The sequence below is a fragment of the Silene latifolia genome, chromosome Y (genome assembly GCF_048544455.1).
Source record: "Silene latifolia isolate original U9 population chromosome Y, ASM4854445v1, whole genome shotgun sequence".
NCBI classification, from domain to species: domain Eukaryota; kingdom Viridiplantae; phylum Streptophyta; class Magnoliopsida; order Caryophyllales; family Caryophyllaceae; genus Silene; species Silene latifolia.
The window spans coordinates 369,909,908-369,981,996 of record NC_133538.1 but is presented as its reverse complement, the minus strand read 5'-3'; the positions used below and the strand labels follow the sequence as shown (position 1 = coordinate 369,981,996).

The 72,089-nt window shown below is 38.1% G+C and overlaps 2 protein-coding genes across 2 annotated transcripts; both read right to left on the bottom strand.

The window, feature by feature from the left end:
- Window positions 1-34,788: 34,788 nt before the first annotated feature.
- Window positions 34,789-35,421, bottom strand: LOC141631829 (secreted RxLR effector protein 161-like). The gene has a single exon (XM_074444449.1). The coding sequence runs from the start codon at window positions 35,419-35,421 to the stop codon at window positions 34,789-34,791; it is 633 nt and encodes a 210-aa protein (XP_074300550.1).
- Window positions 35,422-45,101: 9,680 nt separating this feature from the next.
- Window positions 45,102-46,494, bottom strand: LOC141631828 (uncharacterized). The gene is made up of 2 exons (XM_074444448.1): window positions 46,484-46,494; window positions 45,102-45,729 (listed from the first exon to the last, which is right to left on the bottom strand). Exons 1-2 carry the CDS (start codon window positions 46,492-46,494, stop codon window positions 45,102-45,104), a joined length of 639 nt encoding a protein of 212 aa, XP_074300549.1.
- Window positions 46,495-72,089: the final 25,595 nt, after the last annotated feature.

Sequence of the window (72,089 nt, the reverse complement as noted above, 5' to 3'; positions counted from 1 at the left end):
TTGGTCAGGACTCCACTTACTGCAGTTTTACTGACTGATAAGTAAACCGTCAGGGGTTCCCCTTTGTTAGGTTTGGCTAGTAGTGGAGGAGTAGACATGTAGGTTTTTCAATCTTGGAAGGCTTTTTCATGTTCAGGCATCCATTTGAATGACTTGTTCTTTCTGAGGAGGTCGTAGAAGGATCTACATCTTTCAGATAATCTGGATATGAACCTGTTCAGGGCTGCAACCCTTTCTGTTAATCTTTGGATATCTTTGACTGATTTGGGAGATTCTAATTCCAGGAAGGCTTTTATCTGTTCTGGGCTAGCTTCAATCCCTCTTTTTGTCACCATATATCCTAGGAATTTGCCCGAAGAGACTCCAAAGTGGCATTTGGAGGGGTTGAGCTTCATGTTGAATTCTTCCAAAATTTTAAAGGCTACTTCCAGGTCTTTTACATGATCTTCTACCTTCTTTGATTTGACCACCATGTCATCAGTGTAGACCTCCATTGTGTCACCAATTTCATCTTTGAACATCATGTTGACCAGGTGTTGGTAGGTTGCCCCTGCATTCTTTAGGCCAAAGGGCATTGCTGTGTAGCAATATATGCCCCTTTCCGTGATGAATGCAGTTTTTTCCTGGTTAGCTGGGTACATCTTGATCTGGTTGAATCCACTTGAAGCATCCATAAACGTTAGTAACTCATGCCCTGGTGTGGCATCTACCATTGTATCAATGTCAGGGAGTGGGAATGGATCCTTTGGGCAGGCTTTATTGAGGTCTGTGTAGTCTACACAAACTCTCCACTTGCCATTCTTCTTTTGTACTACAACCACATTGGCTAGCCATTCAGGGTACATTACTTCTTTGATCATTCCCATGTCTAGGAGTTTGTCCACCTCTTTATTAATGATAGAGTTGCGTTCAGGGGCAAACTTTTTCCTTTTCTGTTGTACAAGCTTAAATGAAGTGTCAATATTAAGCTTATGGGTAATAATATTAGCATCTATAACAGTCATATCAAAGTGGGACTAGGCAAAACATGAAGACTTATTCTTAAGAAAACTTATTATTTCTGGTCTGATATTGTCAGAGACATCAGATCCTATCAGTATGTGCCTGTCAGGGTACTTATGGTCTAAAATTACCTGATCTATTTCTATTTGGGTTTCTGCCACATAAGTACTCCTGACAAGGCACTATAATTGCTAGACGAGAGACTTACCTTCCTTGGAAGGTTTTAAGGAGTCAGTATAACATTCCTGGGCAGGCTTTTGTTCACGTTTGATGGTTCTTATTCCCCACTCTGTTAGTATTTTGACGCATTGGTGATAGGTTGAAGGAATAGCTCTGACATTGTGGATCCAAGGCCAGCCTAGGATGACATTATAGGATGGAAGGCAATCCGGGACTCCAAATCTCTCATATGATTAGACTCCTTTAACGTATGTTGTCGGGTAGATTTCTCTGAGAGTGTTCTTAGTTTCACCACTGAATCCTACCAGAACATTTGATTTCTTTATGATCTGGCTCTCATCAATCTTCATTGCCTTCAGGACATCAAGCATAATTAGGTTGACTGAGCTGCCACCATCTACTAAAATTTTTATGAAACATGTTGTTCCTATTTGCATGGTAACGACCAAGCCATCTTGATGGACATCTGAGATTCCCTGCATGTCAGTATCATCAAAAGTAATTTAAGGTGAATTTCTAGGTTTGAAAGGAGATTTCATTTTTTACTCCCTGGCTGTTTTCTTTGCAGCTGAGCTAATAAGGCCGCAGATTTCAGATCCTCCATTGATGAACTTGACTTCATAGATCGGTGGTGCTGGAGGCAGGTTACGTTGTGGTCTTTCCTGGTCCTTTTTTGATCCGTTGTCTTCTCTGTTCTTCGATGACATAAGGTCTTTCAGGTAGCATTTATTTAATAGGTAGGCCACTTGCCTGCGTAGTCCTAGGCATTCTTCTGTTGTATGTCCTATATCCATGTGAAACTCACACCATCTTGTTGTGTCTTTCCTTGAGTTAGGGTTTTTTGTCTTCTTAGGCCACTTGACAATGTCTCCCATGTTGTCAAGCCTTTTGATCAATCCTGCAGTATCAACAGAGAAGTTATATTTTTGAATAGGGAGATAAGTATAGGGTTACCTCGTTGCTCATGAGCATAGTTGACTTCTGATCTGTCTGGCCTAGTATAGGGGGATGGCCTAAAACTGCTTCCTCTGTGATTGGAGCTTTTTCTGTTAGATCTTTTATATCCTGAAGCACTATGAGTGGCTTCAGCTTTGAAGCTTTTGTCTTCCTCCAGCCTAATATAGCCAATAGCTTTTGTCTGGACATTTTCAAAACTCAGGCAGGGTTTCATAGTCAGCTCCTCATAGAAATCACTGTCCAACGGTAGTCCCTGCCTGAAAGCTTCCACGACTTTCCAACATCACATCTGGGGATTGACACTTTCTCTTTGTTGAATCTGGTCAGGAATGCTCTGATTGTCTCGCCACGCTTTTGCTTGATTCTATATAGGTCGCTGGATCTCTTTTCGAGTTCCCTGCTGCTGGCAAATTGATGGTTGAACGAGTTTATCAAATCTGTAAAAGACTTGATGCTTCCATTTGGCAGATTGATGTACCACTGAAGGGCAGGTCCGGTCAGGGTTGTTCCAAAACCCTTGCACATGCATACTTGTCGCAAGTCACTGGGTGTGGAGGCTGCCAACATTCTTTGTTTGTAATAGGCTACATGGTTCTGTGGATCTGTGGTTCCATCATAAATTCTCATTGATGGGACCACAAACTTCTTAGGTAGATCTATCTTTGCTATCTCATCCACGAAGGGAGAGTCGGCATAACTTTCAGAGTTGGCTTCCTCAATGGTTGCAGGTACTCCAGGAATCTTCTCAAATTTCTCATGGAGTTTCTGGATCTCCTGGAGTATGGCCATCATTATAGATGTGTTAGTCTGATCTAGAATATCCTCTTCATTTGGAGTGTCTTCTGAGTCTGTGTCATGATCTCCTGCTTTGGATTTGGATGGAGTTGGAGTGCCAAAGTTGGAGAAATCAATGCTCCTGATAATGGAAGAGAATGGTGTTCCAGGCTGAATCTTCAATTTTGAGCCTGAAGCTTTATCTCCTAGCCTTTGATTCAGACTAGATTCTGATTCTCTTAGTTTCATGACTTCGGCTTCAGCCTGGGCCATTTTCTGCTTCAGTTGCTCTATTTTCAATAGTTGTTGATTGGCAGTAGCCAGTTGCTAATTAATGCTGTCTCCAGTCATTTTTTGGAATTTTTTTTTGAATTTATGTTTTGATTATTTTTTAGCTAGATGCCCCACGATGGGCGCCAATTATTTTAGCAGGAATTCTCATAGAGACAATGTCCTGCCAGGGAAGGATTTGCAGGGTGAACTAACTCAAAATAAGTAGCCTAACTAGTACGACAAAGTGAATAAAGAATAAATAAGAAAGTGAGACACAAGAATTTATACGTGGAAAACCCTAGGAATAAGGGAAAAAACCACGGGCACCAAGCCAGGAGGGATTATCACTATGATTTTGGGTATCCTGACAGGGAATGTGTATGTCAGGCGAAGGACTTAGGTGTCGTTGCTTAATAATAATGCTAAGTAATGTTTTGATTACGAGTATGAGAGTAAAAGTACGAGTAAATGAGTGAGTAAGCAAGTGTGTCTCTTCTTTTCTTATACTTTGCTATTTATAGTAGCCTTGCAATGGTCCTTTGAGGTTGGTTTAGGGTTTCCTGGTAAATAGGCCTAGTGCCCTATTTACCCGGGAGTAGTTTTGTTGACTTCAGAAGTGGTTTCCTCTTTTCCTGCCAGCTTGACCACATCAATAGTTGTTGTGGACATTGTTGAATAAGTCTTCCGTACAAATAGGAACTACTTTGAAGATCTTTTGATGTTGCCTGACAACTTCAGGTTCTGCTTTACCATGTGGCTTGGTGAGATGTCCCCTCAGGCCTGGCGTAACGAATGCCTGACCTGTCTTTCCCTCCTGTTTCGTGCTGCTCAGGTACTCATATGCTTTGTGTAGAATGTCTTCTATTCAGGCTTAGCTTTGGATATTGCCTGACTCTTGTCTGATCAGGCAGGGTAATTCTGGGCCCAACAGATAGTTTGTCTAAGCAACTAATTTAGTTCGATTAAGGGGAATGGGTTAATTAAAACTAACTAAAGTACTAGACTAGAACAACAAAAGAAAGCAATTAAAAGCTTAAGATGATAAGAACGATGGTTAAGGGACTAGGATGTTAGGTTCACTCAAGTAGGGAAGGGGAGACAAGAACACAGGGAGGCAAAACCGATAGCATGTGAAAGGGAAAGACTCAATCTCTCGATGTAAGACTAACCCTTAAAGTAAGGTTGATTAAGCTCTCACCTAATTTACCCACCCTTGATTTTAGCATGTGATTCCTACTTACTAGTCAAGCACTCACCTAACAAGAAGAAAGATAGATTAAATGCTCAAATTCTCACCTAAGTATTCTCACAAACGCCTTGTGTGCACGACAAAATCAATAAGCATATATTCAACAATTTCATTCTTCCCATGCCTTAATTCTCCCCTATAATCCTACAAGAGTTCCCCCTCCGTCCTAGTAGGTCACTACTCACACATATTCGTAATAAAAAAGGTAAAAGATGGAGACTTTAGCATATAACAAGCAAGGGAAAACATGTTTGCAAATATAACTAACTGAACAACTCAAATATGTAAACAATTGGAAGATAAACAATAATATAGAAGAGATTATACCAATACTGAAGAAAAAGTTGCAATCTTTTATTAAATAGAAGAATAATCTTCACCAATCTTCAATTAACAACCTAATACTAAATGTAAAAAATTGATAACAACTAATTCCAAGCTAATCTATGAAGTAATTAAGATTTGCTGATTAAGGAAAGATTAAGGTTTTGATTAAGGGTTTGCATAAGATTAAGGAAATAATTTCAGATCTAGGGTTGTGTGTACAAATGATTAAGGGAGGGGGTATTTATAGGTTACACCCAAATTAGGTTAGAAATTACAAAGAAGGGTAAATTGCGGAAAAGGGGTCCCAGCAAGTGGGCCGCCTGCCGGTGGCCTGATCGGCTGGGAGTTCTCTGTAAGAAACGAGCTTGGAAAAAAAGTCATCAGGTGCTTCTGGCCGGTGCACCGGCTGCCGGTGATCCACCGGCTGGGAGTTTATTTGACTTTTCCTCTTGTTTTGTTGACTCTCTTCTTCATCCTGCACTCCCAGCTGGCCGGCCGGCTGCTGGTGCCTTGCCCGGCTGGGAGTTCCCTATAACTTCCTTCACTTTCCTCCTTCTTGTTGTGCTCCCGCCAGTTGGCCGGCTGCCGGTGGCCTGACCGGCTGTGAGTTCTCTACAACTTCCTTCCTAATTTAACTATGCTAAGTGTTGGGGGAGTCCCAGCCGGCTGACTGGCTGTCGGCCAACTGGCTGGGAGCTCCTCTCAGCATTCCTTCCTCCTATCTTCATGCTCAGCCTATCAAACCGTCTCCCTTGCTCCGATTCCTCCATTACCGCCTTAAACATGCAAGACAGACATAATCTCATAAACTAGGGAATCGGAGTAAAAAATGCAAGGCAAGACGTATAAAACCGACTCGAATTGAGTCGAAAAGCATGAAAATAAGGAAGGAAGTTGGTGTAAATGAATACTATATCACCGCATCGCAACACGGAGTACCGTGCCTGAATCGCAACTCAAACACAACAACCACATTAGTAACAACCAGTGTCCCGACACAACGATCATCTCACGACTCATCCAACCACGCAACATGTTACATGGAATAACCAGATAACAACTTTATGAATATTGTACCATACCACCACTCATGAGGTCAAAACCTCACACAATTACTTACACATATCATAGACCCATAATCAAATCTAACTAGCCAATCTTGATCAAGTAAGTTACCACTTGATTAAATACTTCTTTCACACGAGATTAAACTCATATTCCCCATCATAACACATTCTTCTAAGTCGCATAGCGACCACCACCCGACCAAAGTAACCATAACATTAATGCTCAACTACTGGCAAACGTCTCCTATATTCACATCTTATACTCCCTCGCACACTGACATACTAATCGAGTCCCCACAAAAAAACAATCTCTTTCTAACGGCTCACTTCCTTATTTAACATCACCCGTAACCACTAGTGACAATACCATGACGCCACCATCTTTCATATTACAACTCGTTTACAATCACCTCTAAATATAACACTTCATTTCCTATCTTCGGTTATCATCCCAAATAACGAACATCAAATCCAACAAAGATTACCTCAACAACTACTCAAATTTTATGCTTGATTATATCGTCATCTAGCTCACCACCATAGTCTCATACCATGCAAATAGTCTACCAACTTCTTACTCCTTTAATTCCTCAAAACTTATGACGAACAAGTCGTCCTGCATATTATATATATCCCTTAACTCATACCCTCATGATAGTATCACACAACTCGATGATTCCTTACTTTCGTGTCCCCTAATTGTTGTGAACATTCACTCAACTTGCCATCATCCTTGTCATCCCATTACTTTCAAAAATCAAATTCCATTAGCCTATATCATTATTTTTCATTTATTTTTATCAACAATCCCTCTCATCAGGCTTCTCACTCATACTCCCCACCGATAGATCCACCCACTCAATGATTTCTCCTTAATTGATTACATCGTCTTTAAATAATTCTAGAAAACCAAGATTCACTTAATCCCGTCACCTCCCAGATGATTATACACTAGGCTCACCTTCTAGTAATACAAATCTCCATAACGACTACTACATACAAATCCTCATTGCAGCATCCCTCGATCTAAGATTACGAGACACCAATCTTTTCCATTTTTTTTATCACAACCTTCCATTGCACATCTCCTCACCCAATATCGTCATAATCATCTCTCTCCAGAAATCTCTATATATCCCAAATTAACATAATTTGCACATCCCTCATTTCAAACTTTTCTTTTTCACATTCCTCGAATTTACATTACCACTCTCATCATCACTCGACCATATACGGTCATCACTACACCACTTAAGGCAACGACTAATTCACTCACCATAGCTCACAGAATGTGCTCCTTATCTTAATAACTTGTCAACTTCGTTTATTCTTTCCATTATCCATCACAATCACGTGTACCCATGTCCTCCCTACCAAACACATATCCTTCATAAGCTGGTATTCTCCACATCATAGTATCCGGTAACTTACGTGTCAGGACCGTCACATATGTAAAAGAATTCTTTAAGACCCAAGACATACGTGTGCACATAACCAAGGACTCAAAACAAATGTAAGAACATAGCCGCCAACTTAAAACGACCGCCCAAAGAGTTACTCGGTTGAGTACATAACGTACCTAGTCAAGTACATAATACTCAGTCGAGTAACTATACACCTCGGCCGAGTTCCTCGACTCCAGAAGCTGACCCAAATTATCAAGGAAAGTTTACTCGGTCGAATACGGGTTACTCGGCCGAATTCGCAAATTACATGGCCGAGTTGGCCCTACTCGGCCGAGTTCCTGTACAGTTCTCAGAAACGTCCAGTTTCATAAAACAATCGTATCTTACTCGTTTCTAGGTCGTTTTTAGCGTGTGACATATCATTAGAATTGTATGTGGACAAGCTATCACCTCCAATTGGAATCATATCAATATCATTCCTAGAACTCAACTTACGACCATATAAACACAACCTTCCCAAAATCGGACTTCTTACAATTCAATCTTTCTTACCCAAACAACTTAAACAACAACAACGCAGACAATAACAACTCAATACCTCTAAAACCAGTATACTAGATGAGCTCTTATCATACCAACATGTAAATCAAACATAACATACAATTTACATGCATGCTATAAGTCATGTTCACCTTTATGCCATATCACATCATATCCTTCATCCTTTCCATATCATATAAAATTTTCAAGCCACCATCACATCCACTTTATCACGCAACAACAACGCATTACACATAACGAATCCCAAGACATCCCCGTAGTGACTGGCTCGAAATTTGAAGGGCAATTTGCAGTTTTAGGACGTCACCAAAATCTTTGCGGTAGCTCCTAACAATTTCTACCCGGGTTCATTTTATTCAGACACCCTATATTCATTTGGTTCACTTGTTTTAGGTTTCAAAATCGTCGCTCTTATATCACTTTGTAACAGCCCCATATATACAAAGGTGCCTTACCAAGGCCCACCCTAGCATATAAAGGTGCAACCATCTAAGTTGCCCAAGGTACAGTATATGAAAAGTGACCATAAAGAAACATAATTTAAAGTTCAACTGTTTAAATATATACAACTGAAAGAACGAAACCGAAAGTACTACAACTGGCAAAACAAAATATCCAATACTATAACACCTGTCAGCAGAAGGCTAAAGACTCCAAACTAGGTGATGGCTCCATCCCAGCTAGATCCCGCGAGCCATCCATAGAAGTACCTGCTAATCAACGGCTCACCATCCCCGAATGGATCACCATAGTTTTGTAAAACATAAATGGGGTCAGTTCACTGTATAATCAAGATAAGAAAAATAACAAAACAACATCCAAGCCACTCAATACACATTCCTCCAAATTCCACTAGTAATCAGTAACCGACTACACACCTAAGTGTGTAGCCCTGTCGGGTTCCCATCGCAACGGGAAACCCACATCTCCAGTGGGGGACAACAGCCTTGCCCACCTAGGCCCCGCTCATCGCAACGAGCGAATAACCCATGTCCATTAATGTGCACATTCCCCTTATGACGGAAACCAAAAGGGGAGAATCAAGGGTGTGAATTTAATCCTGATGATGACTCCACTCAGCCGAGGACGGACCTCGAGAACCACAAACATACCAAACAACCAACCAATCATCCAATATTAAATCATAAAATCATATTAATCATGCCAATAAATCAACCATCATCATCTTATAATCAATTAATCAGGCAACTGAATAGGGAAAACTCTACCTTTTCGCAATCCACTATAACTGTACAAGAGTACCACATCGTCACCTACAGGAATAAACAATAACTACACATCATAAACTGATTTCTACCCAAAACCCCCGAATCACCCAATTAGGGTTTGCCAAAACATAAACAAGATACTAAAATAACAAGGGTATAAAGCTTACCAACGATTGACACGGAACTAGATGCGAAAAGCTCAAGGAATGAAGAACCCTTGCTTGGAATTGCTTACAAAAATGGAGGTGCAGTAGAACGCCGTTCTTCTTTTTGTGAAAAGTGTTTTTAGAAATAATATCAAATGATAAAGACTCAGAAAATGATTTATATACTTCTCCACTTATTATAAACAAAACCGCGGTAACTAATCCCATCAGAGCAGGTACTCGGTCGAGTACCTGGGGCACTCAGTCGAGTACGACCAACTCGGCCGAATATCTCACTACTCGGTCGAGTGCTCTTGGACAGTAACCTGACCAGAAGTCACACGACGACTTACTCAATCGAGTACTACCTACTCTACCGAGTAACTAAGGAGCAGAAAAACGTAGTATCATAGTCATCCCTTCTTAAAACGAACTTCGTCCTCGAAGTTCACACCCATACCTACATTGCACGCTCATATACCTTTCCACCAACCAACAACACTCAACTTTCATCCTCCAACCCTGACACTAACTCACCCAACAACGCAGTTCACAACATAACATTAACCATAGAATAGCCTCCTAACTCCATAGTTTATCGAATACCAACAATACCAGCGCCGACAACTTTGTCTTACTTCCATACCGCTCACTAGAATATCCAATGCCAACACAATCCACCAAGCAAGATGTTACATTCAACCGCCCTTAAAATTAAATTCGTCCTCGAAGTTTACTCACACTCATAAACGTCACCACCAAAACCATCAACACTATCGCAACCATACTTACCTACAACCTTACTCCATAACCATACATATAAAATACATACTACTACAAACATAACCTTTACTTTTAATAATATCAACCACAAGTCCACCCTCATTCTAAACCAAGACTATAAACTTCCAATACACTGTAACATGCATAACCATCAAACTTCCTTTGTCGCATCCTACCACTCTTAAGATAAACGTTACGTCCTCGTAACCCAACTAGTACTATATCCTTAGCTATTTCTTCCCATTATCACTATTTCATGACATCGATCACCGACTATAACTTCAACACCGACAACCATTCCCATATCCAAGACTGTCTTTCTCTAACATTTCAATACCTCTAATCACCTCGCACACCACTTAACATATACCAAAAAACCCTCAGCATAATCACTACTTCAACTCTTCCATATTAACGCACAACCACATTCTTCCCTATTCACGTACCTAACACCACAACATCACCCACGATCCATAAATTGTTACACACTCCCTTGGTCCTCAAATTTCCATTTTTCTGCCGCCAACCTCGTCCATAATTTAACATGATACTAATTACCAACACTTCATACTTACTGCCCCAATAAAGATTATGAACCACCTGAAGCTTCCAGCCCAGTATACACATGCTCCCCCAATTACTTGCCATAACTATATCAACAATGCCTCATCTAAAACAAGATCAAAAGTATTCCCGCAACATCCTACAACTATGTCCCATCAACAAAGTATCACTATTCTGTGACAACAAAAACAACCACATGGCACCTCTCTTCCATATTATACTCTACTCTCACCCACAAGCAGAAAATCACAGGAAACAGCACTAAACAGAATAACAGTCTATATGCTCATACTAGGTTGACATATGCTTTCAAAAGTTCGTCTCACAACTATCCCGCCTGCTCCACCACAACCGATGACGGCATTGTAACACCGCCACCAACAACCGGACCGCAGCGCGAAAGTACCTGCATCACAAAACGGAGTACCATGCCCGAATCGCAACACGGAACACAACAACCACATTAGTAACAACCAGTGTCCACACACAACGATCATCTCACGACTCATCTAACCACGCAACATGTTACATGGAATAACCAGATAACAACTTTATGAATATCGTACTATACCACTACTCATGAGGTCAGAATCTCACACAATTGCTTACACACATCATAGACCCATAGTCAAATCTAACTAGCCAATCCTGATCACGTAAGTTACCACTTGATTAAATACGTCTTTCACACGAGGTTAAACTCATATTCCCAATCATAACACATTCTTCCAATTCGCATAGCTATCACCACCCGACCAAAGTAACCATAACATTAATGCTCAACTACTAGAAAACGCCTCCTATATTAACATCTTATACTCCCTCGCACCCTGACATACAAATCCAGTCCCCAAAAAAAAAAATATCTCTTTGGAACGGCTCACTTCCTTATTTAACACAACCGTAACCACTAGTGACAACACCATGACACCTCCGTCTTTCGTATCACTACTCTTTTACAATCACCTCTAAATATAACATTTCATTTCCTCTCTTCGGTTATCATCCCAAATAACGAACATCAAATCCAACAAAAATTACCACAACAACTATTCAAATTTTATGCTTCATTATATCGTCATCTAGCTAACCACCATAGTCTCATACCATGCAAATACTCTACCAACTTCTTACTCCTTTAATTCCTAAAAAATCATGACAAACAAGTCGTCCTGCAATTTATATATATCCCTTAACTCACACCCTCATGATAGTATGACACAACTCCATGATTCCTTACTTTCGTGTCCCCCACTTCTTGTGAACATTCACTCAACTTACCATCATCCTTCTCTTCCCATTACTTCCAAAAATCAAATTCCATTAGCCTATATCATTATTTTTCATTCATTTCTTATCAACAATCTCTCTCATCATGCTTCTCACTCATACTCCCCATCGTTAGATCCACCCACTCAATGATTTCTCCTTAATTGATTACATCTTCTTTTAATAATTCTAGAAAACCAAGATTCACTTCATCCCGTGACCTCCCAAATGATTATACATTAGGCTCACCTTCTAGTAATACAAATCTCCATAACTACTACTACATACAAATCCGCTTTGCGGCATCCCTCGATCTAAGCTCACTAGAAACCAATCTTTTTCATTTTTTTATCACAACCTTCCATTATACATCTCCTCACCCAACATCGTCATAATCATCCCTCTCCAGAAATCACTATATATCCCAAATTACCTTAATTTCCATATCCCTCATTTCAAACTTTTCTTTTTCACATTCCTCGAATTTACATTACCACTCTCATCATCACTCGACCATATACGGTCATCATTAAACCATTTAAGCCAACGACTAATTCACTCGCCATAGCTCACAGAATGTGCTCCTTATCTCAATAACTTATCAACTTCATTTATTCTTTCCACTTTCCATCACAATCATGTGTACCCATGTCTTCCCTACCAAACACATATCCTTCATAAGCCGGTATTCTCCACATCATTGTATCCGCGAACATGCGTATCAGGACCGTCATATATGTAAAAGAAATCTTTAAGACCCAAGACATACGTGTGCACATAACCTTGGACTCAAAACAAATGTAAGTACATAGCCGCCGACTCAAAAAGAGCGCCCAAAGAGGTACTCGGTTGAGTACATGACGTACTCGGTCGAGTACAGGACACTCGGTCAAGTAACTATACAACTCAGCCGAGTTTCTCGACTTCTGAAGCTGACCCAAATTATCCTGGAAAGTTTACTCGGTCGAATACGGGTTACTCGGCCGAATTTGCAAATTACTGGGTCGAGTTGGCCCTACTCGGCCAAGTTCCTGCACATTTCTCAGCCACGTCCAGTTTTAGTAAAACAATCGTATCTCACTCGATTCTTAGTCGTTTTCGGCGTGTGACCTATTGTTAGAATTTTAAGTGGACAAGCTATAATCTCCAATTGGAACCACATCAATATCATTCCTAGAATTCAACTTACGACCATATAAAGACAGTCTTCTCAAAATCGGACTTCTTAAAATTCAATCTTTCTTACCCAAACAACTTAAACAACAACAACGCAGACAATAACAACTCAATACCTCTAAAACCAGTATAATAGATGAGCTTATCATACCAACATATAAATCAAACAAAACATACAATATACATGCATGCTATAAGTCATGTTCACCTTTATGCCATATCACATCATATCCATCATCCTTTCCATATCATATAAACTTTTCAAGCCACCATCACATCCAGTTTATCACGCAACAACAACGCATTACACATAACGAATCCCAAGACATCCCCGTACTGACCAGCTCGAAATTGTACGGGCAATTTGCGGTTTTAGGACGTCACCCAAATCTTTGGAGTAGCTCCAAACAATTTTTACCCGGGTTCATTTTATATAGACACCCGATATTCATTTGGTTCATTTGTTTTAGGTTTCAAAATCGTCGCTCTGATACCACTTTGTAACACCCCCATATATACCAAGGTGCCTTACCAAGGACCACCCTTTTATATAAAGGTACAACCATCTCGGTTGCCCAAGGTACAGTATATCAAAAGTGACCATAAAGAAATATAATTTAAAGTTCGACTGTTTAAATGTATACAACTGAAAGAACGAAACCGAAAGTACTACAACTGGCAAAACAAAATGTCCAATACTATAACAACTGTCAGCGGAAGGATAAAGACTCTAAGCTAAGTGATGGCTCCATCCCAGCTAGATCCAGCGAGCCATCCATAGAAGTACCTGCTAATCAAATGCTCACCATCCCAGAATGGATCACCATAGTTTTGTAAAACATAAATGGGGTCAGTTCACTGAATAATCAAGATAAGAAAAATAATAAAACAACATCCAAGCCACTCAATACACATTCCTCCAAACTCCACCAGTAATCAGTAACCGACTACACAACTAAGTGTGTAGCCCTGCCGGGTTCCCATCGCAACGAGAAACCCACACCGCCAGTGGGGGACCGCAACCTTGCCCACCTGGGCCCCGCTCATCGCAATGAGCGAATAACCCATGTCCATTAATGTACACATCCCCTTGTGACGGGAACCATAAAGGGCGAATCAAGGGCGTGAAGTCATTCCCGATGATGACTTCACTCAGCCGAGGACGCACCTCGAGAACCACAAACAAACCAAACAACCAATCAATCATCCAATATAAAATCTTAAAATCATATTAATCATGCGAATAAATCAACCATCATTATCTTATAATCAATTAATCAGGCAACTGAATAGGAAAAACTCTACCTTTTCGCAATCCACTATAACTGTACAAGAGTACCACATCGTCACCTACAGCAATAAACAACAACTACACTTCATAAACTGATTTCTACCCAAAACCTCCAAATAACCCAATTAGGGTTTCCCAAAACATAAACAAGATACTAAAATAACAAGGTTATAAAGCTTACCAACGATTGACCCGAAACTAGATGCACAAAGCTCAAGTAATGAAGAACCACAGCTTGGAATTTCTTACAAAAATTGAGAAGCAGTAGAACTTCGTTCTTCTTTTTGTGAAAAGTGTTTTTAGAAATAATATCAAATGATAAAAGACTGAGGAAACGATTTATATACTTCTCTAGTTTTTATGAAAAAAACCACGAAAATTAATCCCGTCAGACCGGGTACTCGGTCGAGTACCTGGGGTTCTCGGCCGAATATGTCACTACTCGGCCGAGTGCTTCTGAATAGTAACCTGACCAGAAGTCACACGACGACTTACTCGGTCGATTACTACCTACTCTACCGAGTAACTAAGGACCATAAAACTGTATAACACAACAAGCCAGTTGGTAAATTCACCTCTAAGAGGGATGGTCCATACGTGGTACATGAGGTCTACACTAATGGTGCTTACAAAATTGGGGATGAAGATGACGTTCGTGTAGGCCCAATCAATGGATATTTTCTGAAGTGCTACTATTCTTAAACCCCATCAGTGAAGGCTCCTAAGCAAGAGCGTAAACTGCACATCAAGGCTCCTAAGCAAGAGGTTAAACTACATACAAAAAAATAAAATCTCAAAAATATATATAGTTCGATGTTTTATGAACCACGTCGGCTTGATATTGTAAAGTACTTCGTGCTTTACAAGTACGTAGACAGCTTGGGTGAACATGTATCTCAAGTGCAGCTACACCTCCAAACAAACATCATCCATCTTTGAACTACGTTGGCTTGATCTTGCAAGTTGTCAACTTGTTAGCTTTGCGAGTCCGTATGCAATTTGAGCAAACACTTTGTACAAATGCAGCCACACAAAAAAAAAACAAAAAAAATTGCTCCTAGCCCGCAAGAGCTGAAATTGTGCACGGCTAAAATTACAATTAATCGTCAACCAAGTTTGTAAAGTCCAAGACCATTTTGATTCATGACAAGCAAGTTCGTCCTCAGCTGAGTCTTCACACTCTTTGCTCATGGTTAGCCTTGCGAGGATCACAAAAGTTGAAGGACCTTTAAAAAACAGTCATCGTACAACTTGATGAAGTAGCATTGTGATTTGACAGTTGGTGGCTCGAACTCGTTAGTGGTCGACAGGTGGGTTCATTGCATGGTAACTCCAAAGAGGAACCGAAACGACCCAGCCCGGAGTAGCTCACGATCTCTTGCATTCAACAAGTTTGTATGCCATTTCTTCTAAGACAGTTGAAATCATCCTACTCGGAGTAGCTCGCGGTCTTTTGTCTCTTCCTACAATCGACGAGCTAGATTCATTGCATAATTCCTCAAAAGAGAGATGTGATAACCCAAACGGGTTCACCCCGTTGCGATGACCCAAGCGAGTTCACCCTGACGCGATGACCCAAACGGGTTCACCCTGTCGCGATGACTCAAACGAGTTCACCCTAACGCGATGGTCCAAATGGTTTCACCCAGTCGCGATGACCCTTAAAGGTTCACCCTGACGCGATGACCCAAATGGATTTACCCTGTCGCGATGGCCAAACGGATTCACCCTCACAACTGTTAGAACACATTGTGTTGATGATGCCAAGTCCCTTTGTTATTTGATTGTTTGCTCTTAGTTGAAATGATTAGTGATTGAAGCAATCAATTGGACTTTCAACAATGATTCAAGATGATCAAGCTAATCAAGGAAGTCAAGGCAACGGAGTTTTCTAAGCCTTAGTCGAAAAATGTAAGAGTAAGTGCAACATTCTCATGCAAGTCAAGTAATGGCAAAACCATGCAACAGTACGATGTACTGTGGTTTCTGGTACTATCATACGGAGCAGGAATTTCGACCAAAATGTTTTAAGTGTCAAAACTTTGCAAACTTTAAACCTTAAACATTTGAATTTTTCAAAAGGTTAAAAATAATCTGAAATTTTGGAGTCACAAGCCCACTTGACTAAGCCTCTAGATTTGTGCAAACACCTTTTACTAAAATGGCAAAGAATACTTGTCAAACTTCTAAAGTAAGAAAAGCTTTTTGCAATTTTGGTAAAATGTCACATGTTGAGTGTAGTAGCTTAAGTTTTCTGATTTCTTAAGCCCCAAGCCTATAGTCTAACACTTACCATCACTCAAGGCTATCATTTTAATATTGGATTTAATTTTTCTAAGTTGTACTTACCTAAAACTAAATCCACTATAAATAGAGTGTCTTAGTCACATTTATTTTTTAAGACTTCCAAAGCATTTATTGTAAAAACCTTGCAAATCATTTGTGCATTTAAAGCTTTGTTCTTCAAGTGTTTGCAAAACGTTTTTCTAATTTTAAAGTCTTCAAATTGTTTTCGAAAAAGCTGTAAAACCTCCAAGTATCAGTTCGCTGTACTGTGACATAATGAGTTTGTTCCATGATTCTCGTCTTAGATCTTCATTGTGATCTCCATGTTCATTTAGTGAACTCTTGAGATTCAAGATTCTGTAACACCTTGAGATAGAACCCATAAACTCTTGAAGCGGAGTAGCTTTAAGTTTGAGTGCAACTGGAGTAGGTTGGCGAGTTATTTTCATTGTAAGGGGTTTAGTAAGTTTGAGTAAATTTCTAAACAAGCAATAAAATAACGGTTGGACGTAAGTCTCGGAGTAGAGGCTGAACCAATTTTTAAAATGTCGTTTGTTTGTTCATTTACTTTTACTGTAACACCCCCATATTCAGAGGAGCCTTAACTAGGCCTTCCTTAGCACATAAGGGCGTTACCATCTCGGTTGCCCGAGGAAAGCAGTTACCAAACGTCAATAAAAGAACTATTAAGTTACTTTACAAGTGATTCAAACCAAAACACAATATAAAGGTACAACTCAAAGACTACTCGCTACGACCATCATATCTCGTGAAGACTCATCCCCTCCCGGACTCCAGCTATCCACGACATCAACACCTGCTAAGACCGACTGCTCACCATAAGGGATCACGGCAGACACATAACAAACAAACAACACACAAGGTCAGTACTGAGACAAGACGAGACAACCACAAACGACAACACAAACAATGACACCAGTCCCAACTGCAACCTCAACAATCCAACCAAACCTGTCACTGACTGTCCACTGGACCAGTCCTGCCAGTGGGGGACCGCAGCCGTTCCCACCTAAGCCCCGCTCATCATACGAGCGATAACCCTGCTCATTAATGTACACATCCCCTTCCGTGGCGGGTTCCACGAAGGGCGAAACTAGGGCGTGAAGTCACTCCCGCAAGTGACCCCACTCAGCCGAGAACGCATCTCGAGAACCATCACAACGATCACAACCACAACCACAACACAATACAATTACTATGTCAAGCAACCACAATACTATCACAACGACCGACGCACTAGACGATCTACAGCAACTGAGTAGGCGAACCTACCTTTACGCATCCGCAACCAATCCATGCCGACAAACACAGCATCCAGCGCACAAGCAAAGCCTATTACCATCATGCAAATATCTATTACTACAAGCAAAACCCTAACTATGGAAACAAAGGCACGGATGATGATTATGACATACCTATTAGGGAGAGACAAGGCAAAAGACCGCTACCCGACTCAAGGAACGCCCTCCTAAGGCATAAGAATCTTCAAGAGACATCCATGGAGGTTTTGAGGTGAAAGGGAAGGGAAAGAGGCGGCTGAAGGATTGGAGGAAAGTGGCGAAAGTGATTTGCGGATTTAACAAAACGCGATATAAAACCCCCGCTGAAAACCAGGCACTCGATCGAGTACCCAACATACTCGATCGAGTAACCCCCTACTCGATCGAGTGCCCTAGCTACTCGATCGAGTAGCCTCTACTCTATCGAGTACCACTCTTAAAACGCACCCCAAGATGGTTTGGCATACTTCCCTAAGGTTACTCCCGCCCCCAAGGACAGTCAACGCTGGTCAAAGGAATCCCTAAAAGGGCGGGTATTACAGTCTTCCCCCCTTAAAAAGAACTTCGTCCCCGAAGTTCAACTCACCTCTCCCGCTCGCGGCATGGAAACAACACGACCTTATAAAACTTCCCGGCCAAACCATTGCCTCCTGAAAATACCATCCCCCCCCCCCATGTCATCATCATCACCGACCACATATAAACCTATCGACTCTTGTCACTATCATGCAAGTTTTATCACAGTCAACCGTTATTTTTTATACACATAAAACATCCGACGCGCAGTGCGAATCGCCGCTCACGAACTTCCAACATACACTAATTACTGTCCAACCATCCACCTAGAACATATCTCATATCAACTTTCATGTGGTACAACTAATGCCACCCTGTTACTTGGCAACATGATTCAGATACAATCACACTCGCTTTAAAGAACTAAAGAAAATAAGTCGTTATACTTCAACAACAAAATTTTTTTTTTTTTTTTTTTTTTTACACATGACACCAACCCCTTTATAAACAACTACCAACAATATTATAAACCAGCAAAACACTATTCGAAAACAATCTTTTTATTTCGCGACATTACTCTTCCCCTCTAAAAAGGAACTTCGTCCCCGAAGTTCACCACCCAAATATCAACGCGTAATACCTAATACATGTATCTTAATGTTAAAGGAGACCATATTACTTGTTGTGGACATTACTCGCTAATTACTTACTTGTTAAGTTAGAAACCATACGCAAGTTACCGAAATAACTCGTTACTATTGTCGACACATGTTAAAATGGTATGCGCAAACCTAAGTGAAGTTACAATGCTGACAAATAGAATGAAGGAGGCGTATGCGATATTAAAGTAACAAGAAAATGATTACCGCTTCACTAATCGTAACAAGAAATTATTAACGCCTTACTATTTGTGACCAATACGCTTATCAACTTTAAGCACGACTTCCAACATATGAATGTAACAGTTCAAAGGTGTTACTACGCACTAATAACCACATTAAACATTAAACTTGCCGTTATAAAACGATTGAACATTTTCAATTTTCAAAAACCCCCTGTAACAGTGACACTCGATCGAGTAAGTATCGCTACTCGATCGAGTAGCATGCTACTCGATCGAGTGTGTTGGCTGCTCGATCGAGTAGCCCTAGATCAGAATGTTTCCTTACCTCCTTTCCTGCAGCTACTCGATAGAGTGTGGGGTACTCTGTCGAGTACCTGCAGGTCAAGTATTTTTCATAACCCGTCGTAAGCCAACATATAACACACGATTGTCACATAAATTGAGTCGGGATGATGCCCCGACTCTCAATAATCCGGCAAAAAGTTAGAGTAGCAATTCCGGCCTTATGGCCAATCATACAAATCCGACTAAGTCTGAAAAATAAAAGGAAATAGCTACCAAAGTCTAACAACAACATTACCATCTAACATCAACTACTATCAACAAATATAAGAACGAGGAGTATCACTCCTCCCGCATTCTTTGCTCAACATCACCTCATCATCACCACCACCCGAAGTACCAGCTCTTGATGTCCCAATCCCCGCATCCACTCCTGCTCCTGCTCCTCCTGCTCCTGGGCCTGCGTACCATGGAGTCAAGCCGCCGTAAGGGAAGGGATCGGGGTGTCCCCACGTCATTGCTCCACCCCGTAGGAATGGAATACCCCCGAGTAGTCCCCAACTCCACTCCACCAAATTGGATGCGGTCCCTCTGTACCTATCCCCTGAGCGTACGTCATCTCGTGCATGTTCCGGAGTGTCAAGGTAGATGACACTCTCTCCGCTAGGTAACTGGATCGCGTCTCCGGGGTGTCAAGGTAAGGGTAGTGCGGGAAAGGTTGCTGCTGCTGCTGCTGCGGCGGTGCCTCCGGCTGTGGCCTAGTCCCCGAGGCCCTCTCCCTCACTCGACGGGGTCCCCTCACCACTCTGGGTCTCTCCACCCTCTGGACTTCCGCATTCTCGCCCTTCGTCGGCTCCGGCATCTCCTGGAGGATCGTGCCATCAATGAGATAGGTCTGCAGCTGGCGGGGTGTATCCTCATCCTCCTCCTCCTCCTCCTCCTCATCGTCCCCATCCACAGTCTGCACCACCGGCTCTAAGGGCTCGTGGTGGGAGGTGCTCGAGAGCTGGAATCTTCATCCAACTCATGCCATACACTCTCCATGCTAGGTTACCGTCGGCCCAAGGTTCTCAACCATTTCAGGTCGAGATAGTATTCACGAACCATGGTAGGCACAGGGGTAACTAGAGGCACGTATGCCGAAGAGGCCTCAAAAGAGGTTAGCTTTTCAGCTAACCGAGTGGCAATAGCACCACAGCTCAGGTATCGAGAAGTAGAAGAAGCCATCAAGGCAAGAGCAGCACAAACTATGGAAGGAGCGTTGAAGACCACTTTCTTGGTCCGCTCCGGGTTCAGGTACGACATCAGAAGTAAGACCTCATGGTTGTTCAACTTACTGATATCTTTTCGGTCATAGAGGAGGTTTGAAAGAGAACGGAGAAAGATTCTCAAGGTGATGTGCTGAACGTCATTAATCAGCATATTGCTCGCGGTGGGAGCTTGCTTCCCAGTCAAGCAAGGCATTAGGCGGCAGACGCCGCACTCAGCTGGAATGTCGGTGATGGAGTCCTTGGGAGGCTTGGCCAACCCAAGGTGAGAGGCAAACAGGTCCATGGTCAACAAGAAGCTGGTATTCATCAATCTAAACTCGACAGTCTGACCCGCTGGGTCATAGTTAAAAGAGCTCATGAATTCTAGGGTAAGAAAAGGGTAAGTGTGCTTCCTTAGCCTGTACAAACCCGTAAACCCCAAGGTCTCGAATATATGACGGACATCCGTCTCTATTTCCAACTCCTCTAGCACACCGGTGTCTATACACTTTGTGGGTCTCATCTTGCATTTTTGTAAAGCTACAAAACGCTCCCTTTGCTTAAAGTCAACAAAAACAACAGAAGGGTACTCAGAAACTGCGGGTACTACCGGTCCACTAGCCTCCCCCCTCTCGAGTGGATCAACCCTTCCCCGTTTACTCTGACGGGTTCCAAGGTTTAGCCTCGGCATCTGCTTTAGACATATGTTCAAACAATTTATATAAACATGCAAGCATATATTTCATGTAATTTTGAGTTCTATATACTTGGTAAGTTTACTAATTCATCAACCAGTTCCATATATGAAGCACATAAATCATGCCACCAAACTTAGATGCTCCGCTAGGTACACACCAATTTACCAACAATTCTCAGCATGTGAAGCACGTATTTCACGTTGTTACTTTGAGTATTAAGATAAGTATACATGCTCATTAGCAGTTTCTACGATTTCAACACACAAGTTCATATTATTACTACTCATAAGCCATAGTGGTGAAAGTAATTATCACGGTGGCCGCATATGTTCAGCGAATTTGAATACCCTATCATGTTTCTAAGGGTTGTTTTAGTACATTGCTAGTTACATGTTACTAGTTCAAGAGGATGATTAATTTATGACAAATCAATATCATCCTTCACTATTAGTTAAAACAACTCAATTAAAATTTTCAGACGGTCTTCTTTGTGTGAAAACGTGCGTGGCATGTATTCATCAATCATTGTTTCTATAATCATATTGAAGTTCAATTCATGCTTATATTGTCAATTACAACATCAATTTTCTAATTCTAAGTCACGAATTTCCCATAAGGCACTTTTAAGACGGAGTTTTAAGGCAACTTTCTAAGGTGATAATCATCAAAATTCATTCTTCCACATGATGTAAACAATGTATAGTACTTAATTCCATCATCTAATCAATGTAAAACAATCAAAAATCAATTTCAAATTTGTAAACCCTAGAAATTTCGATTTCAACTATGTATGTTTCTAATCTAATCTACAGCAATTAGTCACCAACAAGCCTGAATAGGAGGCATGTGGATCATGTTTCAATCATCAAAACAACATCTTACTCATGTGAATCGAAATTTTCAGATTATGTCACTATTTTAACACATTCAAAGTAATAAATCACATAAATTGAGAAGAATAACATACCTTGATTGGTTAGCAAGATAAAGAAACGAATTAACAAGAAAATCAACCCCCAAGAATCACTACTAACCCAAGAGAAAGAGAGGATTTGAGAGAGATTAAGGGATTTGAGAGAGGTTAAGATGGTTGTGTCGAAATAGGGAGGAATAAGAAGAAGATATAGGAGGATTAGGGGTTTTAAGAAAACCCGTAGAAATCACTGTACAGTAACCTACTCGATCGAGTGCCTGGGGTACTCGATCGAGTACCACCCTACTCGATCGAGTAGGAGCTAAATCATCGAGTAACTGCGGAAATTTTCCCACATCCCGACATCATAGCTTCCTAATCAGATCGAGTGAGGTCTACTCGGTCAAGTAAGCACTTGCACTCGGTCAAGTATAGTTAAGTACTCGATCAAAAATACGAAGTAACTTTGAAGATTCCTGCAAAAACAACACCGCGTGTCGATTCCAACTAAGTTCGGAATTCGACACTAATTATCGCATTCAATCACGTTTTATAACCGCCGTCACACAAAATACAACTCTTCAACAACTAAGAGACATATCACGTTACGTTATACAAATTACTCAACTCGGTCTGCCTGTCACCGAGTTATGTATAAACCTAGCCGTGTCATTTTATTACATTTAAACTTACTTTACATGCTATTACTAAACTCGTGTTTACCTCGAATTGAAACGTATAGTTCACATTAATTCCCCATATTTACTTATCACATAATTATATACTTTGCCAATCACTTAATCAATTATGCCTTACATGTTATTCTAAGCAATCTATTTTGCATAATTCAAATATTTCGCAGCGGATAAATTCCAACTAGCTAATAAAGCATATACACATTACCATATACCGTGATTCGAACTATTACTCATCCATACTATAATTATCATTAATTTTATGACAAACACTTACATGTTCGCTACTCATACTACACATTCAAATGCACACTTTCACGCATCTCCATGACGTATAATCTCGCCACCTAACTCCTAGCTATCCTATAAACTCACTAACCATCCAACGAGCTTCAATAATCCCGTCACTAATTACCATACTCGGCCCAAACATTACTATCACACCTCTATTAATTCTAACAAAACTTAACCGGAGGTAGCTCCGGCACAATTAACATACATAGCACACATAGACACACGGACTCCACATTCCCATCCCATGTGACTGGCTTAAGTGTCATGGGGCCAAAATTTTGAAATGAGGGCGCCTACTCACCCAAAATCTAGCATCAGCCGGGGCTCCCATTACACATACACCAGGTTCATTTTATTAGACTCTCTACATTCATTATGTTCATTTGTTACAGGTTCCAAAATCGTCGCTCTGATACCACTTTGTAACACCCCCATATTCAGAGGAGCCTTAACTAGGCCTTCCTTAGCACATAAGGGCGTTACCATCTCGGTTGCCCGAGGAAAGCAGTTACCAAACGTCAATAAAAGAACTATTAAGTTACTTTACAAGTGATTCAAACCAAAACACAATATAAAGGTACAACTCAAAGACTACTCGCTACGACCATCATATCTCGTGAAGACTCATCCCCTCCCGGACTCCCGGCTATCCACGACATCAACACTGCTTTAAGACCATTTGCTCACCATAAGGGATCACGGCGGACACATAACAAACAAACAACACACAAGGTCGATCGAGACAAGACGAGACAACCACAAACGACAACACAAACAATGACACCGGTCCCAATCGCAACCTCAACAATCCAACCAAACTCACATCGATCGTCCCGGACTTTGACCCCCGATCCGCGATGGGGGACCGCAGCCGTTCCCACCTAAGCCCCGCTCATCATACGAGCGATAACCCTGCTCATTAATGTGCACATCCCCTTCCGTGGCGGGTTCCACGAAGGGCGAAACTAGGGCGTGAAGTCACTCCCGCAAGTGACCCCACTCAGCCGAGAACACATCTCGAGAACCATCACAACGATCACAACCACAACCACAACACAATACAATTACTATGTCAAGCAACCACAATACTATCACAACGACCGACGCACTAGACGATCTACAGCAACTGAGTAGGCGAACCTACCTTTACGCATCCGCAACCAATCCATGCCGACAAACACAGCATCCAGCGCACAAGCAAAGCCTATTACCATCATGCAAATATCTATTACTACAAGCAAAACCCTAACTATGGAAACAAAGCCACGGATGATGACTATGACATACCTATTAGGGAGAGACAAGGCAAAAGACCGCTACCCGACTCAAGGAACGCCCTCCTAAGGCATAAGAATCTTCAAGAGACATCCATGGAGGTTTTGAGGTGAAAGGGAAGGGAAAGAGGCGGCTGAAGGATAGGAGGAAAGTGGCGAAAGTGATTTGCGGATTTAACAAAACGCGATATAAAACCCCCGCTGAAAACCAGGCACTCGATCGAGTACCCAACATACTCGATCGAGTAACCCCCTACTCGATCGAGTGCCCTAGCTACTCGATCGAGTAGCCTCTACTCTATCGAGTACCACTCTTAAAACGCACCCCAAGATGGTTTGGCATACTTCCCTAAGGTTACTCCCGCCCCCAAGGACAGTCAACGCTGGTCAAATGAATCCCTAAAAGGGCGGGTATTACATTTACGTTCTTCCACTTTGCTATTTCTCGCATGTACCTAATCAAGTTCTGTGTCACAGTCACTTATATTGTGACATAGAACTGTTGTACCTTCTTGTGAACTTACATTCAATTAAGTTTCTCAAGTCTTGTACTTCAATATTCTTAGCTTAAGTTAATTAATTAAGCAAGTTAAGGATAAAAATTTTAAAAGGTACACCTAATTCACTCCCTCCCCCTCTTAGGTGTTAATCGTTCTTAACTCTTCAATTGGTATCAGAGCCTCGTGCTCTTGATATTGGTTAAATCCAAAGAGTTGATCCTATAGTTATGGACGATTCAAAACACACTAAGTATCCCATTTTCAAGGGAGAAAACTATGCTTGGTGGAAACATCGCATGGAGCACTATGTCAAAAGTGCGGACTATGAATGTTGGTTAATCATTCAAAAGGGTCCCCTCAAAATCGAAGTGACTAATGCTGATGGCACTAGTACTTTGAAAAGTGAGGATAAGTATGTTGAGGCCGACTATAAGAAAATCGAGAAAAACTCTAAGGCCATGTCCATTCTTATATATGGGATCGGTGACCAAGAGATTAATCGTATATCTGGATGTGCTTTGGCCAAAGAGATTTGGGACACCCTAAGCCTTGCTTATGAGGTAACGTCACAAGTCAAGAAATACCATATTGATCTTCTCATGCAACAATATGAGATGTTCAATATGAAACGAGATGAGTCAATTAATAGTTTGTCTTCACGTTTTTCTAGTATTGTCAATGACCTTAAGAGTTTAGGTAGGAGTTTTCAATCCAAGGATTTAGTCCGTAAAATCCTTCGTAGCCTAACTGAAAAGTGGCAACTGAAGGTTACGGCTATTGAGGAAGCTAAGGACCATTCTTTGCTCACCCTTGATGAACTTATGGGCTCACTTATGGCTCACGAGTTAATTCTCATGAAGCGTTCTAGTGAAAGCTCTAAAGGGAAAGGACTCGCTCTTAATGCTCTCTCAAGTGATGAGGAGGATGAAGATGATGAGTTTGCAATGTTCACTAAAAACATTGTTGGCATGATAAATGGTCGAAACTCTCAAAGGTATAGCAACAACTCTAGTAAACGCCGTTTTCCTAAGAGAAGATCTAACTCCACTGTTGGTTGCTTTAAATGTGGTGACAAAGGTCACCAAATCAAAGAATGCCCAAAGTGGAACGATATCAAATCTAAGGAAAAACGTGACTTTGCAAAACGTGATTACAAAAACAAAGGAATGAGTGCTATTTGGGGCATGTCTGATTCTGAAGAGGACGATGTCCTTGAGGATGAATTAGACGCCAAATTTAGCATCTCGTCTAGTTCCTCAAAAAGTGCTTCCAAATCATCAAAGAAAAAAGACATCAAGTGTCTTATGGCTCACTCCGCGGACTCAGACTCTGATTCAGACCATGAGGTAATTAAGCTCAAGAAAAAGGTTCGATCTTTCTCTAAAGACAAAGTTTGTCTCCTCCTAAATCAATTTATTGATAAATGTCGTGTCCAAACTAATAAGTTGGAAGCTATGCAAATAGAAATTGTGGACATAGCTGAGGAAAATGTCATCTTAAAAGAAAGTCTAAATGAGAATGATCAACCTAGTTCCATGTTGAGTCTTGAGAAAGAAATTAAGAAGCTTCAAAAACAAAATTTGTTTTTAGCTAACAAGGTCGATGAAACAAGTGCAACAGATCCTTGCACTGTTGCATCCAGTTCTAAAGGAAATGTGTCGTCACTAACTCAAGAACGTGACCAACTTTTGATTGACTTAGCTACTTGCAACAATAAAAAAGACGATCTCATTAAAATTGCTGAAATGTTGAATGATGAGTCTATTCATGTCAAAAGCGCCTTAGAACGAGCCCAAAAATCAAATGATGACCTTCTTGTTCAAATTGAGTTGCTAAAAGAGCCGAACAAACTCATGCCACAGAAGTCGCTACTGTGGCATCCGAGTCAAGAAAAGAAATAGATACTCTCACTAAATTAGTGTCTTCCTTAACTAAGGAACGTGACTCTCTTCTAGCTGACCTCTCACTGTGTCAAAGGGATAATAAACAATTGGAACAAATTAGGATGTTACATAGTGATGAAGCAAGACTTGCAAAACAACCTTTCAACAATTTAGGTAAATTAAATCTAAATCATCTTGCTAAAATCGAAACACTGCCTAAAGAGCTAGATGAGGCTAAGATGTTTTATTTAAAATGGGAAGGAAGTCAGAATGTTTTGGAATTTCTCTTGAAACAATCACAAGAATATGAAAAGTTTGCAAAGAAAGATGGACTTGGTTTCAAATGCAACAGTATCACACACTGTTTCACTCGAAATCAGAACCCAAGCCAAATTGACTTCCGAAGAAGAAAGTATGCTGGTCTTCCTGAGTATATCATCTGTAACTATTGTGGCAAAACAGGTTATGAGTTTAATGGTTGTAAAAAAAGAGTCCGTGACTTAGAAAGAAACACTAAAAAGGCTAAACAAGTGTGGATCAAGAAAGAGGAAGTCAAAAAGGTCCTTGTCAAGAAGGAGCCCAAACTTGTTTGGGTTCCTAAACTAAATGTTTGATTTCTTATAGGCATTAGTGAGGGGCAGCAGCAATTGGTACTTAGACAGTGGATACTCTCGTCACATGACGGGAGATGAAAACCAATTCCTCTCGCTAGAAGCCTACGATGGTGGCATGGTGACTTTTGGCGACAACAAGAAAGGTGAAATCATTGGTATTGCAAAAGTTGGTAAGTCAAAGTCATTATGCGTGGACAAAGTGTTGCTTGTCAAAGGTTTGAAACACAATCTCTTGAGCATTTCACAACTATGTGATCGAGGTAATATTGTTAAATTTCTTGCTAGTGAATGTTGAATCATCAATGGAAAAACTAGAAAACTTATACTTGAAGGTAAACGTGTCAAAGATGTCTATATGAAAAACTTATATTCATTGTCGGGTCAATCACTATCATGCATGAGTGTTCAAAAGAATGACCCTTGGCTTTGGCACAAACGACTTGGTCATGTAAATGCTAAGACACTTAACACCCTCAAGAGACTTGATCTAGTTGACGGCATTCCTAACATTAAGTTTGAATTTAAATCACTTTGTGATGATTGTGTTAAAGGAAAACAAGTTAAATGCTCTTTTAAATCCAAAAAGGTTGTTAGCACTTCCTTACCTCTTGAACTCATTCATATTGATTTATGTGGTCCCATGCGAGTTGTGAGTAGAGGTGGAAGTCGTTATATTTGTGTCATTGTAGATGACTTCACAAGATTTGTTTGGCTTCTCTTCTTAAGTTCTAAGGATCAAACATTTAATGAGTTCTTAATTTAGGTCAAAAAGGTTCAAAACAAATTTGGCTATAAACTTGTCTCATTGAGATCCGACCATGGAACCGAGTTTGAAAACTTGTCATTTGAGTCTTATTGTAATGAGAATGGTGTTAGTCATAACTTTTCGGCCGCAAGAACCCCACAACAAAATGAGGTTGTGGAACGAATGAATCGAACTCTTGAAAATATGGCTAGGACATGCTCATTAGCTCTAAAGTCCCTAAAAATTTTTGGGCCGAAGCCGTAAACACTTCTTGTTATATTTACAACCATGTTATGATTAGAAAAATCATTGAGAAAACTCCTTATGAACTACTACGAGGAAGAAAACCTAATCTTTCACATTTTAAATGCTTTGGTAGTAAATGCTTTGTGCACAATAATGGAAAAGACAACCTTGGCAAATTTGATGCTCGCAGTGATGAAGGAGTCTTTGTTGGTTATTCCGATCATAGTAAAGCTTATAAAGTTTATAACAAAAGGACTATGAAAATGGAAGAAAGCGTTCATGTAATATTTGACGAATCTAGTATTTTTGTCTCAAACACACAGGTTGATGATGAGGTTGATGAATATGATGACGATTTTGAGATTGGTATGACACGACATGATATGGATCAAGTGGTGGAAGAGGCTGAGCAACAGTTGGAGCCACTGTTGCAAGAGGAGGATGTCCAAAATTCAGGGGGAACTAATCGTCCTCCTACACAAGATGATGCTATCTCATCCATGGGAAACAAGGATGGTGAAGAACATCCCAATCTAAATATAAACGAACCACAATCACCTCCTTCAACAATCCTCATATAACAGTCCCCTCTACTATTGCAGACGAACAAACCGAATCCTCTAACCCACTTGTTCCCAAAAAATGGAAACACCAAAGCTCACATCCTTTATCAAATCTAAACAGTGACCTAACCTCTGGAATAAAAACCAGATCATTGCTCCAAAATTTCTGTGCACACAATGCTTTCATCTCGCAAATTGAACCAGACCATGTCACAGTAACCTTGACTGATGAATGCTGGATGATAGCAATGCAAGAGGAATTGGAGCAATTCGAAAGGAACAAGGTATGGCATCTTGTCCCTAGGCCCTCCCAACGTACTGTAATTGGTACACGGTGGATCTTTCGCAATAAGTTAGATGATGTTGGAGAAATCGTAAGGAATAAAGCTAGACTAGTGGTGCAAGGTTTTAACCAACAAGAAGGAATTGATTATGATGAAACCTTTGCACCGGTAGCTAAGCTTGGAGCCATACGAATGCTTGTAGCTTTGCGTCTTTTCAAGGTATAAAGCTTTTTCAAATGGATGTCAAAACCGCATTTTTAAATGGATACCTTGATGAAGAAGTGTTTGTTGAACAACCTTCGGGCTTTATAAACAATGAGTGTCCCAACCACGTTTTTAAACTTGATAAAGCACTTTATGGATTAAAACAGGCTCCTAGGACTTGGTATGATAGGCTTTCAAAGTTTCTATTGGAAAATGGTTTCTTACATGGGTCCGTGGATAAAACGTTGTTTATCAAGTCACAAGGAGATGAACTGTTGCTTGTGCAAGTATATGTCGATGACATTATTTTTGGAGCAATTAACAATGTTCTTTATAAGTATTTTTCTGATTTAATGACTTCCGAATTTGAAATGAGTATGATGGGAGAACTTGGATTTTTTCTTGGTCTTCATATCAAACAATGTGAAAATGGAACAATGATTCATCAACAAAAGTACTTAAAAGAAATGCTAAGTAAGTTTGGGTTAACTAATTCAAATCTTATGCCTACACCAATGGTGCCTAAAGTCAAGCTTGACAAGGACGAAAATGGTAAGAGCATTAGTGAAAAGGTGTATCGAGGTATGATCGGTTCCTTACTCTACCTAACCGCTAGTCGACCCGACATACAATTAAGTGTGTGTGCTTGTGCCCGTTTCCAAGCAAATCCTAAGGAATCACATTTCAAAGCCGTCAAATGGATTTTTAGGTATTTGACTAGAACACAAGGGCTATATCTTTGGTACCCAATTCACTACGAACTTGATCTTGTAGGTTTTTCGGATGCGGACTATGCCGGTGATACATTAGATAGGAAAAGCACTTCGGGCATTGCTACATTCCTAGGACCGTGTCTCATTTCATGGGCTTCTAAGAAGCAAAACACCGTTGCATTGTCCACGGCCGAAAGTGAATATGTGAGTGTCGCTCTATGTTGTGCATAAATTCTTTGGGTACGTCAACAATTGCATGATTATGGCCTTATTTTCGAGACTACCCCTATATTTTGTGACAACACTAGTGCGATTAATATATCAAAGAATCCTATACAACACTCACGAACTAAACACATTGACATACGACATCATTTTTTACGTGATCAAGTTGAAAAAGGTAATATATGTCTAAGCTTTTGTAAAACGGAAAATCAAATTGCGGACATTTTCACAAAACCGTTGGAAAGAGAACAATTCGAAAGACTTCAGTCGGAAATTGGTTTACTAGGTGACATGTAGCTAAAATAAATTATTTTCCTCAATGATTGACTAGAAGATGGAACTATGTGTTAACAAATTAAGCTAATCCGTCTAATGCATGCAAATGGGTCGAGAAAAATGAACATCAAAATTCCTTGTGCATTTGAGTTAATAGCTTTGAGCCACCAAAACTACTTTATGTCAAATCACCTAAAAAGCCTACTACCTAGTCTTAAACTCTCAACACTCAACCGTCCACTCACCTTGTTAACTACACCAAACCCTCATTTACCTCCATGTTCCCACACTAAGACTCCCTATTACCCACTAAACAATAACCAACCCTCACCTTTTTCAAATTCCCAAACCGTCAACACCTTTTCTCTTTCCATTCTCTTAAAATGTCCCCAAAACAAAGGTTCTCAAAAGAGGTTCTCAAACTCAGAAATACATTTAACCCAAAATATATTGCCAAAAAGAAAATGCCTCCCAAAATCGCTGCCAAAACAGATGAGACCATCCCTGCCACTTTCAAATCAACCGTTGCACGAAAGAAGACAACCGCCAAAAGAGGCGGTGGTCGTGGTAGAGGAGGTCGAGGTAGGAATCCTCCCATTTCTTTAAAAATAGATGTTGAGGTGGACTTTGACACCGATGAAGAGAACTCCGGTTCTAAAGGGACAGAGAAAGATGAAGAAATTGAAAAAGTGAGTGATGTTATGAAGTCAAGTGAACAGGAAGTCCAATCAAGTGAGATGAGAGAGGGGGAACTTGAAGGTGACAATCCAAAAGAGAATAATGAAAAATCAGAGGGAGATAATGAGAAATCAAAGGATTGTGAGGAAAAATTAGAGGGAGAAAATGAAGAAAAATCAAAAGAAAATGAGAGAGATTCAAAAGAAAGTCCGAAAAAATCAAAAGGAAGAAAGAAAGTTTCGAAAGAGAAGAAGGAGAAAGGTGGTAAAAATAATAAGAACAAGAAAGAAAAGATTGTTGATGTAAGTGCGGAAAAGAATGATGGTGATGTGCTTTTGAAAGACTTAGTGAATGAGCAATTGGAGGATGATGAAACGGATAAGCCGGATGCAACAAACACCCCTACTGATGCAGAGGAAATCGTTCTTGGCATTGAGAAAAACGATGAAGACCCAAAGAAGACCATGCATGTTGAAGAAGTAATCAATGTTGAGGATCATGGTGATGCCGAGAAGGTGTTTGAAGATGGGCTTGACCCATTATTCTCACAACCCGCATCAAGAACCCGGTCTAAGCGAAAGATGGTTGAAATCTTCGGTGATGATGATGATAAAACACCGGAAGCCACCCCACCAAAACCCAAGGCAACACAAAGGAAGAAAGGATCCGGTTCCAAAACCAAGGCAACCAAAAGGGCTCGATATCATCAAGAGATGTCTAGTGTGAATGAAGATGAGATTCTTGAGGAGGAGGTTCCACTCAATACTTGCATGGATCTAGTCATTGCTCCTTTTGGTGATTCATTCAAAAATGACGTCCTTAACCATCTCAATTCTCTCGATCTTGCGGATGAGACTCTCAAGCTATGTTCATTTAGTTAACTCTTGAGATTCAAGATTCTGTAACACCTTGAGATAGAACCCATAAACTCTTGAAGCGGAGTAGCTTTAAGTTTGAGTGCAACCGGAGTAGGTTGCCGAGTTATTTTCATTGTAAGGGGTTTAGTAAGTTTGAGTAAATTTCTAAACAAGCAATAAAATAACGGTTGGACGTAGGCCTCGGAGTAGAGGCTGAACCAATTTTTAAAATGTCGTTTGTTTGTTCATTTACTTTTACGTTCTTCCACTTTGCTATTTCTCGCATGTACCTAATCAAGTTCTGTGTCACAGTCACCTATACTGTGACATAGAACTGCTGTACCTTCTTGTGAACTTACATTCAATAATTTCGGCGGTGAACAAATAAATTTGCTTGCATGATAATGTTGACGAGTAAAGTTTGCAATACAGGAAGTCGTCATATCATACCTGCATGTACACGCATAACGCCAACGAACAGCAGACATACAAACAAGAGAAGGGCCAATGTATATGCATATAATATACATACATTATTTGTATAAGCTCTTGAGAAAAAAGTTTACCGTACGTTGGCAATGTGACAATTGACATTACAAAGAACAAAGCGCATCTGCATTATATCATTGTTTATAAAAGTCCAGCAAATGCACTACAAAATCAAGACAAGCAAGGGTTATTGGGCATATTGTAACCACGAGAAGAGAATTGTTCCAAAAGCTATTATTGGTGTCAAAGTTACATGTTTGGAATTACATGTCCTTCAAATCCACTCAAAACTAACGGAATTTGACGGGTTCGTCTCACATGGCATCATGCTGAGTCGCTGACAATTAACTCTGACGTCGCTATCTTCACATAGCTCCATGACCACACTCGTCGCATCGTCGAAATTCCCATCCTCAGCATGCGTCCCCCATCATAAAGCCCATTGAAGTTTAGCTTCAAGATGAATTTGTATGAAAGTGTTACTGTATTATGCATAGACACAAAGAAACAAGTGAATATATGGGACAAGGATGTATAGCTAGGCAAGTATTAGAAAAAGAAGTCAAACATGCCTGGAGGTTGAATTGTTCAAAATGTGGTCAACTGCATCTATGAAATCAAGGTTGTCCAAACTCAATCTCAAGTAACTTCTAAAACAGTCGACGTTGAACGTGAATATATCTCAAAGCGGCAGACGGAAATAAAAAGAAGACGCATACCAAAGGGCGAAGGTGGCGTGCTCTATCAAACACCGCGCCGGTAATTACCGTGACACTGGCTGCGAACTCGAAAAAAGCTAGCTGTACTAAAACAAACGACAAGCACCATAAGCACAAGTTCACTTCAATGATTGGAACGGCAATTTTACTCTTGACGATTCAATTTAAGTCACAATAAGATTTGGTGTTCTTGTTGAATTTAGTCAAAGTTCTTGTTGTTAGAGATTGTATATGCATGAATAGGAATTGACAATAAAACCGTACCGAATAGACTCCGTTTTTCTAATAGAATAATTCGACCCCTTTTAGTGCCTGGGTGAAACCGAATTTTCTACTGAGATAAGACGGTGCCCTCTTATTTTTGGCACAAAAAATCAGAGACGTAATATAGAATTATTTTATGTAGTATGTTATAATTTATTAGATGCAAAAGATGGAATTTTTCTGTGAATTTCATTCTCATCCTTTTATCTATTTATATAGAAAAAGAAACAGGGATAAGCAAACAGGGGGGATGCATTTCTGAAGAGTTATGCAAGCGTACACTCCGTACTTCCCGAACTCGCATTATATTATTTAGATATTACTCATCTACGAACCAACCTTAATATACGCCAAATGAACCGGTAATTACTCTTAAATCACCAACATTCCTCCCCCATTTAAGCGTAATTCAAGATTTTAAATAAGCTAACAAACATACCAATTTATGCATAAATGAAAATGTCACGAAGATTGAATTTCCACTTAGTGAAATTACACATTCCTAATATTCGAGTATCGGGGTGTGACTAAGCATTGAACCCTTGTTACCCATTTTGAATACATGAAGATAACTCACACATAAACTGATTTACTTCTAAAAATTACATAAACCAACACTTAATTACAAACCTAGTGTCCCTTATCTATTCATGAACATTTGAGAAGCCAAACCCAATCTCCTTTGAAGCGGCTGAACTTTATGTTCATATAGGTTGATTCTTTTCATCGTATCCCTGCAAACACCCTTTTTCAAAAGATCAATTAAGAAGATAAACTTCAACCATATAACATGCAAGTCTAAGCACACACCTAGGGACATAATTATTGTGTTCTTTAATTTCTTAACAATAAGCCTTGCACATTGAATTCAGCCTCTAACATTGTATTAGAGGGGAATTAGGTATCCTATCGCCAAGGATTTTATTCGAGTTTTAGACCCATCCCGTCAACCGACTTAATAACCAAGTCCTTCTCTAATGCTATGGTCAAATGATCAGCTAAATTTTGTTGAGATCTCACGAATATAACTGAAATAACTCCATCAGTTATTAGCTCACGTACCGAGCTATGTCTAAAGCCCAATTGTCTTGATTTGCCATTGTATATTTGACTATAAGCTTTAGCCAATGTAGCAGCGCTATCACAATGTATAACTATGGGTGATATTGGTTTTGGCCATAATGGAATTTCGTAAATCAAATTCCCTAGCCATTCCGCCTTCTTTCCGGCTGTTGCCAAGGCAATAAATTCCGATTCCATGGTTGAGTTAGAAATGCATGTTTGTTTCTTTGATGCCCAAGAAATAGCACCTCCTCCAAGCAAAAATACCCAACCACTCGTTGAAGAGTGATCTTCAACATTGTTTATCCAACTAGCATATGAATAACCTTCTAGTACCGAAGGATAACCCACATATGTTAGTCCATAATTCTTGGTAGCTTTAAGATACCTCAATACACGATTAATTGCTTGCCAGTGAAGAGTACTAGGATTCTTCATGTATCGACTTAGCCTGCCTACCGCAAGAGCTATATCTGGTCTAATGCAAGTCATGGCATACATTAGACATCCAATCACTCGAGAGTATTCGAGTTGTGAAACAGGCTCACCCGTATTAGGTACAAGTTTCAAGCTAGAATCCATGGGAGTTGTAGCTGGAATACTATTTCACAATTAAATTTCTTCAATATTTTCTCAATATAATGAGATTGCGTTAAAGAAATCCCCTTGTCACTACGTTTGATTTTGATTCCAAGAATCAGATCAGCTTCTCCCATGTCTTTCATTGCAAAGTTAGATGATAGAAAATCTTTACAAAGATCAACCTGACTTTGGTTGGTACCAAAAATCAGCATGTCATCAACGTATAGACATATTATCACGCCATTACCAGCATCATCGAACTTGCTATATACACATTTGTTTGACTGATTTAATTTAAAACCATTAGACAAAACCGTCTCATCAAATTTATGATGCCATTGTTTAGGAGCTTATTTAAGTCCATACAATGATTTTACTAGCTTGCACACCTTATGTTCATTGCCTGGCATAACGAAACCTTCGGTTGTTTCATGTAAATTTCCTCTTCTAAATCTCCATTCAAGGATGCGGTCTTCACATCCATTTGAAGGATCACTAGAATGTTTTTGGTAGCTAAGGCAATTAACAACCTAATAGTGGAGATACGAGCAACAGGCGTATAGGTGTCAAAATAATCAATGCCTTCCTTTTGCCTAAATCCTTGAATGACTAATCGATCTTTATACTTGTCGATGGTACCATCCACTTTTAATTTCCTTTTGAAAATCCATTTGCAACCTAAAGGTTTGCAGCTGTAATACTCCGTATTTATGAGTCTTGGGGTACTCTATCGAGTAGGCCTTACTCTGTCGAGTAAGGGAGTTTTGCGAAATAAAATAGTTTCTGACCTGTGGGGTACTCGATCGAGTAACTAGGGTACTCGATCGAGTAAGGGGGCACTCGATCGAGTACCTTAGCTACTCGATCGAGTAGCCCATTCTGGGGCTCTTTTGTCGGGTTTTGTTAATAAAGCGATTAAAGTATAAAACACTTCCGTCATTGTTTCCAAATCACTTTTACAAAACCTAAAACCCTGTTTAAGAGAGAAAGCAACAAGTTCATCTTCCTAATCGCATTCTTAGCAATTCCCGGAGTTCAGACGGTCAGTTCTTGTCGTTGTTTATACCGTTGAGTTCCTTGCGTCAAGGGTAAGATCTATGTACCCTTTTTATTGTCTTTCCTTTGATTTGGTTAAACTCTAATTTTGGGATTGGGGGTTTTTATGATTTGTTAAGGTTAGATTGTGATTATGTGATTATGTGATTATGTGATAGGAGAAGGATTTGTAAAGGAGAGGTTTTGAGACAGCTGCTAGATCATCTGATGATTGTGTTGCTTTCGGTAGGATTTCTACTCAAAGTATTAGTCCCATAATGGGATATTGGTGATGTGCTATAGTTAGTTGTTTGATATGATGATTGTGATTGTGATTGTGATTGTGATTGTGGTTGTGTTTGTTGATGGTTCTCGAGATGCGTTCTCGGCTGAGTGGGGTCACTTGCGGGAGTGATCTCACGCCCTAGTTTCGCCCTTCGTGGAACCCGCCACGGAAGGGGATGTGCACATTAATGGGACAGGGTTATCGCTCGGTATGATGAGCGGGGCTTAGGTGGGAACGGCTGCGGTCCCCATCGCGCGGTGGGTCCAGTGGACGGATCGGTGATTGAGATGATTGGAGTTGGGTTGGTTGTGTATGTGTGACGATTAAGCATGTCCGCTTATCTTATTGTGACATGTATGTTAATTGTGTGATTAATCGACCCCGTTTAAATGTTTTAAAAGCGTGGTGATCCATTCGGGGGTGGTGAGCGATTGCTAAGCGGTATATCTTGGATACGCGTGGGATCTAGCTGGGATGGAGTCATCACATCACATATCGAGTCTTTAGTCTTCATTTGTGTTTGTTAGGACAGTTCCTTTCGGTTGGTTTATAGTTTGAGAACGATTGTATTTTGCTTACTGATTGGTTTTGTAATGTAATCACTTAAACTTATTCAATAAAGTGTGTTTCTTCATTGTCTTATGATTATCATGCCTCGGGTAACCGAGATGGTGGCATCCTTATACCTAAGTGGTCCTGGTAAGGCACTTGGAGTATGGGGGTGTTACAAATGGTATCAGAGCGACGATCCTGAAACCTGTAACCAATGAATCTAATGAACCTAGGGAGTCTAATTAAAATGAACCCGGGGTAGAAGTTGTAGGAGCTAATGCAAAGACTTGGGAGACGTCCTAAAGTCGCGAACTCGCCCTACAATTTTGAACCGGTCACATGGGATATGAGTCGGGATCGCTATGTGCATACTTTGTGTGTTGTGTATCTATGTAGTAAGGTGTTGTATGAATCAATGGATGTATACATGTGGAGGATGTGAGATGTGTAGTGAAGGATAATGATGATATGATTATAATTGTCATTGATTGAATACATGAATTGCAAGACGGTTGGTTTGTAATGTTGTTTTGAATTGGTTGAAAAGATGAGTTAAGGAATTGCATGAGAATATGAAATTCATGTGGAGGACATGTTTATGTGATGGAAGTGGATTTTCTACTTTTGCTATGTTAGTAACATGTGAATAGGGGATTCCATGTCGTACATTATGTTATTGTGTACGTGAGGTTATAAAATAAGAGCATGTGGGTAAATCGTGATTGACAAGTTCAATAATCTATGTGCATGATGAATGTTGTTGCTTGGCTTTTGAACATAGTAACATATGATTAGCAATACTGGTTTTATGAGTCGAAGTCGTTTTGTCTACCTTGTGGTTGTTTAAGTCGTTTGGGAAGTAAAAATCAATAGTTGTGTTTTTCGATTATAAAGAGGTTGTCTTTAAACTGTTATAACTTGAGATTCATAAATGATTTTGATGTGATTCCAATTGGAGGTGATAGCTTGTCCTTTTACGATTCTAACGATAGGTCACACGCCCAAAACGACCAAGTAATGAGTGAGTTATGACTGTTTTACGAAACCTGGACAGTGCTGAGAATTGGGGTACTCGATCGAGTAACTAGGATACTCGATCGAGTAAGGGGGCACTCGATCGAGTACCTTAGCTACTCGATCGAGTAGCCCTGGTGATTTGTTTTACGTGCTTCGGATCTTCACCTACTCGATCGAGTAAGTCCCTTACTCGATCGAGTGGCTCAGCATTTCGATCTAGTGACCCCTGTTTTGGGTCATATGCTTATCTTTTGACATTCGTGCATATTATGTTTAATTCAAAGTTGCTATTCTACTTCTTATTGTATTGTTTTACACGTGAGTTGGTCTTGATACGTAAGTTACCCAATCTATGGGGTGGTGAGAGGCACCTTATGGCGAGTATGAGTTTGGTGGGAGGAGATGAGCTATATGTGGTCATTGTCTTTGAGTAATGGAAAAATACAAGAAAGATCATTATGGCTTAATTGAGACATAGAGCATGTTTTCTGAGATGAGATGAGTGATATGAGTGTGTGTTAAATAATGCAAGAGTAAGTGAATGTGGGCAAGGGATGATGTGAGTCTAAGGAACGTGAGAATAAAAAGATTGAAAGTAAGGAGGTGGATAGTGGCAGCTTGAGATGTGTAAAGAATTATGGAGGGAGATAGTTAGGAGTCGTGTGGGTTAAGGATATATGTAGTGAAAGTTCGTTTAAAGGGGTTGAGAAGAGTGGTATACAGTGAATTTTATGGAGACATGTCGCGAGGTAGATTTGTACACAGTGAGTAAGTTTGGGAGATTTGGTTTATCAAGAGATGAAACTACATGTGATTTCTTTGGGCATTTAACAGTATGAAAGGAATTTTGATTTCTAGAGAGGTACAAAGGAGATGCAATTGTTTGAACAGTGAAAGTTGATTTTATGGATAGATTAGTGGCAAGTGTGAGGGATACCATAATAAGAGAAAATCCATGGTAAGAAAGAGTGAGAAGATATCGATATAAAATAATGAGATGTGAGTCTTGGAGCAATGAGAAAGTAACCGGAACACTAAAGAGTTAGGAAGAAGTAATAAGGAGTTTTATGGTTAATTGAATTGCCGAGAGTAAAAGAAAAGAATGAGGGGAGTAAAACTAGGAAGATGTTGACCGAAGTTATGTGACATAAAATTGAGGAATTGTCGAGATGTATGATACTATCAAGAGTAAGTAAGTTAATGGTTATACAGAAGTTTCAGGACAACATGATTAATCATGAGTTTCGAGGAATTAAAGGAGTATGAAGTTGGTGGAGTATTTGCACGATACGAGATTTTTGGTGGAGAGTTAGATGATGATACAATTAAGGATAGTATTGGGAAGAATGTTGAGGTAATTTTGTTAATGGATTGGATGTTCGTTATTTGGGATGTCAACCAAAGATAGGAAACAAATCGTGATGTTTAGAGATGAGTGTGAGAGGTTTGATGCCCGGACGGCGGTAGTGTTATGGTTTGTGACTAGTGGTTATGGGTAATGGTATATTAGAAAGGTAACAATTCTAAAGAGGTTGATTTTGCAGAGACCAGATTGATAAGTACAGTTATGAAAGAGTATAAGATGTGGTTATATGAGGCGGTTGTTAGTAGTTGAGCATTAATGGTGTGGCTACATTTGGCAGAGGGTGATGGATATGCGAAAGGGAGAATATGTTATGAGGTGTATACGAGTTAAGCTCAGGCGACAGGTAACCTATGTTGAGTGGTAACTTACGTGATCAGGATTGACTAGTTGGTTGTGATTACGGGTCTATGATATGTGTAAATGTTTGTGTGAGGTTTCGACCTCATAAGAAGTGGTATGGTGTGATAATTATAAAGTTGTTTTATGAATGTTCTGTAATATATAGGTTGGACACGGTAATTTAATTGAATAATATCCAAAAAGGTAATAACTTGATTAATTTGACATGGCTAGTTATAATTTTATGTGTATTAATAACACATGTGTATTCCGTGAAATGGTAGAGATGATGTTCATGAGATGCTTATCTGTTTATCCATATAATATGTTGCGTGGTGATTTAATAAAGTGGATTTGAGTAAGTTTTCTTGTCTGAGAAGTTATGCTTAGTCAGTGTTTATGGGAATCGTATGCAGTTGTGATGTCTATCGGTGTGGTTGTGGTGCCTCGGGTGGTGATCCGGGCAGGGTACATAATGTTGTGATGCGGGTATTTTCGCACTACGGTGTGGCTGTTGGTGGCGGTGTTGTGATGCCGTCACCGGTTGTGGTGGAGTAGGCGGGATGATTATGATTCGAGTTTGAAAGTGCATACCGATTATTCATAGTTTGTTGTTTTGTTTGATGTTGCTCCTGCGAGTTTCAGTTTCTGCAGACAGCAGGTTGTCTTGTTTATTGATGTTTTCTTTACCAAGTTAAGTTGGGAATGAGGGTATAGTATGACATGAAATAGAGTCGTATATGTTTCCGTTGTTGTCAGGGTATAGTGATGTTCTATTGATGGGACACGGTTGTGAGAGGTTGTTACAGTAATTTTGATCTTGTTCTAGAGAAGACTTTAGTAGACATGGTAATGACAAGTGGTCCGTAGGACATGTGTGGTAATGATCTGAAAGCTGCAGGTGGTTCATAATCTTTTGTTGGGACAGTGAGTGTAGGGTGTTGGGGGAATTAGTGTCATATTAGGTTATGTATGAGTCTTGCGGTAATGAAGGAAAGAACTGGAGGGTCTAGTGTGAGTGTACGTAACAAGTGTGGATCGTGAGTTATGCGTTTGGGAGATAGGTGCTTTATATAGAGAGGTATGTCATGTTGCGGTAATGTGGAAAAGTTGAAGTTTTGGGTTAAGATAAAGATTTTGAGGTATAGGTTAGGTGGTGTGGCGAATTAGTTGAGGTATGAGGAATGTTTAAGTAAGAGAACCTTGGATATGTGCATGGCGAGTGTTTAGATTATAAGTGGTTATCTTTGACATGCGATGGTGATGAGGATAATGACACGATATAGCTAGGATTTAGTATTAGTGAGTTACGAGGACGTAACATTTGTCTTAAGAGGAGTAGGATGCGATAAAAGAGAGTTTCATGGTGGTGCATGTTGTAATATAATTGGAAGTAGAGTGTTAGCGTAGCGTAAAGGAGGGATTTGTTTTGTGGATGATACTTATAAAAGGCCATGGCCGTGCTTGTAGTAGTGTGATGCTTTCAAGTGTGAGAATATTTTATATAATGTTGTGGTTGGAGGATGGTGTTATGAGTCCGAGTAAACTTCGAGGACGAAGTTCCTTTTAAGGGTGGTAGAATGTAACATTCCGTTTGATGTTATGAGTATTTTGGTAGTGTATGGAGTTAGTGTTGAGAGAGATATAATGGAGTGGATACGATATCGTGAGCCATGTTGTGGAGGTAGGAATAGTTAGTGGAGTTGGTGTTACGAGTTCATGTTTGGGTTGGAGTTTTGTTTTGAGTTCTTAGTCACGTTGTTGTGTCTTGATCGAGTTAGTATGTTTGTTTTCATGTATGGGTTGAACTTCGGGGACGAAGTTCTTTTTAAGGAGGGAAGACTGTAATACTCCGTATTTATGAGTCTTGGGGTACTCTATCGAGTAGGCCTTACTCTGTCGAGTAAGGGAGTTTTGCGAAATAAAATAGTTTCGACTGTGGGGTACTCGATCGAGTAACTAGGGTACTCGATCGAGTAAGGGGGCACTCGATCGAGTACCTTAGCTACTCGATCGAGTAGCCGGTTTACGGGGGCTGTTTTGTCGGGTTTTGTTAATAAAGCGATTAAAGTATAAAACACTTCCGTCATTGTTTCCAAATCACTTTTACAAAACCTAAAACCCTGTTTAAGAGAGAAAGCAACAAGTTCATCTTCCTAATCGCATTCTTAGCAATTCCGGAGTTCGGGACGGTCAGTTCTTGTCGTTGTTTATACCGTTGAGTTCCTTGCGTCAAGGGTAAGATCTATGTACCCTTTTTATTGTCTTTCCTTTGATTTGGTTAAACCCTAATTTTGGGATTGGGGGTTTTTATGATTTGTTAAGGTTAGATTGTGATTATGTGATTATGTGATTATGTGATAGGAGATGGATTTGTAAAGGAGAGGTTTTGAGATTTTGCTAGATCGTCCGATGATTGTGTTGCTTTCCGTGCAGGATTTCCTACTCGTATTAGTCCCATAATGGGATATTGGTGATGTGCTATAGTTAGTTGTTTGATATGATGATTGTGATTGTGATTGTGATTGTGATTGTGGTTGTGTTTGTTGATGGTTCTCGAGATGCGTTTCTACCGAGTGGGGTCACTTGCGGGAGTGATCTCACGCCCTAGTTTCGCCCTTCGTGGAACCCGCCATGGAAGGGGATGTGCACATTAATGGGACAGGGTTATCGCTCGGTATGATGAGCGGGGCTTAGGTGGGAACGGCTGCGGTCCCCCATCGGGGTGGTCCAAAGGGATGTCAGTGATTGAGATGATTGGAGTTGGGTTGGTTGTGTATGTGTGACGATTAAGGTCCGCTTATCTTATTGTGACATGTATGTTAATTGTGTGATTAGTATCGACCCGTTTAAATGTTTTAAAACTCGTGGTGATCCATTCGGGGTGGTGAGCGATTGCAAGGTGTATATCTTGGATACGCGTGGGATCTAGTGCCGGGGATGGAGTCATCACATATCGTAGTCTTTAGTCTTCTGTGTTTGTTAGGACAGTTCCTTTCAGTTGGTTTATAGTTTGAGAACAGTTGTATTTTGCTTACAGTTGGTTTTGTAATGTAATCACTTAAACTTATTCAATAAAGTGTGTTTCTTCATTGTCTTATGATTATCATGCCTCGGGTAACCGAGATGGTGGCATCCTTATACCTGAGTGGTCCTGGTAAGGCACTTGGAGTATGGGGGTGTTACAGCAGCCACGAGGGAGATCAGTTAAAACCCAAGTGTTATTCTCTAAAATTGAATCCATTTCATCATTTATAGCCTCATCAAATGTTCTAGGATCCTCATCAATATTATAACAATAAGTATATTGGAATCCTACTTCATCCCTTGAACCCTCAACAAAATATGTTTGGAATCGGGTCTAAAAGATTTCTTTTTCCTGATTCTTTTACCTCTACGGAGTTCAAGGGTATTATTTTGAGGCTCTACAATAACATGATTAAGTTTATCAATTTCGTTACCTTCTACTCTAACATTAGTTAGAGTTTTCATACCTTGTCTTCGTATAGATGAAAAACGTGTTTCATCAAAGGTGGCATCTCTAGATTCTATAACGGTATGTGCCGACACTGCATCATTTAGTTCTATTACATAGAATCAGTAAGCCTTAGAATGCATAGCGTATCCAATAAAAATGAAGTCAATGGCCTCTTTCTCCCAATGTTTTAATCTTGGGATCGGGTAGTCTAACGATAGCCCGAAATCCCCAAACTCGAAGATAATTCAAGTTTGGTTTCTTTCTATACCACAATTCATAAGGGGTAACTTTGTTTTGTTTATTTGGGACCCTATTTAGTAAATAGCAAGCCGTTAACATGGCTTCTCCCCAAAATCCCTCACTTAAACCTGAGTAAGATAACATGGTATTAACCATTTCTTTAAGAGTTCTGTTTTCCGTTCCGTTATACCATTTTGTTGTGGTGTATACGGAGCGGTTCTCTCATGTATTATGCCACATTAACCGAAATAGGCAGCATCATAGTATTCTCCTCCCCTATTCGTCCTCATATTCTTTATTAAAGAAGATTGTTGTAACTCTACTTTATTCATAAAAAGAATGAACTGACTCAATGCCTCATCTTTTGCATGCAACAAGAATACATAGCAAAAACGAGTACAATCATCAATGGAAGTTACTAAATATCTTTTATTTCCTAAAGATGGAGTAGAATGATAGTCACATAAGTCTCTATGAATCAATTCTAATATCATCGATGATCGTTTTACTCCCGAAAAAGCCTGTCTTGTTTTTTTTTTTTTTAACATGCAAAAATTACATTTCCTTGTAGTTGTATCAATTGGCGCAATTAAATCGTTTTTAAACATTAAAACCATTCGTTTATAATGAACATGGCCTAAACGAGCATGCCACAATGAAGATAAATCAATTTCAGAACAAACCATAACATCATTAACTTTATTCATACCAATAAAATCAGCATTATTAAGGTTTAGCATAAACATGCCATTGCATAAGTATCCGAAACCAATAAACACACCCGACTTAGATAATACATAACGATCAGATTCGATCACTTGTTTATAACCACATCTAGATAATTGACCACTAGAAACTAGATTCTTACGAACACTAGGAACATGTAAAATATTCTTTAAACACACTGATTTTCCTGAACTAAGTATTAATATAACTTCGCCACTTCCTAGAATTTGAGCAGTTGACTCATTTCCCATGTAGATTAAGGACCCATCTTCATCGGGCACATACTTGGTGAACCATCCACGATCTTTGAAAACCTGTTTAGTGGCTCCCGAGTCAATCCACCATGATAAGTCATCATCCTGCATGAAACATGCTTCATGAATCCATGATACTTAATTTTCATTCAAATTAAAATCACAAACAAGATTATTACCTTGCTGTTTTGGAGCACCTTGGTCCTTAGACCCTTGTGCAACTTTCATTTTTCCTTTTCCTGCTCCTTTTTTTACAAGTTTACAGTCCCTTTTCAGATGACCCATTTTGCCACAAATCTAACATCCCGTTTTTGACTTCTTATCCGGATTATTTGGTTTGTCGTCACTAGGCTGTGGGCGTTTCATTCCTTTCCTGTCATAGTTGGAACCTTCACCAAGTTCCATCATATTGATGGACATAGTCTTTCTTGTATCTTTGGTTTTTCCAGATTCCTGAGCTTTTATCGACTCTTCTATGCGCAAACTTTTACCAAGTTCAACAAGAGACATATCCTCTTTCTTATGTTTCAGTGTGTGTTTAAGTTCCTTCCATTGTGGTGGAAGTTTGTCAGTTATACTAGAAACTGAAATGGATTCAGGCATTTCCATATTGTGTTGAATGAATTGCCCCAATATATGCAACAGTGCACTAAATTGTTCCATAACAGGTCTAGCATCACACATCTTAAAATTCATAAACTTTCCAACCAGAAAATTTTTACTGGATGTATCTTCATCAATGTATTTAGACTCCAACTGATCCCAAAATTCTTTTGCACTTTCTAAATTCTGATAAATATCAAAGGGGGAATCAGACATACCATTAAGAATGTGTCCTCTCCAAATATAATCATCATTATCCCATTTGCTCCTCTTCCTTAACTCTTCCACGGTACTGTTTTCATCCACTTCAGGGCAGGGTGTACTTCAAATATATACCACTTTCAGAGTCGTCAATAAGAAGTGCATCTTCTTCTGCCATCTTCTGAAATCAACACCTTCAAACTTTTCCTATTTGTTAACTTTCATTGTCATCTGCTTTCCATTCGTCATCTTGACAGATTTCGGAATTATTCTATTAGATTGTTAGAGATTGTATATGCACGAAAAGGAATTGATAATAAAACCGCACCGAATCGACTCCGCTTTTATAATAGAATAATTCGACCCATTTTAGTACCTGGGTAAAACCGAATTTTTTACTGAGATAAGACGGTGCCCTCTGATTTTTGGCACAAAAATCAGAGACGTAATATAGAAATATTTTATGTAGTATGTTATAATTTCTTAGATGCAAAAGATGGAAATTTTTCTGTGAATTTCATTCTAATCCTTTTATCTATTTATAATTTATATAGTCATTCGAAGCGGCAACTATACCGTAATCCCGTAAATAATTATGCAAGCTGACACTCCGTACTTCCCGAACTCACATTATATTATTTAGAAATTACCCATCTACGAACCAACCTTAATTTACGCCAAATGAACCGGTAATTACTCTTAAATCACCAACACTTGTTACATATAGCGTGACGATTGAAAGGTCGGAATTCAGCCCTTGTTTGGATTTTATTAGTGACAGTGGTATTCTATTCGACATCATCTCTTTACAAGAGTGAGTCAGTAGACTTCAACTATACGGGGCCAAAGCTTTCTTTTCAATACTTAGGGCTTGCCTGGAATCCATGGAATTATTATGGGGGTAAGTTTTATTGGACGATAATTACTGGGGAAATTAATTAGTGGGGTAATGAGTTGTTTGATGATATGTTTGGCATAAGAGTAATGAATACTGAGTAGATTTTTACTCCCTTAATCATTACTCAGGGGGGAGGGTGGGTAATGTATTACCCCTTCACAAGGGTAATAATTCCAGGAGGTGAATAATTAACCGTATACCAAACATGAGAAATACACCTCACATATTACTCCCCTATTCATTCCCCTCATATTACCCTCAATCCAAGCAAGCCCTTAAAAGCAAAATTTCTCTCGTGAATTACAAGGGTGTTATATTCACAAATACAAGAAGACCATCAACACACAAACATTCAAAAAGAGTTAGAGACGACAAAAACATGAAGTCAAATTAATGAGAAGGAGATGAACATTCGCACTCGTGTCGTTCCAATCCAGATTGTCGCAAGTCTCGACAGCCCAGATTCGATTTTTTTTGCTATGTAAAAAAAAACCGCATCAGTTAAGGCAACAGGAAGGATACATGTCTCTTGTTATGATGATTATCTCAATTCCGAAAACAAGAAAGGGTAGCAGCTCTTCCTACGCTGAAGTAGGAATGTAGGATTGTTTGACATGGACTTTGAACCGAAAATAAAAAAATTAAGATGGGCGGAATTACTTTTTCACATACGGATGTTACTCTTTCACATACATTTTGTCATTAACTTTCCTTCCAATACCCTTCTACCATCAAACATAATCAAATTATTCTCTCTTTCGAAAACCTAATCTAATTGGTCAAAGGATTCCAATAATGGATCTCAATTCACTAATCAATTAAGTAATTCAGTTATTTTTCAATTGTTAATATTATTTGTTACAATTTTCTTTTTATCAATTATTAAGATTGATTTGTTAGTTGATCATAATTATTGAAATTATTAGGGCTTTATAAGATGCGGATTAATTGTTATTGGGAATTTAATATGTCAGTACGAGCATACCATCCGCCCAAAATACCTTGCATTCTCTTTTTGCTATTGTAGCACAAACATTCATGCACAGATATTAAGGTGAATCTACACCATTGCAGGTTGCTTATGCACCAAAGATCCCATATATGCCACACTTACCGTTTGGTATCCTATAAATGCTAGACCATACATGCGAAAGATTATTCCATTGAAGACACATGCGTTTGTTGGTAATTTAAGCGTAATTACCGGTTTATTTTAGCGTATTCGGATTTGGTTCGTAGATAGGTAAGTTCGTTATAATATAATGTAAGTTCGGGTAAGTACGGAGTGTACACTAGCATAATTATTTATGAATTTACGGAATAGTTTTCATTTGAACAACTATGACGGGGGGCTTCGGGGCAATGCCCGGGAAACTTTGACGGGTTTTAATTCCCACAATAGACATTTAATATGTCGAAAATTATGAAAAGTTACTAGTCTTCACAAATACACCCCCCTACACCTTTTCATATCTATATAAATAGAATGGGTTGAAGATGTTTGGAACACAGACAATCTCATCTTCTGCATCATTGAACAATCTAACAATCTACACACAATACTTCTGAATTACTTCTTTGATTTTGGCTTGTGCCCAAAATCAGAGGGACACCGTCTTATCTCAATAGGAAATTCGGTTTAACCCGGCCACAAATAAGGGTCGAATTGTTCTATTAGGAAAGCGAACTCGATTCGGTGTGGTTAATTATTGTCAATCCTTATTCGTGCATACTCAAATTTCTAACAATCTAATAGAACAATTTTCGAAATCGCAAATGGTAAGGAAATGACAATGGGAGTGTTAATTTCAGAAGAGGCGTGAGAAGATGCATTTCTTATCTGCAACATTTTGATGTTGTGCATGTGTGAATATTGCTTGTTCTCAGTGCAGAGTGATATGAAGATTGATTCTTGCAATTTATGGCACATTTGGATGATGCGTGCGGTATAACATCCATGTAAGTGAAATCTGGTTATATTTGGATCGTGCCCGGTAAACGAGAGGGTGTTGAAATTTGGAATATGTTACAATGATCGTCATTTCGTGAATTCTAAAAGTTTGTGGTGGAACGATGGAGTAGATTAGGAAGGCCAAATCTTCGGGTTTATAAGTTTGATAGTTGGATTCGAAATCTAAAATGCTTCAAATACGCGAGGTTGCTGTCTTATGAAACCGTGCTCATATTGAGCAAACTGAATTTAATTCGGGCAACTAAAGTGTAAAAGCATCGTGAGATAAGTTTTCTTTCGTATCTCTGATATTTGTGATATGTAATAATAAAATTACGCATGTCATGTGTGTCGATGTGTGTGCCTTTATTCTGTGATGCCATTTCATAATGCATGATGTTCATCTCAAACGCACGACATGTTGTACTGATATTAATAGCAGTTAGATTTTTATGAATTGCCGTTATCACTTTGTTGAAGCCGTGACTAATCATGAGATTATAGTTACGAGTTGTTTGTTGCATAATGATTATTTTCTGCAATATTTAGTTTATGAATATTATACTGTAATAAAGTATTTCTGTAACACCCGCCATTTTTGTAATCTATTTTCGTAACCGTATTTTATTTACGATTACGATTTGATTTGTATGACTCGGAATTTATCTGTGAGCCATTTCTTTTCTTCCTTTGAATTCTTGAGTTCTCTTATGTCTCGAATATTTCCTTGTTTTCGAGAATTATTGTTATTTCTAACTATTTCAGCTTCGCCTTATTTATTCATTTTATTCGTGTTCTAATTCTACTCCGAGTTAATTTGTTGGAATTCGGAATTTGTTCTTTTGAAATCCTTTATTCTCTTTAATTTCTAATCTCATATATTTTATCTATATTAATGAGATTTAATTTTATTCCTTAATCTATGGTTTTGATTTGATATTTTAATTAGTTACTTTTTAAGTCGATTTTTAGTCCAATTTCATTTACGGACCGACTTCTATTTAAATGGTGATTTTATTCTCCATTTTCGAAATTGCCCTTGGTCTTTTGGTGCGTGTGATCTATACATTTTGTCACACTTTTCTTTCTTATTTATTTGCTAACCATCTTATCTTTTGTAACCACTTTGACCTATTCCTATTAGCATCTTATGTTAGTGTTTTAGAAGACTCAAGTCTCCTTATTTCTTTCTCACTTGAACCGTGAAGACTGAAGAGGAGCTATTCATAACTTCTCTTTTACAAAAAATAATAAGAGCAACCTCGCTTCCGCCGTTCTTCCGCAAAAATAAAATTTACGTACGTGCTTACCTTCTTGCTTCTTTATTTCCGTTTTACAAATTAATCTACGTACGCGCTTGCCTTCTTGCTTCTTTATTTCGATCGACCTTTCCTCATCATCCGTTCATCCTTTTCTAAGGGTTTGTAGAGGAGATATTAAATGCTAGCATATGTGGATTCGGATTCGTAACAAGGTAACTACGACGTTACTCGGTATTGCATTGATTAATTGTTGTAGTTGTATGTATTATTGCTTTTTTTGTGGTTTTATAAAGATTTATTGATACATATGATTTTCGAAACCTTTACTTTCTGATCTCTTGATATCCATAATCTATTTTGACTATGTATAAATTTTATTTTGTCAATAGGAATTTATTTTGGTTGATTTACAAGTTTTATGATCAAATCGATGGTTTTGATATTAGGGTTTTAATAATTCGTTTTTATAATTTAAACTGATGTAAATTTTTTTTTTCTGGAATTAATAGTTGATTTTAAGATACCATGAATTTTCGTGGTAATTATTTTGGAGTTTTAATATTTATTTCGTAATTTAAAGTATTGACGCAGTTTCTGCGATTATAGCGATTTGTTCAGTTTTAATTATGTTAAAAATATTAAATAAAATTGTAAATTTACAATATTTTAGTATATGGCAGAGACATGGAGCATTAGGTTGTGTATAAATTTGTAGGTCTTCAATCATTATTTTCGATTTATGGTGTATTTTACAAGTTTGATGGAAACCGTTGTTAAATCTGTCAAATATGTTCGTCTGTTTGTAAAAATCATATCACCTGTTTATATTTCGAATTTGCAAAAGTGTAAAGAATAAACTCCTGTTATTTTAAAGTGTAGAGGCTGTATAAAATTTTTCATAAGATTTAAACTTACAGTTTGGTCAGAATAAATTATTTGTGAACAGCTCGTCTGTAAAACGCGTTTCTGACTTCTCTCAAAGATTCATTTTTAAAAGATATTTTGCTTTTGATACAGTAGCTAATATTTTTCTCAATGAATATTTATCATGTTTAGTTATGTTTAAAATTATGCCTTGCCTTAAAATGTTTTCTAAAAGTAGATTTATGAACTGAAACATTATGGGTGACGTTTTCTGACAGTTTTTAGAAATGCATTTTTAGACCCCTGATACGTTCCTAATTTAAAGTTTGTCAAAACATGAAAGTTGTAGATAAAAGCTATAGGAAACCATGAAAATTGGCCTTGCGTCATTTAGATTTTTCTGTAATTAATTATAAATTTTACAATACTGCTGTTCAGTTTTATAAACTAATGTAGAGCTCCGTCTCATTAAAGCCTAAGTAATAAGTCTTTACTAAAGTACCTTAAGTCAAAGGATGGTCTTTAAAGTTTAATTTCAGTAACTTAATTTATTTAAAGTCCTTAAATAAATTTTATACTTTTGGTTTTAAGTTTAAGTTTTCTAATTCAAGGAAAATAAAAGTGTAGTTCACTTACGAACCATTTGAATAATATACTATATCACTTGGAATACTTTTAAGTTTGGAATAATGAAAGTAAAGGCAAAGAATAATAAACTAAGGCATACGGGTTCTTATACAGCTATAAGATTGGGTATCCTGCGGGCGATGCAGATTGTCGTAGAGTCATGTACATGTACTTAGACTAGGACTTCGCAGACTGCGTGGTAAGACGTGTCCTATTATAGCTTGTTGTCTAGTGAGCGAACTTGGAGTTGGTCACCTTTGCGTGACACCGAGTTCCCGAAACTAGTGTAAGATGCTTGCATGTGTCAAGGAGTATAGCTAAAGTGAATATCTAGCCCGAACTATATTATTTCCATTCTATCATTTGAGGAATTTTGCTTTTAAGCATGCAAAGCACGTTGGTTAACGTGATTTGGTAATCATATTTTGTTACTTATGTTTTATAACATTTCAATTACTTTGATATATTATTTGCATCTGTAACATTTATATCATGTGATATGGCTGGGAGAACGTCGAGTTACTCCCCACTGATTGTGGCTGTTATGTTTATAACATGACAGGTATTAGCTTTGCTGGGGATTCTCTGTGTGAGCTAGCGAGTAGTTTGCGAGATCCTACTGTTTTCTCGCTTTCTTTTATGGTTTTTAGTTTTAACACTTTTGAGGAATTTTATTTTCGCCCTTTTTATAAAAGTGGCATTTGTTTAGACTTAACCATTTAATTTTATCCTTGAGAATTTTATACATTCTCAATTTATAACAGTTAGAACTTTTATCTTTGTGTATTTAATCCCATTCGACAGTGTTTCCGCCACTGTTTTGCACTAGATTTTATAGGGGATTACAGTTGGTATCGAGCATCATGCTCCCGACGCTCACACATTGATCTTTAGGAAAATGCCTAATAAATGATTTTACTAAATAAATGATTTAGTGAGAGATGGGTAGAAACCATAAGGACTTGAATGTTAGTTTATGTGTTCCTGCAAAATCAATGACTAGCATTGAATCTATGTTTTGTTTTTATTTCCTCCGACGAAGAAGATGAAGGAAGGTGGACATGGACGTGGTGTTTTCCCGGGATTTAACGCGATCATGATGGTGATATTGAACTCGCTCCACAACCTAGCCGAACGCCCGAACGCGTGGAGAACTTGATGCCACAAGGAAGGGACAATGGTAGTTTTATCTCGATTCAGTCCCGCTCAAGCTATAGACAAGTTGGCCAAGAGAGGACTCAAGTTCCATAATGGTGCAAAGACACCCAGAGATGATTACACCGTGGATCCGTCGATGGAGCGACCCAAGACTCGGTGTGTTTGTTTTCTCTACCGGAAGATGGAGCGACCTAGTGAGCCCTCTTGAAACTCTAGAGCCTTAAAAGTCCTTCTCCGATCTCGGACCTTGTTAGTCTATGATCATCGTTCTTCTTCCTTTACTTTTTTCAGCCTTTAGTCGCTTCCTATATCCTTGTTATAAATCTTCATCTCCTATTCTGATGAATAATCCTTCTTTGTGATTCCTCCACATTGGTATCTATTCTCTTGAGATTCATTGGTTAAACCGACTCTTTCTTAGAGAAATGTGACGGAAGTTAAGTAGGTTTGAGGTTTAGTAAAGTCTTGTTACTTATGGTTTGAGGATAGTGAGTTTTATCCTTAATGTTTATCTTGTAAGGACTGTTATTTCTTAAGGATTAACTTGAATGGTGAGTAGTGGATTATGGAGTTAGAATTTTGGCGTAGTTAATGGTTTAGATTATAGGTAATTTACATATTTTGGACTGGAGGTGATTAAGGTTTTATAATATCCATGTGTCATTTTTGGTTGATCTAGATTAATCTCCGTTTCTATTCTTATGGATTTAGATTGTTGAGTTCTGAGGTAAGGTTGTAACCTTGGAACTTTTGGTTGTGTGACTTATCTTTATTTGGGTTGTTTAGTGTTAACCTTGGAAATAAGGAGTGTCTTAGCTCAACTGCAGTTTGGATTGATTATATTGATTTGAAGAATTAAGAACTTGAAGTTGGGAATTATGTATACCTATCATATCTTAATGTCTTAACCTTAGTACTGGTATTTCTGGGAGGAATATTTTGGTATGAATTACCTTAAAGGAAATTGTTGTTTGATGACCTTATATGATCGAAATTGTTGCTTGGTTGAGTTCTTAACCCCTAGTTGTTGAAGTGTTATGATGGGGAATTTAATGAACTTCTAAAAGACTTTGATGGACTTCTAAGAGAGCTTTATCTTTTTAGATTGTACTTGTGGATATTAGAGGCCTTGTTGCTTTTAGTGCAAAGGAATCATCAGAGCTTTGTTAGACGATGTTTTCTGTTTGGTGTTTCGAGGAGTCTTATGGATTTGATAACTTGAGAAATTTAGTTAGTCGGTTGGATGTTGAAGTACTTGATGTATTTTTACCATGATGTTTTGACAGGATGATCAGTTATGTAAGGATTTGAGATGGGAGTTGTGTTAATCGATAATCTTGGAGGATGTAGACTAGGAAGTTTGGCAACTCTGAGCTTGACAACTTAGTTGCCTAGTGTTAATAGCCTTGGTTTGTTTTCGATGGAAATAGAAAAAGCTTGGGTTCTATAGAGGAGTCATACCAAGAATCTTGAGATCTTTAACCTCTTCTGTAATCCTTGAGATAGCTTTGTATAGCTCTTGAATCTCTCATTCCCACTTCTTCACCTGAGCATCTGTTACTACCTTAACCTTGGCTTAAGTTTGAAAACTTTTACCTTTAGTCTTTTTCCTCGAATATTTCTTTTTATACAAGGTTTGACTCCAAAGTTTTGATTATCTTGAAAATTTATGATTTCAAAGTGTTAAACTTCTATTTTCGTTTTACTCTTAGTTAGTATCTAAATTTTGTCTTGTCTTGAAATTTTTTTTTAAAAACTCGTTTGAAAGTATTTTAATTGTTTCCAAAATTTTTGTTTGGATGCTTCTAAAACTTTCAAAAGTTATGTTGTATTTACAAATTCGATTTGTAAAAAGGTTTTAAGTAAAATTTGCACTCCCTCTTTTGAATCTCGAGATGTTTATCCTCTTTCATAATCCTTGAGAGAGTTATATATGACTCTTAAATCCTTCTCTCCTTTGCTTTAGTTTCAAAACTTTTGTCTTGATTTACCGTTGACCCTTTTTCTCGGATATTTCCATTTTATACAAGAGTTTCGGCTTTTACAAAGTTTAGTTCTCGGATATTTAAATTTTGAGTTATGATTTAAAAACATTAATTTCATATTTAATGTTACTCTGGATTAGTGTCTAAACTTGGTTTTGTTTCAAATATTTTAAAATTGGTTTGGAAATATACCGGTATTGTTTCAAATAAAGTTATTTAATGCATAAAAAAAAAAAACTTTCAAATGTTATGTTGCATATACAAATTTGATTTCTCGTTAACTTTTTTTTTGAGAAATTCCATTTACACAAAATATTTTGACTTTTATGAAAATATTTTGATTATCTTGAAAATTTTGAATTATGACTAGCTTCAAAGTTTTGAACTTCCCTTTCTCTTTTAGTTTTGGGTTATCATTTAAATTTGGTTTTGTTTCGAAATAACTTGAAATTCGTTTGAAAATACTTCCGAATTTTGGTTTTCAATACTTTGGTGCCTTTATAAACTTTCAAAGTGGTGTTGTATTTTCAAAATTTGATTTGTTCAAAGGTTTTAAGTAAAATTGGCACATTTACTTTTGAATTTCGACATTGGTGGATGCTAGGACTTGTCATTAAAGACGTCTAATGACCGGTTCAAGATTTGCGATGCATGGGTGTAAGATTTGATTTTTCCAATGTTGACTTACCCTTATCTTGGACGACAGAATCCTGGTTCGCGACAGTATTCCCTCGTTCCATGAGATGAGACAAGTGATTTTTAATAGTTCAATTTTGAAAACTGGTTTAAAAATTGTATGACCTCAACGATGATTTCTCGAATTTAAGTGTCAACTGAAATGATTTAAAAAAAAAAATATCTTGTTCTTTAAATTTTGTTTTCTACTTTTAAGTTTCGAGGACGAAACTTTTTCTTAGTGGGGGAGGTTGTAACACCCGCCATTTTTGTAATCTATTTTCGTAACCGTATTTTATTTACGATTACGATTTGATTTGTATGACTCGGAATTTATCTGTGAGCCATTTCTTTTCTTCCTTTGAATTCTTGAGTTCTCTTATGTCTCGAATATTTCCTTGTTTTCGAGAATTATTGTTATTTCTAACTATTTCAGCTTCGCCTTATTTATTCATTTTATTCGTATTCTAATTCTACTCCGAGTTAATTTGTTGGAATTCGGAATTTGTTCTTTTGAACTCCTTTATTCTCTTTAATTTCTAATCTCATATATTTTATCTTTATTAATGAGATTTAATTTTATTCCTTAATCTATGGTTTTGATTTGATATTTTAATTAGTTACTTTTTAAGTCGATTTTTAGTCCAATTTCATTTACGGACCGACTTCTATTTAAATGGTGATTTTATTCTCCATTTTCGAAATTGCCCTTGGTCTTTTGGTGCGTGTGATCTATACATTTTGTCACACTTTTCTTTCTTATTTATTTGCTAACCATCTTATCTTTTGTAACCACTTTGACCTATTCCTATTAGCATCTTATGTTAGTGTTTTAGAAGACTCAAGTCTCCTTATTTCTTTCTCACTTGAACCGTGAAGACCAAGAGGAGCTATTCATAACTTCTCTTTTACAAAAAATAATAAGAGCAACCCATCGCTTCCGCTCTTCTTCGCAAAAATAAAATTTACGTACGTGTTTACCTTCTTGCTTCTTTATTTCCGTTTTACAAATTAATCTACGTACGCGCTTGCCTTCTTGCTTCTTTATTTCGATCGACCTTTCCTCATCATCCGTTCATCCTTTTCTAAGGGTTTGTAGAGGAGATATTAAATGCTAGCATATGTGGATTCGGATTCGTAACAAGGTAACTACGACGTTACTCGGTATTGCATTGATTAATTGTTGTAGTTGTATGTATTATTGCTTTTTTTGTGGTTTTATAAAGATTTATTGATACATATGATTTTCCAAACCTTTACTTTCTGATCTCTTGATATCCATAATCTATTTTGACTATGTATAAATTTTATTTTGTCAATAGGAATTTATTTTGGTTGATTTACAAGTTTTATGATCAAATCGATGGTTTTGATATTAGGGTTTTAATAATTCGTTTTTATAATTTAAACTGATGTAAATTTTTTTTTCTGGAATTAATAGTTGATTTTAAGATACCATGAATTTTCGTGGTAATTATTTTGGAGTTTTAATATTTATTTCGTAATTTAAAGTATTGACGCAGATTTGCGATTATAGCGATTTGTTCAGTTTTAATTATGTTAAAAATATTAAATAAAATTGTAAATTTACAATATTTTAGTATATGGCAGAGACATGGAGCATTAGGTTGTGTATAAATTTGTAGGTCTTCAATCATTATTTTCGATTTATGGTGTATTTTACAAGTTTGATGGAAACCGTTGTTAAATCTGTCAAATATGTTCGTCTGTTTGTAAAAATCATATCACCTGTTTATATTTCGAATTTGCAAAAGTGTAAAGAATAAACTCCTGTTATTTTAAAGTGTAGAGGCTGTATAAAATTTTTCATAAGATTTAAACTTACAGTTTGGTCAGAATAAATTATTTGTGAACAGCTCGTCTGTAAAACGCGTTTCTGACTTCTCTCAAAGATTCATTTTTAAAAGATATTTTGCTTTTGATACAGTAGCTAATCTTTTTCTCAATGAATATTTATCATGTTTAGTTATGTTTAAAATTATGCCTTGCCTTAAAATGTTTTCTAAAAGTAGATTTATGAACTGAAACATTATGGGTGACGTTTTCTGACAGTTTTTAGAAATGCATTTTTAGACCCCTGATACGTTCCTAATTTAAAGTTTGTCAAAACATGAAAGTTGTAGATAAAAGCTATAGGAAACCATGAAAATTGGCCTTGCGTCATTTAGATTTTTCTGTAATTAATTATAAATTTTACAATACTGCTGTTCAGTTTTATAAACTAATGTAGAGCTCCGTCTCATTAAAGCCTAAGTAATAAGTCTTTACTAAAGTACCTTAAGTCAAAGGATGGTCTTTAAAGTTTAATTTCAGTAACTTAATTTATTTAAAGTCCTTAAATAAATTTTATACTTTTGGTTTTAAGTTTAAGTTTTCTAATTCAAGGAAAATAAAAGTGTAGTTCACTTACAAACCATTTGAATAATATACTATATCACTTGGAATACTTTTAAGTTTGGAATAATGAAAGTAAAGGCAAAGAATAATAAACTAAGGCATACGGGTTCTTATACGGCTATAAGATTGGGTATCCTGCGGGCGGTACAGATTGTCGTAGAGTCATGTACATGTACTTAGACTAGGACTTTGACCGCGTGGTAAGACGTGTCCTATTATAGCTTGTTGTCTAGTGAGCGAACTTGGAGTTGGTCACCTTTGCGTGACACCGAGTTCCCGAAACTAGTGTAAGATGTCATGTGTCAAGGAGTATAGCTAAAGTGAATATCTAGCCCGAACTATATTATTTCCATTCTATCATTTGAGGAATTTTGCTTTTAAGCATGCAAAGACGTTGGTTAACGTGATTTGGTAATCATATTTTGTTACTTATGTTTTATAACATTTCAATTACTTTGATATATTATTTGCATCTGTAACATTTATATCATGTGATATGGCTGGGAGAACGTCGAGTTACTCCCATCGATTGTGGTCATTATGTTTATAACATGATGTATTAGCTTTCTTTGGGATTCTCTGTGTGAGCTAGCGAGTAGTTTGCAGATCCTACTCTGTTTTCTGCTTTCTTTTATGGTTTTTAGTTTTAACACTTTTGAGGAATTTTATTTTCGCCCTTTTTATAAAAGTGGCATTTGTTTAGACTTAACCATTTAATTTTATCCTTGAGAATTTTATACATTCTCAATTTATAACAGTTAGAACTTTTATCTTTGTGTATTTAATCCCATTCGACAGTGTTTCCGCCACTGTTTTGCACTAGATTTTATAGGGGATTACAATTTCAAAGTGTTAAAAGTCATTTTCAGATTCCTTACTTGTTTATCATCAATTGATTAGTATTGATGATGATGATGATGAAGTTGTTAATACAACTTGGGTTATTTTATAAAATGGGAACATAAGTGTGGTTGATACTAACCAGTGTATTCTCTTTAACATAATTTCAGGTATGTATTTAACGTATATTTGATCGGCATGAATGCTAATCAGTGGTCTAAAAGTGCGGTTCTCAAAGTGCGATAACTCTTTCTGTGTGTCGGATTTTCTCACCCTTGTTTGAATAGTCTTTATAACTGACTTTGTTAATGGCCAAGTCAAAATCGTACTAATCTTAGATGAGTATTTGTATATGCAACATGAAAAATAGGATGGAAACGGATTGATGGTACATTAATATAATGCTTTAATTGGGTTCTCTTTCCACTATAATAAGATCATGTTGATTTATTAGTACATACTCGGTATGAACTTTGTTTCTCACATAAATGCAATCATCATGAATGAAATATATGGTATACATTGACTGAAATGAATGATGGTAATAATGGTAGGATGATGTTTCACACTATGATGCTTAATGATTATCAAGGATTATCTTATCACATGATCATATTTGACACCATATTAATTTGGTGGATATTGAAATGCATGAAAGCATGGACTATATATTTTCTCGTTACTTTCATGTGCGCATTGAGATTTACATCATTTATCTTATCATTTTATCATATTAAATAATAATAAAGTTGGTTGTTAGCTTTATAATGTGGGTGTGAATGTTTTTTAAATTATTAATAAACTCATTTTGATATGATACACGACAATGTGGTATTGAGCGGTATCATACGAGTGTTCGTATTACTCAATAGAATAGTGTATTTATTTTCGAGGTTGTCAAGTTTTCGATGTTATGATAAATTGAGACTTTGTGTGCTGGTTTAATGAGTTTGAGACTTGTCAATAAAAGGGGACAAATTATTATGTCAAATGTTCATCTCACCTTATGTTTTAAGTGGGACACATTTAAATGAGATGGGTATAAATATCATATTTGATAAAATTGTTTATTAATTTTCAATTGTGTAAAGTTTGGGTTTTATGGTGACTTGAGATGCCCTAAGTTGGTTTAAGGAATAGTTGGAGACTCACCCATGAAAAGGGACTTATTTTATGTCAATTTCCGTCGCATTGTGAATTATTTATTGACCTTGTATGGTGTATGTCATGTTAAATAATTTTTATGTTTAATGTGAAAAAGTTTAAAGTTCAAAGCTTGTAATTGATTTTATTATATAATCTCGAGAATGATGGTTTGTAATAACCATGGGGAGATTATGGAGTCATGGTGGTATAGCCATGAAAGAGGTAAATTATCAACAATGTTGAATGTAGAACTATTGACAAGTCCGGTTATGGAGTAATAATTTGTTGTAAGGATTAATGACAATTAAGTCGATCTTTAGTGTAGACCAAAGATGATTTAACTTGTAAAAGGTGATATGTCATCATTTTCTTCTATGAAGGACGACATGGGGAGGTAATATGATCCTTGATATTAGGATTTAGGGTGAGCATATCATTATTATTCTCCGGTTAATACTCTCAAAGGTCAAGTATGACACTTTTATCCAATAATAAAAGTGGAGTTTGATTCGAGTTTTCACAAGGGCTTAATTATTGCGGTTTGACAAGTTAAATAAGTATACTAGTTTAGCTAGTACTCATCTTTGGCAAGCGATAGCCGAGCGTGAAAATGTATAAAGTAAACCAGAATTATGGTTTGTCCTATGTCATTTTCCTTCGATTTTAGAGGGATAATATATATATATGTATATATATATATGTATATATATATATATACATATATATATATACATATATATATAGAGTGAAGTTCTTATGAGTCCACCAAAATATTTGAGTCCATAAGTCCTCTCTACATCCCTTAGATCTTCCAATAAGGATGGTTGAGATTGAAAGCAAAAAAGCATAGTTAACACTAATGAGTTTCCTATACACTAATTAATCCACTTTCTCTCTCTAGCTTTAATTATACATTCACTAATAGATTAATTATACACAAAAAAATTTTTTTGAGCATAATTTTTTTTTTTGGACTGAAACTTTATACAAATGTTACTACACTTTCACTATTTTAAAAGTGTAATTTCAACGGAAAAAAGTGTAATTTTAACAAAAAAAATTGCGGTTTGACGGATTTTATTTTGAAATTTGAAAATTTGAAGCAAATTTACAATATATTTTGCGTTTTACGAGTGAAACTCAGTTTTTTCAACAAATATTATTTTGAATTTTTCCAATTTTAACACAATTCATTGTGAATTGAGTGACTTATAAGTGTAACTTTAGTCTTTTAAAAGTGTAATTTTAGTCCATTAAAGTGTTATTTTAATCCATTAAAGTGTAATTTTAGTCCATTAAAGTGTAATTTTAGTCCATTGAGAGTGTATCTTTAGTCCATATTAAAAGTGTAATGTTAGTCCATTAAAGTGTAATTTCAGTCCATTGAGAGTGTAACTTTAGTCCATTGAGACTGTAACTTTTGTCCATATTAAACATGTAACATGAGTCCATTGAGAGTAAAACTGTAGTCCTTGAGAGTGTAACTTTAATAGATATAAGTGTAACTTTAGTAGAGAAAAATATAACTTTAATAGAGATAGTCAGAACTTTAATAGAGAAATCTGTAATTTTAATAGAAAAAAGTGTAATTCTAATAGAAATAAGTGTAACTTTAACTTTAATAGGGATAAGTGTAATTTTAATAGAGAAATGTGTAATTTTAATAGAAATAAATGTAAATTTAATAGAAATAACTTTAACTTTAACTTTAAAAGAGATAAGTGTAATTTTAATATAGAAATGTGTAATTTTAACAGAGAAAAGTGTAATTTTAATAGAAATAAGTGTAATTTTAACTTTAAAAGAGCTAAGTGTAATTTTAATAGAGAAATGTGTAATTTTAATAGAAATAAGTGTAATTTTAATAGAAATAAGTGTAACTTTAACTTTAATAGAGAAAACTACAATTTTAACAGATAAAAATGTAATTTTAATGGAGAAAAAGTGTAATTTTAACAGAAAAAAGTGTAACTTTAATAGAAAAAAAATGTAACTTTAACAAAGATGAGTGTAATTTTAATGGAGAAAAGTGTAATTTAAATGGAAAAAACTGTAACTTTAATAAAGTGTAAATTTGATAGAAAAACATGTAACATTATTAGAGGAAGATGTAACTTTAACTTTACTAGAAAAATAAAATCAACAACACGAATTTTAACAAGGCGAGATTAGTAAAACTATAAAACAAGATAATAAGAAAAAAAATGGAGGCAAGATTTTAACAAGCATAAAATGGAGTAAAAATATCGCATGAAAACATTGGAGGCGGGATTTTCAAAATTTGAATTTTGAAATCATTAGAGGCAGAATTTTTAGCACACAATAATGTAAATTTAAACAAATAAAAATAAAAAAACGAAATAAAAGACACAAAATAAATAACAAAAACATAAAACAAAACAAAAAATAAAACAAACAAAGCAACCAAAATAAAAGACACAAAATAAATAACAAAAACATAAAACAAAACAAAAAATAAAACAAACTAAACAACCAAACAACACACTGATAAACACAAAAGAAAGACAAAAACAAAACAAACAAAACAAAAAAACAAAACAAAAAACAAGGTGGTGTCGGGTTATTGGTGGTTGTGCATGGCGGGTTGATGTCGGGTGCGTGGTGTAAGGTGGCAGATCTGGGAGAAGGTGGTCGTCGTGTTGGTGGCTGCGTGAGAAGAGGAGGGGCGGTTGTCGGTCTTATTGGAGTCGGATGTGTGAGTGGCGGCAGTGGAGGTATAAGCGGCGTTCACAGGTGGTGCTATTGGTGACGGTAGTGGCAGATCTGGAGGTGGTTTGTGGAGTAAGCGGTGTTTGCGTGTGGAAGGGCGTGGTGGTTGGATTTGGCGTGAGTGGTGGCAGTCGGGGTGGTAGTTGGGGGTAGTGCTCGGTGGTGTTGGAGAGTCTTTTTGGGGAGTACTGGTGGTCGGGGGTGGATGGTGGTGGCCGTGTGGGTGGGGTGGATGATGGTGGCCGGTGGGGGTGGGTTGGATTGGTGAGGAAGAGGGGAATTATTTGGGTTTTTTTTAGAGAATTAATTTGGGTTTTTGAGAGAGGTGGTGAATGAATTGTGTGAATGAGAGATAAGTGGGTGGAAAAATAAATTATATATAGTTGATTAGTATTTGATTAATGTGGATTAGTAAGGTAGTGAGAGAGTGGGCTTAATTAGGCATTAATCCCTTGTTTTTTGTCTTCAATCTCAGCCTTCCATAGTGCTCATCCAAGGGCTCTAAAGAGGACTTATGGACTCACACTTAGGAGGGGGACTTATTTGATCTCAACACCATATATATATTTTACTTGGTAAGTATCATGAGTATATGGACTTCCAAGAAGCGAATTTGCATTATTACGAGTTTGACATCGGAGTTGGTATGCTGTGTTAGCATATAGCCGGTTAAAAGGCTAAGTAGCTGAAGAAAATAATCTACCATGCTCCTTAAATTATTTAACCAATTTCATTAATATAATTTTTGATAGTGAATAACGGTGCGCACCGGGGTGTTTGTTATAACTCAGTTTGTGGACTATCATAAATGGGAATTGATATTGGTTGTTTTTTGAGATCTCATTTTTAGTTGATCACTTTTCATAAAGGATCAATTAGGGACTTGGTTATAAAGTCGGTTGACGGGATGAGACTAAAACTCGTATAAGATCTTTGGCGATAAGATACCCAATTCCCCTATAATACAATGTTAGAGGCTGAATTCAATGTGGAAGGCCTATTGTTAATAGAATGAAGCACACAATAATTTATATCCCGAGATGTGTGCTTAGACTTGCATGTTGTAAGGTTGATCATTTGAAAAAGTGTGTTTGCAAGGACATGATTAAAAGAATCAACCTATATGAACATGAAGTACAACCGCTTCAAGGGAGTATGGGTTTGACTCCTTATGTGTTCATGAATAGATATGGGACACTAGGCTTGAAAATAAGTGTCGGTTTCGTAACTTTAGAAGTAAATTATTTATATGTGAGTTATCTTCATGTATTCAAAATGGGTAGAAAGGGTTCAATGCTAAGTCACACCCCGATACTGGAATATTTGGAATATGTAATTTCACTAAGTGGAAATTCAATCTTCGTGACATTTTCATTTATGCATAAATTGGTATGTTTGTTAACTTATTTAAAATCTTGAATTACGCTTAAATGGGGGGGGGGGGATGTTGTTAATTTAAGCATAATTAGCGGTTCATTTTAGCGTATTCGGAGATGCATCCCCTGCTCTAGCTGTTGATAAGTTCACCATCTCTTACAAAAATTTGAGTTTAAGCCGATGAAGGCTCACGACGAACAACACTCTTTCCCCAATCGTCTCAAACCTGAGTTTGACAAAATTTTGAACGATAACGGGATCATTACTGATGATCCTGACATATGGATTCCTGAAAATTATCCCGTCTGGGTGGACTGGCTATATATATCAGGGTCAACTTGGTTGGGCCTGACCTGATGTTTCTCAATTATGATGCATGCGTTGGTGGTAAGTACCCTGCAACATTTGTTTGTTCTGCACATATTCTGTTAGTTCAAAGGAAAGTAGGAAATATTTAACAAGATATACCTTCTTTTGCAGTGGATGATTTGGTGAGGGCAATTCTTTATCCTTCTGAGAAGGTAACTGTTTACTTAGCTATTCCTCCTGCGGAGAGGTCATGGCCATTCTGGTCCAGGGTAGAGCGTTTTCCTTGCTGTTTGAAGGCTGGGGGATCCTTCAAAGTTTCTAAGCATGTTAAGTCTATTGGGCTTCAACTTCTGGTAGTAAGAATTGAATGCCGGGCTTGCCAAAGTCAAGCAGGAAAGTTCCCAGGTAGTTGATCTGTCTCCAGTACTGGAGCTGATCTTGATAAGCTAATTGATCTGACTGATGCCCCTGCCATTCCTACTTGGTATATTCAGCATGTTACCATGTACGTATGATTCAGTCATGTAGCCTACGTACAGTTGACCTGGCTTGTCTTTGCCCCACCATATGAATCAGTAATGTTTGCTTTTTGATCAAGTGTATTCGTGGAGTGTATGAGTCAATGTTCATTGCTGCGACAAGGCAGGGTAAGACAGGGATTATATTGGAAAAGTATCCTGAACCGATAGAGGCTAATATGTTTCGTGAGAAAGAGGAATTATGGCGCTTGATCAGGCGAGGAATAATTTCTGATCGGCGTTAGTATCTAGCCCTGACAAGAGGGATGTCATTCGCAGAAACGTCAAGCAATGGTATTTTGTCCAACCAAGGAGAATGTCCTTGGTAGAATCATTAATCATTTTGTATGTTTGCCTAGGGGGAATGTCCTTGTAAAGACAATTTCATATTTCGTTGGTCCTAGTCAGGGAGGTTATCCCTGATAGGATGGATATACATTTTGCTACCTTTGCCCCAGTGGGTAAGGGTTTTATTAATGATATAAAGTTCGTCTTTTAGGCTTGCTTTGTTCAATCATGTCATTCTTTTCAAATCTTGTTATCCTATCTTCTTCAAACCTGTTAACCTGTCAAAATCTTTGTTGGAGTAAGTGTCCCCAACAATAATGCGATCTCAATTGTCGATCATATTAATCACATATTTAAATCTCATATCAAAAATACGAAAGGGATGATACATAACATATATAGTCAACTGGTCCACACATATCGGTAATGATTGGCTGGGTAGAGTTTGACATTACTGTCGTGCGACGGTGGTGATCAGTTAATCCCTTGAGGTTACACCTAAAGGACGATTCCCTTAATTGAAAAAGGTTAATCAATTGTATGTCGATACAGATTAATTAATTCCTTAAAATTGAACAAATTATTATCATAAAAGAGAAATTGACTGTAATACTCCGTATTTATGAGTCTCGGTGTACTCTATCGAGTAGGCCTTACTTTCTCGAGTAAGGGTGAGTTGCGTTTTAAAATAGTTTCTGACCTGTTGGGTACTCGATTGAGTAACTATGATACTCGATCGAGTAAGGGGGCACTCGATCGAGTACCTTAGCTACTCGATCGAGTAGCCGGTTTACGGGGAGTTATTTCTCGTGTTTTGTTAATTATGCGATTAAGGTATATAATCTTTTCCGTCATCATTCTAAACACTTTTCAAAACCTAATTTACTGTCAAAGAGAGAAAGCAAGTACGTTCATCCCTTTAATCGCATTGTTAGCAAATCCCGGAGTTTGGAAGGTCGGTTTTCATCGTTTGTTATACCATTGAGATCCTTGCGTCGAGGGTAAGATCTATGTACCCTTTTTACTGTTTTTCCTTTAAGTTGGTTAAATCCTAATATGGGGATTTGGGGGTTTTTGTGTATATTGTGATTTGGTAGTGTTTATATGTTGTATGATAGGATGAGGTTTTGTAGAAGAGGCTTTTTGATACAGCTGTAGAGACTGTCTGATAGTTGTGCTTTCCAGGTAGGATTTCCTACTCAGTATTAGTCCCATAATTGGATGATTGTTGATGTGTTGAGATTGATTGTTTAATATCGTAATTGTATTGTGACGACTGTGATTGTGATTGTGATTGTTTGTCTCTGGTTCTCGAGATGCGTTCTCGGCTGAGTGGAGTCACTTGCGGAAGTGGCTTCAGGCCCTAGTTTCGCCTCCTGTGGAACCCGCCACAGGAGGGATGTGCACATTAATGGACAGGGTTATCGCTCGGTATGATGAGCGGGGCTTAGGTGGGAACGGCTGCGGTCCCCCCCAGCGTGGTCGGGTCCGGTGGACGATCGGTGATTGAGATTGATGGGATTGGTGTGATTGTGTGTGTGTGTGACGGTTAAGTTGTCTGTTTATCTTATTGTTGATATATATATAAGTTGTGTGATTAGATCGACCCGGTTGTTGTTTTGTAAAACTGCGGTGATCCATTCGGGGATGGTGAGCAGAATTGAGCGAGTTTGAGTTGAATCGGGATAGTAGGATGTGCCACCGTCTCGACGATAGAAGTCTTCATTTGTAGTTTTATTAGTTTTATAACTTTTCGATTAACTCAGAGACAGTTGGTTTGAGAACTTGTACCGTATTTTGGGATTTGGTTTTGATTGTACTTTTCACTAAAGTTATATCATTTAAAGTTGTTTCGTTATTGTCTTATGAATATCATGCCTCGGGTAACCGAGATGGTAGCATCCTTATACCTGAGTGGTCCTGGTAAGGCACTTGGAGTATGGGGGTGTTACAAATGTTATCAGAGCGACGATCCTGAAACCTGTAACCAATAAATCTAATGAATATAGGGAGTCAATTAAAATGAACTCGGGGTAAAGGTTGTAGGAGCTAATGCAAAGGCTTGGGAGACGTCCTAAAGTCGTGAACTTGCCCTACAATTTTGAACCGGTCACATGGGGGGTGTTTGTCAAGGTCGTATGCGTTGTTTGGTTAGCTTGTGTGTGAATGTGATGAAGTGTGTGTAATTGTTGGATGTTTGAAGTAGAAAGCTGAGAATGTGAAAGAAAGGTTGATGATATATGTAGAACTGTCGTTGGAATGAGAAACATGATGAATGTTTTACTATGTTGCGTTTAATAACATGATATGGTTAATTCGTTAGCTATATAAGGAGTTTTCGTAGCATTATGTTCTTAGTTATGATATAATGTTGGAGTTATAATGTTGTTTCTATTATTGAGATATGATATAGCATGCGGGTAGCGTTTTCGAATTAGCATGACTCGATCGAGTGGGACTGACTTGATCGGGTGGGTGTTTGACGATTTTGAATCCAGAATCGTGTTTTTGGGCACTCGATCGAGTGCCTCGGGCACTCGATCGAGTAGGGGGTCACTCGATCGAGTAGCCTGGCTACTCGGTTGAGTATGTTAGAGATCAAAAGGTCTGTTTGGGGTCTGATGTTGGGGCACTCGATCGAGTATGCTGGGCACTCGATCGAGTAGCCTGTTACTCGATCGAGTATGTTTGGGAACTCGATCGAGTAGGGCCTGGGCAGCTTGTTTTCGTGGTTTGAGGTTTTAGTGCGTATATTTATATCCACCCCTTTTCTGATATAGTTTCAAGATGCCACCCAAGAAGAATGCTTTGTATGCGAGAGCTAAGCTTATGAACATAGATGATATCGTTAAGATGTTGGAGAATCAGGATGCTCTTACGGAGGCTTTAAAGACTGTGGGAAAGGGTAAGGATAAGGACAAGGAGAAGGAGGTTGATCACTCTAAAATCAGCCTTTATATAGCGAGGTTTAACCCAAAAGAGTACAAGGGGGTTGGGGAGCCTAACCTTCTTGATAACTGGCATAGAGAGATGGAGAACATACTAGATTTGGTTCACTGTCTTGATGAGATGAGAGTAGAACGGGCTGCATTCTATCTGAGGGAAGCAGCTGGCAAGTGGTGGGATACGGTGAAAGTGAGTGCTAAGGAGTTGTATGCGAACCAAGGTTTACCTGCTATACCTTGGGAAGAGTTTCGTAAGGCTATGAGGAAAGAGTTTGTACCGGAACATGTGAGGAGTAAGTTGAGAGAAGAGTTTAACAGTTTTAAGATGACATCTGACATGTCTGTGGCCGAGTACTACAGGCAATTCAATGAGAAGTCTAGGTATGCTGAGAATATGGGTTTGAGTGAGGAGAATCTGGCGCTGAGATTTGAGAGGGGGTTGACCCCTAAGATTATGGATAAGTTACCCATCGGAGTCCTTACTGACGTTAAGGAAGCTTATGAGAGGGCTGGGAGAGCTGAGAGGTTAGTGGAGATGGCTCAAGAGAGGTTAGGTGTTGAGAAAAGGAAGTCTGAGAGCGAGGGTGGTGGCCAATCTAGTCACAAGAAAGGCTTCCACAATCAATCTAGAGGGTTTTCTTCTGGGTCAGGGTTTAGTGCTGGAGCTTCCTTTGGGCGTGGCCGTGGAAGTGCTAGTGGTAGTTGGGGAACGACCTGCTTTGGTTGTGGTGGTGTAGGCCACAAGAGACATGAGTGCACGAGTGCACCTGGAACTTTCCAGAGACCTGCGCAGAGCTATGCGAGCAATAGACCGACTGGATCATGGACAAACCGGGGAAGTCAGAGCTATCAGAGTGGAGGTAACCGCAACGGCGGTAATTCTTATCAGAAACCACCAACGAACAACAACAACAACAATCAAGGGTCGGGTGCTAAGCCGACCACATCAGCCAAGATCTTTGTCTAGGAGGTGGACAGGAAGACCAGTGGAAAGTTGTTCATGATGGAGAAGAAAGCAGCTGAAGATGATGCACACGTTATCACTGGTACTTTTCTTGTTAACGGTATTCATACCTTTGTTTTGTTTGCTTCGGGGGCGTCTCGATCGTTTGTATCTTCGAGTCATGTTAAACGGTTGGGTTTGAGGGTATATGAGTCTGTTAGTGAGAAAGTTTTCATACCTTCGGGTGAGTCTGTATCATGTGGGAGGTTATATAGGGATGTATCTATGATAGTTGGGCAAGTTGATTTCCCTGTAGACTTGCTAGAGTTTCCTTTTGACGGTTTTGAGATGATAGTTGGGATGGATTGGCTGGGAAAGTATAAAGCTAAGATAGACTGTCATCAAAAGAAAGTGTCTTTAAGAGGTCCTAAGGGCGTTAGTGTGTCTTATCGTGGGTTTCTAGTCAGACCCAAAGGTAAGTTGATTGCAGCTGTTACCTTGAAGTCATATCTGAGGAAGGGATGTCCTTTGATATTGTGCCATGTGAGAGACGACCGGTGATCCGGTTGATGTCGTCACTCATCCAATCAAACATATTTATAATACTCAACAAACAACTAGTTAGTGGTAAGTCGAGGTCGATCCATGGGACGGTGAGCTTTGGGTTCTAAGTCTATCTATCTCAATTTATGCTAGTGTCACAATTGTTGGGGTTTGTGGTTGTGTCTAGACTAATGCAAGCAATAAAGTAGAACGAGCAATAAAAGGAATGATGTAAACAATTGATTAAAAGTGCTAGGATATCATGGGGTCATGGGGGATTCATGGTGTTGATCATACAAACATGTTTACAAGGTTGCAAGCAATTAATGTTGTGGAGGAACCGAGTTGGGTTATATCTTACGGTTCTTAGGAAGAGTTGGGTCCCGGAGCCGAATCGATTAGATTGTACAACACCTACAAGTCGACTTACTTTCCTCCTAATTAACTTCTATGCATGGTCTAACAAGACTTGAGTTGGTTTATATCTTACGAGTCAAGTTGAGTAGATAAGAGATGGTAAAAATGCAAGGATTCATAGGCTTAGCATTTCATCAAACATAACATGTGCATAAAGTTGACATCACAACAAGCAAGCAATTTAATCATGTGAACATATTAGATTTAGCATGAACCAATCCCCATGTTTGTTTCCCTTAATTACCCACTAATCCTAGCTAAGAGACTACTCACACATTATCAAGTTTAACGTGCTAACAAGGTTGTCAATCATATTAACAAGGTAAAACATGATGAATAAGTAAGAAAGATTAACAATAATTAAAACAAGGATTAAGAGAGTTATACCTATGGAGATTCCAAAATAATAACGCAAAGAATAATAGAAGAAATTGATGATTGATGGAAGGTTGTCAAACTCCCAATAATAACCCAATAATCTTCAATTACCCAATAATAAACTTGAATAATAAACTTGAACAATAATTATGGAAAGATTGATGTGTAATTTGTGAAAAGATTAAAGAGTAATCTATTCTAATCTACTCCTAATCTAATCTAAGGAAGGATTTTTCTAGCTAAAAAGGATTTCCCATGATTATTTACAAGTGGGGTATTTATAGTAGAAATTAGGTGGATGCATTAGGGTTAACTAAGGGCTAAACTAGTAATTACACTTTTGAGATTTGAGCAGGGAGAAGCCGATATTTCTTGAAGGAAGGGCGTCTTTCTTTGAGGCTTGAAGAACACGAAAATGCGCTGGGCTGGAATCCGGGCGGATTAAGGTTGGGACGGGCGGATTCTGGCGATGGAATCCGGGCGGATTCAAGAGAATCCGGGCGGATTGTGGAGGTGGGATCCGAGCATCTTGCTGGAAAGCCGCACGGATTCTGCAGCTGGAGGACGGCCGGATTTCAGAGAATCCGCTCGGGTTGGTCTTCAGTTTATGTTTTCTTTTCTATTCTTCCCTTTCCTTCACTTCCATTTTATTCTTGTAGGCTTGGTCTTTAGTTCTTGCTTCCTCCTCATACTGATCCATTAAATGTCGTCAAATAGCTTCCGAATATGCAAGAAAGACGGGAATTTCCGCCTTATTCTCTTCTTTCCTACAAAACATATAGAATACGATAGAAAAGCAAATAGGAAGGTTATGACGGATAAAATGGCCAAAGAATGCTATAATAGTATGCAAAATGGGCGCAATTAGGGGACTAAATGTGCGCAAATAATGGTCACATCAAATATCACCAAACCGAACCTTTACTCGTCCCGAGTAAAGAGGTGACAAAAGCTAGGCCTTTATTTAAACTAACCTAATAATATAGCCGATATGAGACAATTAGCGGGTCTCACTCCGCCCCTTCAACTCACAACAAGACAACCATGAGGTAGGATGCCTTCTTGCAAGGCAAGGTGGGTCTTGCCAAAATGGCGACACATCCAATCATTAAGCACACAAAATCAAGTAATGGATGCATCTACAAAAGAATAGCCACTTTCCTCATCTAAGTGGCGGAAATTATCTACAAGGGAAGTAATTCAAGGGTACACACTCCTTCATAGATGCAATTTGTTCAAACTACTAAGCCTAGAAGGATACCAATAAATCACCTCCAAATTGTGTCAAGCTAGGGTACCTTTGTCCTCAATCGTTAAATGCTTTTGTCAAGAGTAGACTCCCTATGGTGTTAGAAACACTGGAGGATCGCGGAATTCCCCCTCTTGCCTAGACAAGAAGAAAGGTCGTCCCCTCTCTACCATGCACAAAAATGGATAAGATGGACAAGGGATCGATAGTATTTGAGTTTTATTTTGGGAGTTTGCTTTCATTGTTGTTTTTCCCCCCAATTTCTTGTGGCATATAACATTTGAGAACACTTTCTTTTTGCCATTTCTTTTTTATTTTTGGCATTTCAACACTTGACAACTTTCAACTTTTCTTTGCATTTCTTTTTGAACATTTTCAAAGTCACCCCATATGTAGGGAGGGTGCCTTATTTTTGAAGCTTTAGGAGTCTATTTTTGCTCCTCTTTTATTTTGATGCATTTTGCAAACTTTCTTTCACTTTTCATTTCATTGAACTCAAATTGATTTCTTTTTGTGCCCATTCCCTTTGATGACAAAATGTGGTAGAACATGGATGATGGATAGATGGATGGATGCATGGTTTCAAGGGTCACTTTGGAATAAACGGTAGCCAAGGAGTTATCACACCACAAGGTACTCTTGACTGGGCCTTAATCCATGGGTCAAGGGATACTAGCATGACACATCCTAGGGTGTTTTACAAGTATTCTAACAAGCAAAGTCTTAAGAAAGAAAAAGCATCTACTAGGGCCTATATACACTAGTCAAGCTTCCCAAGTAGACGGTTTCGCAAAAAATTTTTCTAACATGCAAACTACATGCCATGATGCAACTATCATATATACATCCTAATGCATATGTTTCTACCAACTAATATGCCAAATAAACTAAATAAAAGTCCTAAGTTCATATTGTTTTTACCGCATCAATCAAAATAAAGCCACATAGTCATTAACATAA

Excerpts from the sequence above, each read along its gene's own strand:
- LOC141631829 (XM_074444449.1), bottom strand. The coding sequence starts at position 35,421 with ATGACTTGCATTAGACCAGATATAGCTCTTGCGGTAGGCAGGCTAAGT.